This window comes from Oncorhynchus gorbuscha, linkage group LG02, assembly GCF_021184085.1.
Source record: "Oncorhynchus gorbuscha isolate QuinsamMale2020 ecotype Even-year linkage group LG02, OgorEven_v1.0, whole genome shotgun sequence".
NCBI lineage: Eukaryota > Metazoa > Chordata > Actinopteri > Salmoniformes > Salmonidae > Oncorhynchus > Oncorhynchus gorbuscha.
Window position 1 is genome coordinate 59324372 of NC_060174.1, and position 55793 is coordinate 59380164.

Consider the following 55793-nt stretch of genomic DNA (forward strand, 5'->3'; position numbering starts at 1 on the left):
TTTGAGTGAAAACCTCCTTCCATCAGCAAGGGCATTGAATTTGAAACATGGCTGGGTCTTTCAGCATGACAATGATCCCAAACACACCGCCGGGCAACGAAGGAGTGGCTTCGTAAGAAGCATTTCAAGGTCCTGGAGTGGCTTAGCCAGTCTCCAGATCTCAACCCCATAGAAAATCTTTGGAGGGAGTTGAAAGTCTGTGTTGCCCAGCAACAGCCCCAAAACATCACTGCTCTAGAGGAGATCTGCATGGAGGAATGGTCCAAAATACTAGCAACAGTGTGTGAAATCCTTGTGAAGACTTATTTTCCACCATAATCTGCAAATAAATTCATTAAAAATCCTACATTGTGATTTTCTGGATTTTTTTTCTCATTTTGTCTGTCATAGTTGAAGTGTACCTATGATGAAATTACAGGCCTCTCATATTTTTAAGTGGGAGAACTTGCACAATTGGTGGCTGACTAAATACTTTTTTGCCCCACTGTATGACTTCTATGAATGAAACAAAAATAACACACGAGACCAGCTTCCGCTCCATTGGCCATTTTATAGCAGTGTGTCACCATTTGGCTACCCCAAGAGGGTCATATTACCCGCCGTTTACACCACTTCATTTGATTTTTTAACTTGACATGAGGAGGGCCAGCGAAACGGGGCTCGTCTCCTTTGAATGTCATCCATTTGTCATTCGTTTGAGCCATAAAAATAAAATAATAATAATAAAAAATTATTCATTTTTTGGACTACTTGCAGACTGACCGTCAGTCGACCTTCTAGGGAGGAGGTAAGGGCATTCAGATGAATTCTGTCGGGCTGTATCACAGCCTAGTACGACAACTGCACCGCCTTCAACCGCAATGCTCTCCAGAGGGTGGTGTGGTCTGCACAATGCATCACCGGGGGCAAACTACCTGCCCTCCAGGACACCTACAGCACCCGATGTCACAGGAAGGCCATCATCAGAACTATGAAACAAGACATATGGAATCATGTAGTAACCAAAAATCAAATCTAAATATATTTTATTTTGAGATTATTCAAAGTAGCCACCGTTTGGGGTGATGACATCTTTGCACACTCTTGGCATTCTTTCAACCAGTTCCATGAGGTAGTCACCTGGAATGCATTTCAATTAACAGGTGTGCCGTGTTAAAACTTACATTTGTGGAATTCCTTTCGTTTTACATACGTTTGAGACAATCAGTCAGGCGGGTATACAGAAGATAGGCCTATTTGGTAAAAGACAACAATCCATATTATGGCAAGAACAGCTCAAATATGCAAAGAGAAACGAAAGTCCATCATAACTTTAAGACATGAAAGTCAGTCAATGCGGAACATTTTAAGATCTTTGAAAGTTTCTTCAAGTGCAGTCACAAAAACCATCAAGCGCTATGATGAAACTGGCTCTGATGAGAACCGCCACAGGACAGGAAGACCCAGAGTTACCTCTGCTGCAGAGGATAAGTTCATTAGAGTTACCAGCCTCAAATAAATGCTTCACAGAGTTCAAGTAACAGACACATCTCAACATCAACTGTTCAGAGGAGCCAGCGTGAACCAGGCCTTCATAGTCAAATTGCTGCAAAGAAATCACTACTAAAGGACACCAATAAGAAGAGACTTGCTTGGGCCAAGAAACACGAGCAATGGGCATTAGACCGGTGGAAATCTGTACTTTGGTGAGACGAGTCCAAATATGGGATTTTTAGATCCAACCACCGTGTCTTTGTGAGATGCAGAATAGGTGAACGGATGATCTCCGCATGTGTGGTTCCCACCGTGAAGCATGGAGGAGGTGGTGTGATTGTGTGGTGGTGCTTTGCTGGGGACACTCTGATTTATTTAGAATTCAAGGCACAATTAACCAACATGGCTGCCACAACATTCTGCAGCGATACGCCATCCCATCTGGTTTGCACTTAGTGGGACTATCATTTGTTTTTCAACAGGACAATGACCCAAAACACCTCCAGGCTGTGTAAGGGATATTTGACCAAGAAGAAGAGTGATGGAGTGCTGCATCAGATGACCTGGCTTCCACAATCACCTGACCTCAACCCAATTGAGATGGTTTGGGATGAGTTGGACCGCAGAGTGAAGGAAAAGCAGCCAACAAGTGCTCAGCATATGTGGGAATTCCTTCAAGAATTTTGGAAAAGCATTCCAGGTAAAGCTGGTTGAGAGAATTCCAAGTGTGCAACACTGCTATAAAGTCAAAGAGTGGTTACTACATTCCACATGTATTATTTCATAGTTTTGATGTCTTCACTATTATTCTACAATGTAGAAAATAGTAAAAATAAAGAAAAACCCTTGAATGAGTAGATGTCCACATTTTTTGACTGGTACTATATAAGAAAAGGTTTGAGCTTTGCCGATATGAGTGTGTGTGGGATACTCGTTACCGCTCCATCCCTTCACACCTTACCTTGTGTTCGTCTCTGTTTGGGTGGCTGTGTGTTGTGAGCGGAAGAGAAGGCACTTTCATTACCAGGCCATCCCTTGTTTACTTGATTCGGGCCTGCACAATTGTCAGAGTGCCCCCTTGCTCTGACGACCGCCAAAGTGGTCTCCCAATCGTGGTAGGGGTTTTCGTTGTCAGGAGTACCAAGGAATGTCAAACCCACTTGACCTGATGTAGCCCCGGGTGGTTTAAGCACCCTCGTCACTCAAAGCCTTTTCCTCGAGCAGATCTATGGAGTACAGCAGGACTCTCTGGCTTACCAGCTTTGCAAAGGCTGCACTTGGTTGTTACGAGTTGGCCACATGGCCCTGGTCCCTACCGGGACTCCCGGAAACTTTTCTAGGATTTCTGGGGCAGTATGGAGATGGTGCGTGATCTTTTTAGATCTAGCCAACTCAAGAGTGTCAAAGGCGAATTCGTATGGCACTGTAACATTGACCACCAAAGCTGCAGCTTTTTTCACGAGTCTGGTTTCCTCAGTTTCCCATTCTGTGAAAAGAAATTTATCTCCTTGATAACGTTCCATCCGTTGCTTTCGGCTTCTACTAATAGGTCACATACCTTGTTGTGCCTATTTATGCAGGCTCCTTGGATCGACGGGCATCGACCCAGGATGTGTGAACAAGATTCGTACGGGTCTGGACAGCGCCTGCAATGAGGAATCCCTCTCTGGCCTTCCTCTTGCAAGCATCTCCGGGGTGGGATAAATGTTGGCCGTCAACTTAAGCCCTTCGATGTACTGGCCTTGCTTGAATCACACTGCCAAGTATTGCTGGTCTTGCCATTACCAAAGGCCTGCGTCCCTATACCTTGAGTTACCAGACTGATCCATTTCCGCATTTCCTCTCGCCTCCAATCGTACGGTATTGGGCATCGCGGCGTCACTAAGCCGGTTGAGTTGTCTTCGAGGGAGGGCCTCCCTGTGTCACTCCCACCGGCTCTCAGCCATGTTCCATTGAATACCGATTCCTCAACCGTGCTGCCAGTTATCCTCCGGGTGCACTCATCAGAAGAGTGCCACAGGCAGTTGATCCTTCTGGCCTGGATCAATGGAAGAGAGGAGCATCTCGATTGGAGAGGAGCATCAAGCTCATCACATTTGCACTTTCACCACCCTGTGAAGTTCATCGTCATTTATTTCACATGTAGCCTAATAAACTGCACACTTTCCCAATGAGTCGTTGTGGGAGGACAACACGTCATCGCGTGACACCCAAGTTTACTTCAATATGATGGTTATTTGGTAGACACTAAAAGATCCCACCTTGTCTAGCGTATTTTGTTGTCTGCATTTGGAAAGTTAACCGGAGAATGTTCTGTTTCCATCAGGCCTGTCATGACATTTTTTATGCAACATGTACTTTACTCGTATAATAAAGGTTGGATGAAAACCTGGTTAGTGTCGACACAAAGACAAACAAAAAAAATCACTGGACAAGTTCATGGAAACATAGCTACTGATTATATTAACATGATAAATAACTGGCAAAACAAACACATTTTTTATTTGGTAACTTTATTGAAGTCACCCCCCTTCCCCAATTTGTAAAATGAAACCAAACTAAATGAATAAAAAAAGGTGTGGAAAATAAATAAAATGTTTATACTGGAATTTTATTCCATGTAGTCCGTCAAATGTCTTTGCACTCAAAGCAAAACTCCCAATAGCCCCTCTGTACACCTTCAGTTTCTCCCCCAAAATGCCAACCTTTGTGAAATGTAAGTCGCTCTGGATAAGAGCGTCTGCTAAATGACTTAAATGTAAATGTAAATGTAAATTATACACTTTAGAATTAAATATGGGTAGTTTTATATATTCAATGAAAATATCTACCAACAGCTTGTGTCTTACCACTCATTAACGGTGTTAAAATTAATAGCTCTACTTTCAAGGAGGCACATGGAGGATTTTTTAAAACATTTTTATAAACAATGTCATCCTTTGTTTGTTTAAAAACTCTCCTGCAGAAAATATACTGCATATCAGCAATGGAGAGTGATAGAATATAACAACTTCAATGCAAATAACAAAGACTGCAACTGCATAGAGCAATCCCCATTCCCAAAAGAAGTTACCATTTCCTATTGAAATAGAGTCCCAAGGGGTCCTTGTATACAACATAAGGACATGAAGTCTGCTGCTAATGCAAACACACTGATCCTCGTCTGTGGCCAAGTAAACATACAATTCTAGGTTTTTATAATGCAAGGCTAGCAGGAGAGGTGGTCTCTTTCCTTTAAGCCATAGAGAACCAAATGAGTGGGGCTGAGCTGAGGGACCGCAGAGGGCATGGAAAAGGAGGGGAAACCGGGGGTTCCCCTATCCCATTTAAGAGCGCAAAATTGGGATACACGGGAGAGGTTTGGATAGGTGGAAATATAGGTGGGTGATAGGTAGGGAATGGGAGATTTTAGAGAACAGTGAGATGATGATAGTGGTATGTAGACCACCAGCAGGCAGGGCGCCAGGGGCAGGGGGCTCTACTCTAGATCAGGTCAGCCACATTCATGGGCATCTCTTCTACTGTGGTGTTGTAGAACGTCTCAATGTCCCGGAGAGTGCGCTTGTCCTCCTCTGTCACCATGTTGATGGCAACACCCTTTCTGCCAAAACGGCCTCCTCTCCCGATCCTGGCACACAACATTTAAAGACAAGGTTAATATGAACCCTGCCGATCTGCATTTAGAATTAAAACAGTAGTGAAATAAACATGACATGAAACAAACCAGGAGGAATGTGAGCAGATCAATATAGATAACTCTGGAAATGTACAAAAATAAACAGGAATTCCTGATGGATTTGCTTTATAACAAGGGTGGCAACAAATTCTACAGGTGGAATTCAAACCTTGAGTTAAGCACACGAAAATTATACATGATTCCCTTTTAATGCACTTCTCTATGCATATTCTGACCTTTAATTTAAGCATGAGAATAGCATGCTATTCACACGCTATTCATTCTGGGGTGGAGGCCCAATAACTTAAGTTGTGGCAAAGGCGTTTTTATACGCCATATTCTGACATCTACCTAATTCCCTCATAATTCCACTACCTTTACGCACGATGAATAACGTCGAGCAACTTGTCGGTTCCAAGTGGAACATCTTTCTTTTATCCAACAGAAATAACACCATTCTCCATGCACTATTGATTAGAGCTAGGTAAATTAGTAAGCCATTTGGATAAGGGGATTGTAAATAAATCTAAATACATGTGAAACCAGTCAAAGGGTAGCAAACTGAAGCATATCAACATATCACCTTTCCCACAGTGAAGTTCATGAAATGCTGGCCTTATAACTTGGGGTGAAATTTGGAGACCCGAGGTATAGGCTTCTGTAGCCATGCACAAATGGCAGTATAACGCCAAACCTACAGAGTTTATTTATGATTTCTAGAATGTTTTAATTAGAGTGAGCTCCAAAAGTATTGGGACAGTGACACATTGTTGTTTTGCCTCTGTACTTCAGCACTTTGGAATTGAAATGATACAATGAAGTTAAATTGCAGACTATCAGCCTTACTTTTAGGGTATTTTCATCCATATCGGGTGAACCGTTTAGAAATTACAGCAATTGTTGTACATAGTCCCTCTATTTTAAAATTCACCTGTGCCTTGATTACTTCTGGAAGTTCATTTTGCACAAAGTTTGTTTTGCATTTCTGGCATTGTTCACTAGCCAACATCAACTTCTTTTTGTTCTAACCTATTGTACAACTTTCTCACCTTCCAATATTTCATGGATTGAACAATCAGAGTATCAAGATCAAAGTATTTTTAAATCTACCAATTGGTGCTGAAAAGGAGACGAATTTGTGTATTTAAAATGTGTTATGCAGGTGAATGAGGACCCAAAAGCGACTTGGCGAAAACAGAGTTTTTAATCCAGTAAGAAACTTTACAAAACAAAAAGCATAATACTACTCGTAAAGACGAGAACAGACAGGAGACTTGATCGAGAACTGCAGGTTGCCTCGGGAAGGCACTTGAACCTAGCAGACTCAGACACCTGCTCACCACGCAGCATCTGAGGGAAACACGACACGACAGGGCAAAACATAGACACAGCACGGTGAATTATAGATGAGGATCCGACAGGGCAGGTACGGAAAACAAGGAGAGAAATAGGGACTCTAATCAGGGAAAAGGATCGGGAACAGGTGTGGGAAGACTAAATGATGATTAGGGGAATAGGAACAGCTGGGAGCAGGAACGATAGAGAGAAGAGAGAGCGAGAGAGTGAGAGAGGGAGGGGGAGAGAGGGATAGGGATAGAAAGAGGGAAAGAACCTAATAAGACCAGCAGAGGGAAACAAATAGAAGGGGAAGCACAGGGACAAGACATGATAATTAATGACAAAACATGACAGTACCCCCCACTCACCGAGCGCCTCCTGGCGCACTCGAGGAGGAATCCTGGCGGCAACGGAGGAAATCATCAATGAGTGAACGGTCCAGCACGTCCCGAGACGGAACCCAACTCCTCTCCTCAGGAACGTAACCCTCCCAATCCACTAAGTATTGGTGACCCCGTCCCCGAGAACGCATGTCCATGATCTTATGTACCTTGTAAATAGGTGCGCTCTCGACAAGGACGGGAGGGGGGAGGGAAGACGAACGGGGTGCGAAGAAAGGGCTTGACACAGGAGACATGGAAGACAGGATGGACGCGACGAAGATGTCGCGGAAGAAGCAGTCGCACAGCGACAGGATTGACGACCTGGGAGACACGGAACGGACCAATGAACCGCGGAGTCAACTTACGAGAAGCTGTCGTAAGAGGAAGGTTGCGAGTGGAAAGCCACACTCTCTGGCCGCAACAATATCTTGGACTCTTAATCCTGCGTTTATTGGCGGCTCTCACAGTCTGTGCCCTGTAGCGGCAAAGTGCAGACCTCACCCTCCTCCAGGTGCGCTCACAACGTTGGACAAACGCTTGAGCGGAGGGAACGCTGGAAACTTTCTGTCCAAAAATGATGCAGAAAAATTAATCCATGCTTTTGTCACTTCTAGGTTAGACTACTGCAATGCTCTATTTTCCGGCTACCCGGATAAAGCACTAAATAAACTTCAGTTAGTGCTAAATACGGCTGCTAGAATCCTGACTAGAACCAAAAAATTTGATCATATTACTCCAGTGCTAGCCTCTCTACACCGGCTTCCTGTCAAAGCAAGGGCTGATTTCAAGGTTTTACTGCTAACCTACAAAGCATTACATGGGCTTGCTCCTACCTACCTCTCTGATTTGGTCCTGCCGTACATACCTATACGTACGCTACGGTCACAAGACGCAGGCCTCCTAATTGTCCCTAGAATTTCTAAGCAAACAGCTGGAGGCAGGGCTTTCTCCTATAGAGCTCCATTTTTATGGAACGGTCTGCCTACCCATGTCAGAGACGCAAACTCGGTCTCAACCTTTAAGTCTTTACTGAAGACTCATCTCTTCAGTGGGTCATATGATTGAGTGTAGTCTGGCCCAGGAGTGGGAAGGTGAACGGAAAGGCTCTGGAGCAACGAACCGCCCTTGCTGTCTCTGCCTGGCCGGTTCCCCTTTTCCACTGGGATTCTCTGCCTCTAACCCTGTTACGGGGCTGAGTCACTGGCTTGCTGGGGCTCTCTCGTGCCGTCCCTGGGGGGTGCGTCACCTGGGTGGGTTGATTCACTGTTGTGGTCGGCCTGTCTGGGTTTCCCCCCTTTGGGTTGTACCGTGTCGGAGATCTTTGTGGGCTATACTCGGCCTTGTCTCAGGATGGTAAGTTGGTGGTTGTAGATTTCCCTCTAGTGGTGTGGGGGCTGTGCTTTGGCAAAGTGGGTGGGGTTATATCCTTCCTGTTTGGCCCTGTCCGGGGGTGTCCTCGGATGGGGCCACAGTGTCTCCTGACCCCTCCTGTCTCAGCCTCCAGTATTTATGCTGCAGTAGTTTATGTGTCGGGGGGCTAGGGTCAGTTTGTTTATCTGGAGTACTTCTCCTGTCCTATTCGGTGTCCTGTGTAAATCTAAGTGTGCGTTCTCTAATTCTCTCCCTTCTCTCCTTCTTTCTCTCTCTCGGAGGACCTGAGCCCTAGAACCATGCCCCAGGACTACCTGACATGATGACTCCTTGCTGTCCCCAGTCCACCTGGCCATGCTGCTGCTCCAGTTTCAACTGGCCTGGGCCCTAGGACCATGTCCCAGGACTACCTGACATGAGGACTCCTTGCTGTCCCCAGTCCACCTGGCCATGCTCCTGCTCCAGTTTCAACTGACCTGAGCCCTAGGACCGTGCCCCAGACTACCTGACATGATGGCTCCTTGCTGTCCCCAGTCCACCTGACTGTGCTGCTGCTCCAGTTTCAACTGTTCTGCCTTATTATTATTTGACCATGCTGGTCATTTATGAACATTTGAACATCTTGGTCATTTTCTGTTATAATCTCTACCCGGCACAGCCAGAAGAGGACTGGCCACCCCACATAGCCCGGTTCCTCTCTAGGTTTCTTCCTAGGTTTTGGCCTTTCTAGGGAGTTTTTCCTAGCCACCGTGCTTTTACACCTGCATTGTTTGCTGTTTGGGGTTTTAGGCTGGGTTTCTGTACAGCACTTTGAGATATCAGCTGATGTACGAAGGGCTATATAAATAAATTTGATTTGATTTGATTTGATTTGGACTCGGCAAGCTGGGATGAGAACAGAGGAGGCTGGTAACCCAGACTACTCTGAAACGGAGATAACCCGGTAGAAGACGAAGGAAGCGAGTTGTGAGCGTATTCTGCCCAGGGGAGCTGTTCTGCCCAAGACGCAGGGTTTCTGAAAGAAAGGCTGCGTAGTATGCGACCAATCGTCTGATTGGCCCTCTCTGCTTGACCGTTAGACTGGGGATGAAACCCGGAAGAGAGACTGACGGACGCACCAATCAAACGACAGAACTCCCTCCAAAACTGTGACGTGAATTGCGGGCCTCTGTCTGAAACGGCGTCTAACGGGAGGCCATGAATTCTGAACACATTCTCGATAATGATTTGTGCCGTCTCCTTAGCGGAAGGAAGTTTAGCGAGGGGAATGAAATGTGCCGCCTTAGAGAACCTATCGACAACCGTAAGAATCACAGTCTTCCCCGCAGACAAAGGCAGACCGGTAATGAAGTCTAGGGCGATGTGAGACCATGGTCGAGAAGGAATGGGGAGCGGTCTGAGACGACCGGCAGGAGGAGAGTTACCCGACTTAGTCTGCGCGCAGTCCGAACAAGCAGCCACGAAACGGCGCGTGTCACGCTCCTGAGTCGGCCACCAAAAGCGCTGGCGAATAGACGCAAGAGTGCCTCGAACACCGGGATGACCAGCTAACTTGGCAGAGTGAGCCCACTGAAGAACAGCCAGACGAGTGGAAACAGGAACGAAAAGGAGGTTACTAGGACAAGCGCGCGGCGACGCAGTGTGCGTGAGTGCTTGCTTAACCTGTCTTTCAATTCCCCAGACTGTCAACCCGACAACACGCCCATAAGGAAGAATCCCCTCGGGATCAGTAGAAGCCACAGAAGAACTAAACAGACGGGATAAGGCATCAGGCTTGGTGTTCTTGCTACCCGGACGGTAAGAAATCACAAACTCGAAACGAGCGAAAAACAACGCCCAACGAGCTTGACGGGCATTAAGTCGTTTGGCAGAACGGATGTACTCAAGGTTCTTATGGTCTGTCCAAACGACAAAAGGAACGGTCGCCCCCTCCAACCACTGTCGCCATTCGCCTAGGGCTAAGCGGATGGCGAGCAGTTCACGGTTACCCACATCATAGTTGCGCTCAGATGGCGACAGGCGATGAGAAAAATAAGCGCAAGGATGAACCTTATCGTCAGACTGGAAGCGCTGGGATAGAATGGCTCCCACGCCTACCTCTGAAGCGTCAACCTCGACAATGAATTGTCTAGTGACGTCAGGAGTAACGAGGATAGGAGCGGACGTAAAACGTTCTTTTAGAAGATCAAAAGCTCCCTGGGCGGAACCGGACCACTTAAAACACGTCTTGACAGAAGTAAGAGCTGTGAGAGGGGCAGCAACTTGACCGAAATTACGAATGAAACGCTGATAGAAATGAGCGAAACCTAAAAAGCGCTGCAACTCGACACGTGACCTTGGAACGGGCCAATCACTGACAGCTTGGACCTTAGCGGAATCCATCTGAATGCCTTCAGCGGAAATAACGGAACCGAGAAAAGTAACGGAGGAGACATGAAAAGAGCACTTCTCAGCCTTTACGTAGAGACAATTCTCTAAAAGGCGCTGTAGAACACGTCGAACGTGCTGAACATGAATCTCGAGTGACGGTGAAAAAATCAGGATATCGTCAAGATAGACAAAAACAAAGATGTTCAGCATGTCTCTCAGAACATCATTAACTAATGCCTGAAAAACAGCTGGCGCATTGGCGAGACCAAACGGCAGAACCCGGTACTCAAAATGCCCTAACGGAGTGTTAAACGCCGTCTTCCACTCGTCCCCCTCTCTGATGCGCACGAGATGGTAAGCGTTACGAAGGTCCAACTTAGTAAAGCACCTGGCTCCCTGCAGAATCTCGAAGGCTGATGACATAAGGGGAAGCGGATAACGATTCTTAACCGTTATGTCATTCAGCCCTCGATAATCCACGCAGGGGCGCAGAGTACCGTCCTTCTTCTTAACAAAAAGAACCCCGCCCCGGCCGGAGAGGAAGAAGGCACTATGGTACCGGCGTCAAGAGACACAGACAAATAATCCTCGAGAGCCTTACGTTCGGGAGCCGACAGAGAGTATAGTCTACCCCGAGGAGGAGTGGTCCCCGGAAGGAGATCAATACTACAATCATACGACCGGTGAGGAGGAAGGGAGTTGGCTCGGGACCGACTGAAGACCGTGCGCAGATCATGATATTCCTCCGGCACTCCTGTCAAATCGCCAGGTTCCTCCTGAGAAGTAGGGACAGAAGAAACGGGAGGGATGGCAGACATTAAACACTTCACATGACAAGAAACGTTCCAGGATAGGATAGAATTACTAGACCAATTAATAGAAGGATTATGACATACTAGCCAGGGATGACCCAAAACAACAGGTGTAAACGGTGAACGAAAAATCAAAAAAGAAATAGTCTCACTGTGGTTACCAGATACTGTGAGGGTTAAAGGTAGTGTCTCAAATCTGATACTGGGAAGATGACTACCATCTAAGGCGAACATGGGCGTAGGCTTCTCTAACTCTCTGAAAGGAATGTCATGTTTCCGAACCCATGCTTCGTCCATGAAACAACCCTCAGCCCCAGAGTCTATCAAGGCACTACATGTAGCACCCGAACCGGTCCAGCGTAGATGGACCGACAAAGTAGTACAGGATTTTGATGGAGAGACTTGAGTAGTTGCGCTCACCTGTAGCCCTCCGCTTACTGATGAGCTCTGGCTTTTACTGGACATGAATTAACAAAATGTCCAGCAACTCCGCAATAGAGGCACAGGCGGTTGGTGATCCTCCGTTCCCTCTCCTTAGTCGAGATGCGAATCCCTCCCAGCTGCATGGGCTCAGTCTCTGAGCCAGAGGAGGGAGATGGTTGCGATGCGGAGCAGGGAAACACCGTTGATGCGAGCTCTCTTCCACGAGCCCGGTGACGAAGATCTACCCGTCGTTCTATGCGGATGGCGAGAGCAATCAAAGAGTCCACATCTGAAGGAACCTCCCGGGAGAGAATCTCATCCTTAACCACTGCGTGGAGTCCCTCCAGAAAACGAGCGAGCAGCGCCGGCTCGTTCCACTCACTAGAGGCAGCAAGAGTGCGAAACTCAATAGAGTAATCCGTTATGGATCGATCACCTTGGCATAGGGAAGCCAGGGCCCTAGAAGCCTCCCTACCAAAAACTGAACGGTCAAAAACCCGAATCATCTCCTCTTTAAAGTTCTGGTAATTGTTAGAACAATCAGCCCTTGCCTCCCAGATAGCTGTGCCCCACTCTCGGGCCCGGCCAGTAAGGAGTGAAATGACGTAAGCAACCCGAGCTCTCTCTCTAGAGTATGTGTTGGGTTGGAGAGAGAACACAATCTCACACTGGGTGAGAAAGGAGCGGCACTCAGTGGGCTGCCCGGAGTAGCAAGGTGGGTTATTAACCCTAGGTTCTGGAGGCTCGGCAGGCCAGGAAGTAACAGGTGGCACGAGACGAAGACTCTGGAACTGTCCAGAGAGGTCGGAAACCTGAGCGGCCAGGTTCTCCACGGCATGGCGAGCAGCAGACAATTCCTGCTCGTGTCTGCCGAGCATGGCTCCTTGGATCTCGACGGCAGTGTTACGAGCCTCTGTAGTCGCTGGGTCCATTCCTTGTTCGGATCCTTCTGTTATGCAGGTGAATGAGGACCCAAAAGCGACTTGGCGAAAACAGAGTTTTTAATCCAGTAAGAAACTTTACAAAACAAAAAGCATAATACTACTCGTAAAGACGAGAACAGACAGGAGACTTGATCGAGAACTGCAGGTTGCCTCGGGAAGGCACTTGAACCTAGCAGACTCAGACACCTGCTCACCACGCAGCATCTGAGGGAAACACGACACGACAGGGCAAAACATAGACACAGCACGGTGAATTATAGATGAGGATCCGACAGGGCAGGTACGGAAAACAAGGAGAGAAATAGGGACTCTAATCAGGGAAAAGGATCGGGAACAGGTGTGGGAAGACTAAATGATGATTAGGGGAATAGGAACAGCTGGGAGCAGGAACGATAGAGAGAAGAGAGAGCGAGAGAGTGAGAGAGGGAGGGGGAGAGAGAGGGATAGAAAGAGGGAAAGAACCTAATAAGACCAGCAGAGGGAAACGAATAGAAGGGGAAGCACAGGGACAAGACATGATAATTAATGACAAAACATGACAAAATGGCTTTCTTTCATTGATCCCTAATATTCTGAAGCGTTAGTGAGTGTTGAAAAAAAAAAAAGGTACAGCAAATTTAAAAGGATGGATTTAGATAAATGTACTGACAACTTTATTGACGATCGTTTCAGCGGTTTAATTAAATTTATTCAGCATTTATTCAGCATGCGCAAGGGGGTAGACAAGTTTTTTTCTTCTGGTTAGGCCATCTTGATATCTGGCTTCCTCGAGACATTTGTAGGTCTTAATTATTTAATCAAACAGCATGCTTAAAGCATCCGACATGTTCAGTAGATATAGTTGATTTTATTAAATCACAAAGTGTGTGTCTATATATGGAAAAGTACAAGTTTAAAAATGTCAACCAATCGATTGGTCGAAAGAAGAAGTCACTACAAAGAAACAGCCGTCCTTCCTGACTCACTTGTCAGAGAGGAAGGAAATCACTCAGGGATTTCACCAGGAGGACAATAAGGATGTTAAAACGGTTACAGAGTTTAATGGCTGTGAAAGGAGAAAACTGAGGATGAATCAAAAACATTGCAAGAGCTTTGCACACCTGGATTGTACAATATTTGCACATTATTCTTAAATTCTTCAAGCTCTCTCAAGTTGGTTTTTGATAGACAGCCATTTTCAAATCTTGCCATAGATTTTCAAGCCAATTTTTAAGTCAAAACTTTAACTTGGCCACTCCGGAACATTCAATGTCATCTTGCTAAGCAACTCCAGTGTAGATTTGGCCTTGTGTTTTAAGTTAATGTCCCGCTAAAAGGTGAATTAGTCTCCCAGTGTGTTGGAAAGCAGCCTGGACCAGGTTTTCCTCGAGGTGCCCTTCTTTGCGATGCATTGAAAAACGGGAGTGTGAAAAAAGGGTTGTGAATAGCTTATGTTCCGAAGGCACTGTAAATGTATGCGGGTATACCTGACAGTGGCTACTGATAGTGGGCTAATATTTAACACAATACAAATGGTAAAAAATACAGTGAAAAGTCTGGGTATAATTAAAACATTCTAGAAATCATGAATCAACTCCGTAGGTTTGTTGCTATACTGTAATTTGCGCATGGCTGCAGAGGCCTATAGCTTGGGTCTCCAAATGCTATCCCAAGGCCAGCATTTCATATAAACTTCATTGTGGACATTGCTGCCATATGACTGGTTTCACATTTGTCTCCATCGTTAAGGTAAAATAGATCTAAAACAATACTAATTTATATTTACAAATGCCTTATTTAAACGTCTTACTCATTTACCTAGTTCTTATCAATAGCTCTTGTCAATTTGCTTTTATCAATTACAATGCACAGAGAATGGTGTTCTCTATATAAAAATAAAATTCCCCATGGAACTGACAGGTTTCATTGTCCGTAAAGGTGGTGGAATTATGTTGGAATTAAGTCACGGTGAGAATACAGTATCTGTAGACGCAGATCCGCCAAACCATTTCTTTGATATTCAGCCCAAATGAAAAGCGGGTGAATAGCATGCCATTCTCATGCTTAAGTTTAAGGTCAGAATACACATAGATAGAAAAGTGCATAAAAAGGGAATTCCGTTAAATTTACACACGCTTAACTCGGGTCGGAATTCCCCACTAAGGGATTTCAATGGGGCTTTCTCCATTCTGATTGCTTAATATTGTTAAATCAAACTAAATACTCAGCATTTTAATCCATTTCTGTAATCCTTTGAGATCATTTCCACACTGCTACATAGGGCTGCACGATATGTGCCCAAAAAAATCTCATATTTACCAAAACATTGTAATTGCGATTTAGATCAAAACACTTGGGTGAACTGTTGGGATCAAGGCAATAGAATGATTATTCAAATTCTATAGTTACAATATAATAGTGAGCACTTTGAATACACTGTTGTTTGACATGACAACGAATGAAAAAGCCCAGGGAGGAATTATTGTGACAGGATAGGAACCAAAGTGTTGGTCAGTATTACCTAGGGGACCCTATAATCTAGCTACATTAAATGTTTTCTCTTAGCTACATCATATAGCTAACATTTCCATGCTTCACCTATTCCTCTTTGATTTAGAAGATACTGTTGCACAAAAACAATGATGACTTAGGCCTACACCAGCACTGGTATCAGGCTGTATTAGCTAGTTACGTTTGCTCCGACTCAGTAAATGTATTAGCTAACTGGCGATTAGCATTAGCAGCTAAAACTATACAATTTTAGCAACAACGTGCTAAAAAAGGACACTAGCTGTTTGCACACCGCAAGACACACAACCTAATAGTGTAATTATAGAACGCTTGTGGATTTATATTAAGAAGCAAAGTGGAAATGAGCATCGTTGTCATCAACATCTTGTCACAAGTGCTGTATTAACCATGCAGACTGAGCGCAAGTGGTCGTAGCATATCACATTTAGCGGAGTAAATACCAGTATATAGCAGTATATAGTCAAATACGCTATACCGCTCATCCCTAAGGGTCCCTCCTACCTGTGAATGTAGTTCTCACGGTTGGTCGGCAGGTCATAGTTGATAACCAGAGACACCTGCTGAACATCAATTCCTCGGGCCTGAAAGGAGAAACATGATCAGCATTCCTTCAATGCCTGACCTCTAGCTGCCATTGCTTTATTACCCTGAACACTGGTGCAGGCTAGCATAGTCCTGTGTGGATCAGTTGGTAAGAGAGTGTGGTGATAGCAATGCCAAAGGTTATGGGTTCAGATCCAACAGTGATCACATACTAAAAATGTATACATGTTGCCACTTGATTCAAACTTTGTCATCACTGTTCATTAAGAGTAGGCTAATTAAATAAATCATAGAGCCCACTTACACATTCAATTAATATAATAAGATATTAAACATAATTTTACATCCAACATATGAAAAGATTCAGGGCACAGCGTGCTCTACCAAGGTTGTCCTGAACTCAACTCACCAGCAAATCTGTGGTGATGAGAACACGGCTGGAGCCAGAGCGGAACTCCCTCATGATCAGGTCCCTCTCCTTCTGGTCCATGTCACCGTGCTGGGGAGGAAGGATGCCATTACATTTAGCAGACACTCTTATACCGAGCCACTTATAGTCAGACAAGATAGTTAGCCTGGATCTGACATCACCTTAGTGAATGAACGCCACAAGCATTTCATGAATCTCGATACCGTACCAAGATCAAACAGTTACAAAATTCATAAAAAAAGACAACAAATGCTGATCTATGGGAATCATACAAATGCTGATCTATGGGAATCATACTAATGCTGATCTATGGGAATCATACAAATGCTGATCTATGGGAATCATACAAATGCTGATCTATGGGAATCATACAAATGCTGATCTATGGAAAATATACAACTGCTGTTCTATGGGAATCATACAAATGCTGATCTATAGGAATCATACAAATGCTGATCTATGGAAAATATACAAATACTGATCTATGGGAATCAGACAAATAATGATCTATGGGAATCATACAAATGCTGATCTAACCAGATCAACGGGATATTTTCTGCACAAATAGAGGCACTAAGAAGTACAGGAGGAACTTTGTGACAAAGATAGGAACTATACTGTGGAGATCGAAGGCTGTGGCTCCTGTAGATATTGCAAACTAATGTGTTTAATGTAAACGATGACATCTCAATAGAATAAATTACAGACACTTCAACCCTGTGCCCGTATTAAGTGTTCAACTCAATGATGAGTTTGTGCCGATAGCATGTACCAACCCGTTGCTCAGGGCAGAGTCGGTTTGGGATTAATATGGCTTTGTCTCTCTCCCCCTGGCAGAGAAGACTCAGTGCCTCTCAAAAGACAGGGGGTGGAACTAACCACTTTTTAAAAATCAACGGCACTCTCCCAGACACAGATTGAGCTAGTCCGAGGAGATCATGCTTTTAATCCAGGACTCGGCATAAATCGGCACCTGGAAACCCAGCTCATAAACTGTTATCAGTTTTCAGAAAGTATTCACACCCATTGACTTTTTCCACATTTTACTGTGTTACTGGCTAAAATGTATAATGTGTAAAATGTATAATATTTAGATTTCTTTGTCACTGGCCTACACACAACACCCTAATAATATAAAATTGGAATTAAGTTTTTCCAATTTTCTTTTTTACAAATAAATTCAAAATGAAAAGCTGAAATGTTGAGTCAAAAGGCATTGTTTGTTATGGCAAGCCTAAATAAGTCCAGGAGTATCAAATCAAATGGATTTATAAGGCTATTTTCACAACCGCATGTCACAAAGTGCTGATACAGAAACCCAGCCTAAAACCACAGAGAGCCAGCAATGCAAAGGTTTGAATATTGGCTTAACAAGTTACATAATACAGAGCCTTCAGAAAGTATTCATACCCCTTCACTTGTTCTACATTTTGTTGTGTTACAGCCTGAAAATTATTGTCAAGCAATGATCAACAAGCAATTTGACATAGCTTGAAGAGTTAAAAAAAAAATTTAAGTAATGGGAGACTTACCCAGAAAGACTCACAGCTGTAATTGCTGACAAAGGAGATTGAACACTTATCTAATCAAGATATATTAGGTTTTATTTAGCTCGTCTTTTTTTATATACAAATGTTAGAATTTTTCTTCCACTTTGAGTATTTTATGTAGATCGTTGACAAAAAATAACAATTAAATCAATTTTAATCCCACTTTGTAACACAACAAAATGTGGAAAAAGTCAAGGGGTGTGAATACTTTCTGAAGGCCCTGTATACCTTTGTTCATCATCATCCTCCACATATCTGAGTGGTAATATGACAACATATTATTACTAAAACATCAACGCACATAACACTAACCATTATCAACCCATACAGTGGGGCAAAAAAGTATTTAGTCAGCCACCAATTGTGCAAGTTCTCCCACTTAAAAATATGAGAGGCCTGTAATTTTCATCATAGGTACACTTCAACTATGACAGACAAAATGAGAAGAAAAAAAATCCAAATATTTTATGAATTTATTTGCAAATTATGGTGGAAAATAAGTATTTGGTCAATAACAAAAGTTTCTCAATACTTTGTTATAAACCCTTTGTTGGCAATGATAGAGGTCAAACGTTTTCTGTAAGTCTTCACAAGGTTTTCACACACTATTGCTGGTATTTTGGCCCATTCCTCCATGCAGATCTCCTCTAGAGCAGTGATGTTTTGGGGCTGTTGCTGGCCAACACGGACTTTCAACTCCCTCCAAAGATTTTTTATGGGGTTGAGATCTGGAGACTGGCTAGGCCACTCCAGAACCTTTAAATGCTTCTTACGAAGAAACTCCTTCGTTGCCCGGGCGGTGTGTTTGGGATCATTGTTATGCTGAAAGACCCAGCCACGTTTCATCTTCAATGCCCTTGCTGATGGAAGGAGGTTTTCACTCAAAATCTCACGATACATGGCCCCATTCATTCTTTTCTTTACACGGATCAGTCGTCCTGGTCCCTTTGCAGAAAAACAGCCCCAAAGCATGATGTTTTCACCCCCATGCTTCACAGTAGGTATTGTGTTCTTTGGATGCAACTCAGCATTTTTTGTCCTCCAAACACAACGAGTTGAGTTTTTACCAATAAGTTATATTTTGGTTTCATCTGACCATATGACATTCTCCCAATCTTCTTCTGGATCATCCAAATGCTCTCTAGCAAACTTCAGACGGGCCTGGACATGTACTGGCTTAAGCAGAGGGACACGTCTGGCACTGCAGGATTTGAGTCCCTGGCGTAGTGTGTTGCTGATGGTAGGCTTTGTTACTTTGGTCCCAGCTCTCTGCAGGTCATTCACTAGGTCCCCCCCGTGTGGTTCTGGGATTTTTGCTCACCGTTCTTGTGATCATTTTGACCCCACGGGGTGAGATCTTGCGTGGAGCCCCAGATGGAGGGAGATTATCAGTGGTCTCGTATTTCTTCCATTTCCTAATAATGGCTCCCACAGTTGATTTCTTCAAACCAAGCTGCTTACCTATTGCAGATTCAGTCTTCCCAGCCTGGTGCAGGTCTACAATTTTGTTTCTGGTGTCCTTTGATAGCTCTTTGGTCTTGGCCATAGTAGAGTTTGGAGTGTGACTGTTTGAGGTTGTGGACAGGTGTCTTTTATACTGATAACAAGTTCAAACAGGTGCCATTAATACAGGTAACGAGTGGAGGACAAAGGAGCCTCTTAAAGAAGAAGTTACAAGTCTGTGAGAGCCAGAAATCTTGCTTGTTTGTAGGTGACCAAATACTTACTTGCACACATGACTGTAAGTCGCTTTGGATAAAAGCGTCTGCTAAATGGCATATATTATTATTATATTATTACTTTCCACCATAATTTGCAAATAAATTCATTAAAAATCCTACAATGTGATTTTCTGTTGTTTTTTTTCTAATTTTGTCTGTCATAATTGAAGTGTACCTATGATGAAAATTACAGGCCTCTCATCTTTTTAAGTGGGAGAACTTGCACAATTCATGGCTGACTAAATACTTTTTTGCCCCACTGTATATCCATCACCAAACACATACCTGGGTGTTAGGTATGACAACACTGTGGGACATGGACACAGAGCTGGAGGTGCAGGAGCTCTTACCAGGGCAGAGACAGTAAAGTCCCTGGCATGCATCTTCTCAGTCAGCCAGTCCACCTTCCTGCGGGTGTTGATGAAGATCACAGCCTGGGTGATGGTCAGGGTCTCGTACAGATCACACAGGGTGTCCAGCTTCCACTCCTACCAATGGAAAGGGGGTTGAATTGAGACTGAAGACATGGGAGTAACGTTACTTTATCGCTGAGTAGTGGAGAGGGAGAGATCCCAGCCACGGTGGAGAGCAGTCTGCTTTCTTTGCCAACGAACACCGTTCCTCTAACAGCATGGGAGACGGAGGGAACTCGGGACCCCAAAAACATTTAAAAAGGTGCTTAAAAGGATATAGCTGCACATTACTAGTATCACTGTCGAAAGATTTTTTCAATCAAAATCAACCATCTTGATAATCAAATAATCAAGTACTACAAGTTTAACGAAGGAGAGGCAATCTCTAAACTCCTCACTAGCTATGTTTTCATGAACCTTTCCAGTGATGGTCAACATTTAGAATGCTTGCACAGAAAATACATGCGACAATTGCCTGCAATGGTGCGTTTTCCATTGAAATATCTTGTATCGATAAACTCAGCTGGATGTAATGACGTCACACTTTCACAAAAACCATACAGTGTCAAAACAAAATGAAGTGATTAAAAGTGTTACCATTAAATTGCGCATTAATACATTGCCGACAGCCTGTATGCCCTCACACCAGCATACATAGAATGCAATAATTGACTAATATTTGCCATATTCTAATCATTCTCATGTGTTAACATATAGCCACGGTTCGTGGCATGGTGAAACTTGCACTCCTGTAGCGGTGAAACTTGCCAGCCAACCAGAAAAGAAAAGCGAAGCAATTCCGGCATTCTTTAAAGTCAGTCAATGTCCTGAAAAAAACATTTTTATAGTTTGAAAAAATGATTTTGCAAGCAGTATAATTTAGAACTAAATGTTGAGCTTTATAGTTACGTGATGACACCACGTGCCCCACAAATTCAAAATGGTTCAGCAAAAACTGTTTCCAGCATCATTTGTCACAACAAAGGTTCCACAAAAGAAAAATCTACCCCTGTTGAACGTATGTAAAAATTTATTTTTTTTTATCTTTAGAAAATGTTTTCTATCTGCCGTTTCCATTACAGATGTCGCAAAGATTTTAGCTTTTGTCTAATAGTCCTGGGTCAATGGAAACCTGCTTACTGATTAATATTCTACAGTTGAAGTCAGAAGTTTACATACACTAAGGATGGAGTCATTAAAACACATTTTGTAACCACTCCGCACATTTAAGGTTAACAAACAATTGTTTTGGCAAGTCAGTTAGACCTCAGAAAAACAATTGTAGACCTCCACAAGTCAGGTTCATCCTTGAGAGCAATTTCCAAAACGCCTGAAGGTACCACGTTCATCTGTACAAATAATAGTACGCAAGTATAAACACCATGGGACCACGTAGCCGTCATACCGCTCAGGAAGGAGACGCATTCTGTCTCCTAGAGATGAATGTACTTTGGTGCTAAAAGTTCAAATCAATTAACAGCAAAGGACGATAGAGGAAACAGGTACAAAATTATCTATAGCCACAGTAAAAACAAGTCCTATATCGACATAACCTGAAAGGTCACTCAGCAAGGAAGAAGCCACTGCTCCAAAACTGCCATAAAAAAAGCCAGACGACACTTTGCAATTGCACATGGGACAAAGATTGTACTTTTTGGAGAAATGTCCTCTGGTCTGATGAAACTGTTTGGCCATAATGACCATCGTAATGTTCGGAGTAAAAAGGGGGAGGCTTGCAAGCCGAAGAACACCATCCCAACCGTGAAGCACGGGGGTGGCAGCATCATGTTGTGGGGGTGCTTTGCTGCAGGAGGGACTGGTGCACTTCACAAAATAGATGGCATCATGAGGCAGGAAAATGATGTGGATATATTGAAGCAACATCAGGACATCAGTCAGGAAGTTAAAGCTGGTTCTTCCAAATGGACAATGACCCCAAGCATACTTCCAAAGTTGTGGCAAAATGGTTTAAGGACAGCAAAGTCAAGGTATTGGAGTGGTCATCACAAAGCCCTGACCTCAATCCTATGGAAAATTTGTGGGCAGAACTGAAAAAGTGTGTGTGAGAAAGGGGGCCTACAAACCTGACTCAGGTGCACCAGCTCTGTCAGGAGGAATGGGACAAAATTCACCTAACTTATTGTGGGAAGCTTGTGGAAGGCTACCCGAAACATTTGACCCAAGTTAAACAATTTAAAGGCAATGCTACCAAATACTAATTGAGTGTATGTAAACTTCTGACCCACTGGGAATGTGATGAAAGAAATAAAAAGCTGAAATAAATAATTCTCTGCTATTATTCTGACATTTCATATTCTTAAAATAAAGTGGTGATCCTAACTGACCTAAAACAGGGAATTCTTACTAGGATTAAATGTCAGGAATTGTGAAAAACTGAGTTTAAATATATTTGGCTATTGTGTATATAAACTTCCGACTACAACTGTATGTGGTCAGAACAGTTACTAGTGAGGGGGGTGTTGCAAAAATCGATAGTTACATACAGTATCAGAACTGGAGTTCTAACCAGTTTTAGGAGGGCGTGTCATATTTTTATGGTTCCCCCCGTTGCCACTCCTTCTCCCAACAGTAGGGCCTGCTCTGCTCCTTCTCCCGACAAGTGAAAGTGCATTTCCCAGCTGATAATCACCCCGAAACTCAACCTAAACAAAAATAAGTTTTATTTACTGTCTCAATACATTTGGAGCCCATTATAATGCCATTATTGCTTTTGTTCTGATTTTAACAAGGCCACTTGGCACTTATAATGATGTTTAGGTTGCAGATGTTTTCATCATTAGACGGCTCGTGGTTGGGGTATTTTTTATTTATTTAATGTTGTCATTATAAAAAGCTGTTTACCGTGTTCCAACACATATGCTTTCTGTTTCATACTGTAGTTGTAACACAGGCATTCAACCAATAAAATAGATTGAACACTTTTTTTGTTTTTTGTTTTTGAATTTTACCCCTTTTTCTCCCCAATTTCGCGGTATCCAATTGTTTAGTAGCTACTATCTTGTCTCATCGCTACAACTCCCGTATGGGCTCGGGAGAGACGAAGGTTGAAAGTCATGCGTCCTCCGCTACACAACCCAACCAAGCCGCACTGCTTTGTTTTGTTTTTACATATAGCATACAGTAACAAACTAATGAAAACACTATTGTGTTATTTTATATTAAATACAAATCGTATTCCAATGCTATCCAAGGCCTTCGTAAACACAATCAAAAAAAGGAATATATTTGAGATAGCATATATGACATTTATTAATTACACTGTTAGAATGTTGCAGTCTGGTGTTAAATAGGGAGCCAATTTGATTTGAGCACTTATTTCCATAACTGATCAAAACTCGTTTTCTCGCGGCTCTCTCTTGTCCCTCTGAAGCAGACGTATGGTGAGCAATATGTTTGAAACCTCGATTGGCAATAAAATCACAGAATCACAGCATATCGTATCTTGAGATCCCAGGCAATTCCGAGCCCAAAGAGTTACTGTGTTGTATTGACAAAATGTGTCTACTTCATGACCTTTGTTCTTCTAAAATCAACTGTTTTACTTACATATAGGATGCTCAATGAGACGATTTATTATTATTTATTACTAGTAGAGCAAAGAGCCTCACGAAACTCTTGTATCACAAGCATATATAAAGAGCCTTGTATTTTATCTATATATACTTTTCTAGAACAAGCATCTAGAACAGCAATACCTCTTTCTCCACGTTAATGTAGAACTGGCGAATACCCTCCAGGGTGAGCTCCTCCTTCTTCACAAGGATACGGATTGGGTCACGCATGAACTTCTTGGTGACTTCCAGCACATCCTGAGGCATGGTGGCAGACAGTAGCACCACCTGGAAAATAGGGTTGATAAAAGGTATTAGCTAGGCTCTATAGAACAAAATACCTGACAGAGGAAAGTCTCTCTCTCTCAGATATAAATATTCTATATTCGCCAAGATGATGCTTAATTCTGTTGCGACATTTGTCAGCAAAACAATCTTAATTAAAAGTCCTGAATTTCCAGAGGCAGCAGGAAGAGCATGAAATCAAATCAAATGTATTGGCCGCATTCACAGATTTGCAGATGTTATCACAAGTACAGCATAATGCTTATGTTTCTAGCTCCAACACTGCAGTAATCTATATATCAGGAATCAAGGTAAGACCCAAGTGCAGTCTGTGTGAAGTAACAATGTTTATTGTAACAACAGGGGTAGGCAAACGACAGGTCAAGGAAGGCAGGGGTCGATAATCCAGAGTAGAGGCCAAGGTACAGGACGGCAGGCAGGCTCAGGTCAGACAGAGGTCGGTAATCCAGAGGCGGAGCAAAGGAACAGTACGGCAGGCAGGGTCAGGGACAGGCAGAGTGGTTAGGCGGGCGGGTAGAGGGTCAAGAATGGCAAGGGTAAAAAACCAGGAGGATGAGAAAAGGAGAGACTGGGGAAAAACAGGAGCAGAGACAAACGCTAGTTGACTTGAACAAACAAGACGAACTGGCACATACAGACAGAAAATATAGGTATAAATACCAAGAGGCTAAGTGGGGATGATGGGCAACACCTGGAGGGGATGGAGACAAGCACAAGGTGAAACAGATCAGGACATGACAGTACCTCCCCCCACCCCCCTAGGGACACCACCTGGCGTTCCACCTGGGCGGATACCTGGTTGACTGGGGGTGCCGGCGGTGAAAGTCGGCAATGAGGGCCCGGGTCCAGGATGTCTTTAGCGGGAACAGAGCACCTCTCCTCCGGGCCATAACCCTCCCAGTCAACCAGGTACTGGAAATCCCTGCCCCGAACCCTCAGGAGGCGTCTCACCGTGTACGCTGGCTGGTCACCAATGACACGGGGGGAAGGGATGGGCCTAGAAACAGAAGACAAGGGGCAGTCAGACATGCTTTTAGACTCTAGACACAGAAAGGGTAGGAAAAATACAGAGAGTAAGGGGCAACAGAGGATGAACAGCAGAGGGGCTAATGATCTTGGAGCGGGGGGGAAAGGCCTCGGCTTCCGGGGGTGTAGTCGTGGCACGCCAGCGCCTCAGGCTTGACCTTCTTGGATACCGGAATCGAAGTGGCCCGGGCCTTACTGAACCTCTCCCGGAGGTCCTGGTACTCTGCAAAGCTGGCGGAGAGGTCGGAGCAATTTCCAAGCCCCCAGGAACACTTCTCAGGGCAGGCAGAGCTGACTTCAGGCAATTAGTGTGGCACGACAGGCTCTAGCCCACAATGGCACCAGTAGCCCAGTCAATGGAGGGATTGTGTCGCTGGAGCCAAGAGAATCCCAATACCACGGTACCCTGCGGAGACTCAACCATAAATTGGTATAAATATACGGATATAAAAGTACGGATAATCCTGATTTGGACAATATAGATTAATGAGACAAATCTCGTTTTCGTCCACTTTCATATTCAAAAGGATCCACCTTCCTTGTGAAACATTCCTGACTATTTGCACATTTAGATCGTAATATTTGTTCATTAATATCATCACACCTTTTGAGTTCCTTTGTCCATGACAGAAAATTACTTCACCACCCCATTCCTTTTTCCACGCAACTTCATCTAAGGATGTAGAGTGAGTTTCCTGTAAACAGTAATTGTTACATTCCTTTTCTTTTAGCAATGTAAAGACGGATCTTTTTTTAATAATCTGCTAAACCATTCGAATGATTACTGGCTGTACTTATTTCACTTACCATAACTAGATACTATCCTTAGTCTAAATTGACAATAATTAGTGCTTGTAAAGTTACTGCCATCAGACGTATTATGATGGTCAAAAGTAGAGCTTTCAAATGTTTGATATTTAGAATTCAAGAAATAGGTTCTAGCAATATTTGTTTTATTCCCTTGCCTGTTTTTTTATTCCCAATGCCGCAGATGTTAGAAAATTGAGACAAGATATTATGTGTGTAGTAAATCTGAGTATGTTGATGTGTATGATATTGGATGTGATTTAGTGAGAGTGCACGATGTCTGTATAAGAATAAGACTATAATGTGTGATGTCCAAATAAATAATAACTTCTTGATGGTAGCGGGGTGAACAGGCCGTCGCTCGGGTGGCTGAGATCTTAGATGAGCTTCTTGGTCTTCCTGTGACACACGGAAGATGTCATTGAGTGCAGGCAGTGTAGTTGCCATACCAGGTGGTGATAAAGCCCGGCAGAACACTCTCGATGGTGCATCTTTAAAAGTTTGTGACGGTCTTAGGGGCCAAGCCAAATTTCTTCAGCCTCCTAAGGTAGTACAGGAGGGGGCTGGGCACACACCCCTGTGGGGCCCGTGTGTTGAGGATCAGCCTGATAAAGGTGTTGTTGCCTACCTTCACCACTTGGGGTCGGCCTGTCAGGAAGTCTAGGACCAAGTTGCACAGGGAGGGGTTCAGACCCAGTGCGCTGAGATTAGTGATGAGCTTGGAGGGCATTATGGTGCTGAACACTAAGCTGTAGTTGATGAAAAGCATTCTTACATATGTATTCCTCTTGTCCAGGTGGGATGGGGCAGTGTGCAGTGCAATGGCAATTGTGTCATCCGTGGATCTGTTGGTGCAATATGCAAATTGTAGTGGATCTAGGGTGTCGGGTAAAGTGGAGGTGATATGATCCTTAAATGCACTTCATGAGTTCAGTAGCCTTTGCTTTCTTGTTGGGATGTAACGGTACACGTATTCGTATCGAACCGTTCGGTACGGACACCTCGGGTCGATCTGCACTGAACCTGAATGATTACATTAAAAAAAGATGTAACTTTTTTTTTTTTACTCGAGGAATAGGCTATGACTACACCGCGGTGTATGCCTTGAGTAAATCTGAGCTGAAGTAAACATGGTCTATTCTGTTAAATCAATTAAAGCCTATTGCACATGATGTAATGAGAATTAAAATCTTAATTGGCGAATTCCAAACTGTACTTTAGAGAGGCGCAGCCGGGAACTAGTTCTGTGCAATGACTAGTGTTGGGGGTCGATAAACCAGGAGGATTTTCCCTCATCGTTTAAATCTCCAGTTTGAAAAACATTTTGGCTTCCCAGTAGATTACAACGGCGATGGACAGATAGAGTATGTCGCCACTGCTCAACGAGAATAGCCTATGCAGCTGCCAACACCTCAAACATGTTGACACATTTACGCCAACACCACCCCAGTATTCATACCAACGGAGCAGGACGGAAACGCAAAGAAAACAACCTTGTCTCCCGTCTGTATTCAAGCAGCCCTTCACAGCAGATTCTGACCGGGCCAAAGACATTTGAGAGAGATAAGTAATGTTTATAGCCGCAGATATGCTCACATTCTTGCTCATTGAGAACAACATTGTGTTTTCGAGCCACGTTACGAACTTCGCCCTCTCACACCCATTTCAGCAAATAGGTCATACAAGCTCTACAGTGCCTTCAGAAAGTATTCACACCCTTAGACTTGTTCCACTTTTGTTGTGTTAAAGTGGGATTCAAATGGATTTGATTGCAATTTTTTTTGTCAATGATCTACACAAAATACTGTCAAAGTGGAAGAAAAATTGTAAAGTTAAACAATATTTTGATTAGATAAGTGGTCAACCGCCTGAGTCAATACATGTTAGAATCACCTTTGGCAGCGATTACGTCTGTTGGTCTTTCTGGGTAACTCTCTTAAGAGCTTTGCAAACCTGGATTGTACAATATTTGCCTATAATACTTTTTTTAGTTCTTAAAGTTCTATTAAATCATGCCAAAATTTAAGCAAATTTTAGTCAAACTGTAACTAGGCCACTCAGGAACATTTAATGTTGTCTTGGTAAGTAACTTGTGTATATTTGACCTTGCATTTTAGGTTATTGTCCTGCTGAAAGGTGGATCTGGTATTTGGTATTTTATTAGGATCCCCATTAGCTGTTGCAAAAGCAGCAGCTACTCTTCCTGGGGTCCACACAAAACATGAAACATAATACAGAATGACATAATACAGAACATCAATAGACAAGAACTACTCAAAGACAGAACTACATTACAAAAAGGCACACGTAGCCTACATATCAATGCATACACACAAACTATCTAGATCAAATAGGGGAGAGTTGTGCCGCAAGTTGTTGCTTTATCTGTTTTTTGAAACCATGTTTGCTGTTTATTCTGTTTATTTTTTATTATAATACTGTACGCTTTCTTAAATTTGTTCTGGATTTGGGGACTGTGAAAAGACCCCTGGTGGCATGTCTGGTGGGATTAGTGTGTGTGTCAGAGCTGTGTGTACGTTAACTATGCAAACAATTTTGGATTTTCAACACATTGTTTTATTATAAAAAGAAGAAGTGACGCAGTCAGTCTCTCCTCAACACTTAGCCAAGAGAGACTGGCAGCATAGTATTTATATCAGCCCTCTGATTACTATTAAAAGCTAAATGTGCTGCTCTGTTCTGGGCCAGCTGCAGCTTAACTAGGTTTTTCCTTACAGCCCTCGACTACACGATTGGACAATAATCAAGATTAGACAAAACCAGAGCCTGCAGAACATGCTTTTTGAAGTGTGGTGTCAAAAAAGCAGAGCATCTCTTTATTGCGGCGAGACCTCTCCCCATCTTTACAAACATTGAATCTATATGTTTTGATCATGACGGTTTACAATCTAAAGTAACACCAAGTAATTTAGTCTCCTCAACTTGTTCAACAGCCACACCATTCATTACCAGTCAGCTGAGGTCTAGAACTTAAGGAATGATTTGTACCAAATACAATGCTCTCAGTTATAGAGGTGTTCAGGACCAGTTTATTACTGGCCACCCATTCCAAAACATACTGCAACTCTTTGTTAAGGGTTTCAGTGACTTCATTAGTTGTGGTTGCTGATGCGTATAAGGTTGAATCATCAGCATACATGGACACAAATGCTTTGTTTAATGCCAGTGCCAGGTCATTTGTAAAAATAGAAAAGAGTAGAGGGCCTAGAGAGCTGCACTGCGGTACACCACACTTTACATGTTTGACATTACAGAAGCTTCCATTAAAGAAAACACTTTGAGTTATATTAGATAGATTGCCATATGCAGAAGAAATTCGGCTTGTCACCAAAAGCACTCACAAACTTCTACAGATGCACAATCGAGAGCATCCTGGCGGGCTGTATCACCGCCTGGTACGGCAACTGCTCCGCCCACAACCGTAAGGCTCTCCAGAGGGTAGTGAAGTCTGCACAACGCATCACCGGGGGCAAACTACCTGCCCTCCAGGACACCTACACCACCCGATGTTACAGGAAGGCCATAAAGATCATCAAGGACAACAACCACCCGAGCCACTGCCTGTTCACCCCGCTATCATCCAGAAGGCAAGGTCAGTACAGGTGCATCAAAGCTGGGACCGAGAGACTGAAAAACAGCTTCTATCTCAAGGCCATCAGACTGTTAAACAGCCACCACTAACATTGAGTGGCTGCTGCCAACACACTGACTCAACTCCAGCCACTTTAATAATGGGAATTGATGGGAAATTATGTAAAATATATCACTAGCCACTTTAAACAATGCTACCTAATATAATGTTTACATACCTTCATCTCATATGTATACGTATATACTGTACTCTATATCATCTACTGCATCTTTATGTAATACATGTATCACTAGCCACTTTAACTATGCCACTTTGTTTACATACTCATCTCATATGTATATACTGTACCCGATACCATCTACTGTATCTTGCCTATGCCGCTCTGTACCATCACTCATTCATATATCTTTATGTACATATTCTTTATCCCCCTACACTTGTGTGTATAAGACAGTAGTTTTGGAATTGTTAGTTAGATTACTTGTTGGTTATTACTGCATTGTCGGAACTAGAAGCACAAGCATTTCGCTACACTCGCATTAACATCTGCTAACCATGTGTATGTGACAAATACAATTTGATTTGATATCATGGATTCAGAGCTGAGGTTGAAAATCCATAACACATATGTTTTTTCAACAACAAGTTATGGTCAATAATATCAAAGGCTGCACTGAAATCTAACAGTACAGCTCCCACAATCTTCTTAGTATCAATTTCTTTCAACCAATCATCCATCATTTGTGTCAATACAGTACATGTTGAGTGCCCTTCTCTATAAGCATACTGAAAGTCTGTTGTTAATTTGTTTACAGAGAAATAGCATTGTATTTGGTCAAACACTATTTTCTCCAACAGTTTGCTAAGAGCTGGCAGCAAGCTTATAGGTCTGCTGTTAGAACCAGTAAAGGCCGCTTTACCACTCTTGGGTAGCGGAATGACTTTTGCTTCCCTCCAGGCCGGAGGACAAAGACTTTTCTCTTGGCTCAGATTAAAGATATGACAGATAGGTGTGGCTATAGAGTCAGCTACCATCCTCAGTAGCTTTCCATATAGATTGTCAATGCCAGGAGGTTTGCCATTATTGATCGATAACAATAATTTTTCCACATCTCCCACACTAACTTTACAAAATTCAAACTGGCAATGCTATTCTTTCATTATTTTATTTTTTTAATGCATGAATACAATTGCTCACTGTTCGTTGTTCGCATTTCCTGCATAAGTTTGCCCACTTTGCCAATGAAATAATCATTAAAATAATTGGCAACATCCAATGGTTTTGTGATGAATAAGCCATCTGATTTGATGAAAGATGGAGTTGAATTGGTCTTTCTGCCCATAATTTCATTTAAAGTACTCCAAAGTTTTTTTCATTGATCTTGGCTTCATAATACAGTTTCTTCTTCTTTTTGTTGCGTTTAGTCACATAATTTATCAATTTGCAGTAAGGTAAGTATGCCAGTCAGATATGCAGCCAGACATATTAGCCACTCCTTTCCCACCCCCATTTCTTTCAACCATACAGATTGGTCTCCCAGTGTCTGGTGAAAAGCAGACTGAACCAGGTTTACCTCTAAGAATATGCCTATGCTTAGCTCCATTCCTTTTCTCTTTACCCCCCTCCACCCAAAATAAACTCTAGTCCTTGCCGATTACAAGCATACCCATAACGCGATGCAGCCACCCCCATGCTTAAAAATATAAAGAGTGGTAACTCAGTGATGTATTGGATTTGCCCCAAACATTATGCACAAAAAGTTAATTTCTTTGCCAATTCTTTTGCAGCATTACTTTAGTGCCTTGTTGCAAACATGATGCATGTTTTGGTATATTTTTCTTCTGTACAGGCTTCCTCCTTCTCACTCTAATTTATGTTAGTATTGTGGAGTAACTATAAATGTTGATCTATCCTCAGTTTTCTATCACAGACATTTAACTCTCTGTGACTGGTTTAAAATCCCCATTGGCCTCATGGTAAAATCCCTGGGCAGTTTCCTTACACTCCATCAACAGGATACCTGTAGATCGTTGTAGCAACAGGGCATATTAATAAACCATCCTAAGTGTAATTAATAACTTCACCATGCTCAAAGGAATATTCAATGTCTACCCATCTACCAATAGGTGCCCTTCTTTGCGAGGTATTGGAAAACAACCCTGGTCTTTGTCGTTGAATCTGCCCTTAAATACATTTGACGGTTGTGACTGTTTTTGCATGTTTTACACTTTGCCTTGTCGGTGGGAGGTTTTTGGACGCAGCTGCGTCCGTCGGTATATTCTCTCCTGCCGAAATAAAGTGTGCACCTGTTCACAATTCTCTGCTCTCCTGCACCTGACTTCAGCACAAGTGCTTCTTGATATGCCACACCCATCAAGTGGATGGATTATCTTCACACAGGAGAAATGCTCACTAACAGGGATCTAAACACATTTGTGCACAAAATTTGAGCGAAATGAGCTTTTTGTGCATATGGAACATTTCAGGGATCTTTTATTTCAGCTCATGGGACCAACACTTTACGTGTTGTATTTATATTTTTGTTCAGTATATAACTTCATTGCCTCGCCCTAGCGGTCAAACAAACGTAACAGGACCATTATACTGCATTGTAAGTTCACCTGGAATTGTATGACTTTTTCTTATCATTTAACACACTTGAAGGACTTACTCACGTTGTCCACAGAGATAGGGAGCACACAGTCCTCGTTAGCCCAATTTGCTTGTTTTCCTCAAAATGGGCAAAGAAAAGGTGTTTAGCTTGCCCAGGAGTGAGGCATCGGTGTTCGCGATGTGGTTGGCTTTCCCATTATAATCTGTGATTATCTGTCTGGAGTCCCTGCCACATGTAATCTAACTGCTCAGACACTAGATGCAACTCCACTTTGTCCCTGTATTATAATTTTCCTTACGGAGGTCATAGCTGTTCCCAGTCACCATGTCGTGGTTAAATGTGGTGGTTCACGCTTTCAGTTTTGTGATTGCTGCCATCTATCTGCGGTTTTTGGTTTGGATAATTGCTAATCGTCAAAGTAGGAACAACATACTCTATGCACTTCCTGATGAATCCAGTCACCAAGTCAGTGTATACGTCAATACTATTCCTAGAGGGGAACCGGAAACATTTCCCAGTCCGAGTGATCAAAACAGTCTTGAAGCATAGATTCCGATTGGTCAGACCAACATTGAACAGCCCTTACCACGGGTGCTTCATGCATAAGTTCCTGTCTATAGGTGGGGAGGTGCAGAATGGAGGTGTGATCTGATTTGCCAAAGGGAGGGCGGAGGAAGGCCTGGTTCTCTCCACGTGTAGCACAGGAGATGTGCTGGTAGAATTTTGGAAACATTTACCTCAGATTTCCTTTATTAAAGTCAACAGCTATGATAAATGCGGCCTCGGTATATACGGTTTCTAGTTTGCACAAAGTCTGGTGTAGTTCCTTGAGAGCCATTGCTTGGGGGAATATACATGACATTGACAACTAAATAAAATTCTCTGAAGGTAATGCGGTTGGCATTTAATGGTCAGGTATACCAGATCGGGAGAACAAAAGGCCTTGAGTTGGTGTACGTTACCACAATCACACCATGAGTTGTTAAATCATGAGACATACCCCTCCACCTTTGTTTTTACCAAATGGTTATTTCTTCCTGTCCTCGCAATTAACAGAGAACCCCGCTGGCTGTATGGAGACAATAAATCCATAGAGCCATGATTCTGTAAAACTGAGTCTGTTACAGTCCCTTATGTCTCTCTGAAAGGAGATCCTCACCCTGAGCTCGTTAGCAAGTAATATACTCTGAAGCAATGGATGATTTTCTCGCCGACTGAGCCTGATTAGAACCCCACTTCTCCCTCTCCTCCAATGTCAACGGTTTGGTGTAACACCCAGGATGAATGGGGCTGCCTCGGGAAGGATCCAGGTCAGAGAAGTGCCACCGATCGAATGTCCAAAAGTTATTTTCGGCTGTAGGAAATAATACTACAAACATTCTGTGCAAATAATATAAGAAATATAAGAAATAATAGGGTGACCGTGTCTGTCGGCGCAATTTTGTCATGATCATAGCTTTCTAACGGACTGTTTGACAGTCTGTGCCCTTACTTGTGCGTGTGGTCCTCTTACCTGTGTGCTGGTGCCGAGCTTCTGGAAAATCTCATAGATCTGGTCCTTGAAACCCCGGCTCAACATCTCATCAGCCTCGTCCAGGACAAACATCTTGATGTACTTAGCAGCTGTAGGGGGAAGATGAGCACTTAGTTCAGACAACTTGAACACAAAATAGTTCAATCCCAATACTCCATTCAGTAAACAAATAATTTAATAAAACATACTGATGTAAACAACAACTTGAGAAAAGTATGACAAACAGTTATGTTATCTCCAGGGGTTAGAACCGAGATTATTTTCCAATCATTTCGTTCTGGACAGAACAATTCCGTTCCACTGTTCCAACCAGTAAAATAAAGATCCGAACCGGTTCGAACCAAAAAAAAGTATGTTTATATCGTTCCTTTCAGTTCCTTTTTAAACTTGTGAGATATCCATTTTTTTAAACATTTAGTTTGCCTTTACATTACCTTACCAATCAGTGGGGAAAGAGCAGCTTAATTGCTATGGAGCAGGCAAGCTAATTACATGCATTGGACAGATGAGTGTAGGGTGCGAGATGTGCCAGAAATGTTGTGGGTGGGGAGAGAGCGAGAGAGGGTGGAGGAAGAAGCTTGAAGTGCTGTGGATGTTGTTGTTGTGACAAGCATTTATACAATTATACCAACGCAGGAGCAGCTTCTGTGAAGGAATTTTGAATGTCTTTGAACTTTAGGGTTGGCTTAACGTTGGACCAGCTAGCTAGCAAGCAAGCAAGCATGTGTGTGCAGAGCAGCACCAGAATTTTAATTTAAAACAAGTCCTACCTTTTTGTAGTTAATAAAGCCAATGTGAAACATGAAAACGATAGTATCCTTAACTAGCATTGAGTAGGTTAATCTATTCTCGAATTAAAAATCTCTCACCTCGTTTCTGAATCACGCTTGAAACGTCAATAGGCTACGAGACTATGCTTTGGAGGGGGAGGGGCAAGTTGGCTACACGCACACACTGGAAAATATTTTCAGCTGGCAGGCAGGCAGGCAGGCAGACACGGGAATACATTTCTGAGTGGCAAAGTGTGGGCTTTGCATAGGCACTTTGTTGCGTTTTTTGGAGGGACTGAAAAAAATGCCTGAGAACGTAAAATAACATTGTTTAAAAAAAAACTAGAGTCAATTGACGCACCCGTGCTTCACAACTGTAAAACCTAATATGTCACCATAACGAAAGTGGAGATTCCCACGAACACGACAGTCTCTGTTGTTTGGGTCTATGATATCCACAAGCTTTACGGCAGTTGTCTGAACTCTGTCGCGGATGTCCTCATTTCAAAGAGGTCTTCTCAAAAAACTGACTGTCCAGACCGAACCGTTGGAGCTACAAACTAATATGCCACCAATATCAAAAGGGGACTCTCACAAAACAAGAAGGTGTCAGTTGTTCTGCTCTACGCCAGTACCGGGCTGTAAAAATGTCAAAAAGTGCATTAGGGGGTCAAATGTGCCAAAAGGTATAAAAACACTTCAAAACCGTGTTTTTTATTATTTATTTTTTTACTTTGTGTTTTGCCATTTATGAATGGTGTTATTCAAAGCGTTTCTATGGATTATAGCAGTAAAGTCTAAATTCAATGTTTCATCAAATATATATTTTCTATACCTACAGAGGTCCTAAAATTCCAAATCAAATGGCTAAATTATACATTTTATGATTATCTTAAAACAATTTAATATGTTAGCATAGTAGATATTGCGATCTAAGGGCTTAGACCTATAGGGTTAACCAGTACCCATGCTTTTAAAATAACCGTTCTGTTCCGGAACACTTTCGTTTGCTGTTCTGATTCTGTTCTTCGGGAAAAAAAATCAAATTCCAATCTCTTGTTATCTATACAAATCTGATTACAAAAAAAAGATAATTAATGCAGAATAACACAAAAGTAAACAAAGACCCTGAGGTCATAAGTCGCTCTGGATAAGAGCGTCTGCTAAATGACTTAAATGTAATGTAAATGTCATTACTCACAGAGGAACTTGCGGTTCAACATGTCAAACACGCGGCCTGGCGTTCCAACCACTATGTTCGGAGCCTCAGCCTGGAGCTTTGTCACCTCATTACGGACGTTTGTGCCGCCAATACAGGCATGGCAGGAGGCTCCCATGTAGTCACCGAGGGCCAGGATCACCTTCTGGATCTATTGAAGAGGAGAGGGAGTCAATACAATTTATTAAAACCCTTTTTCAAATCCGCAGTTGTCACAAAGTGCTTTTAGAGTAACACAGCCTATACCCCAGAGAGCAAGCAGAAGCACAGTGGCAAGAGAAAGCTCCTCCTCTGGCACACATTTTACTACATTTACATGCACACAATACTCACGAAGACCCACATTACAATTCTATTCCATATGTTCTTAGTCGAGGTAATTCCATGGTCAAGATACTTTTAGCTTTTTCATACAAATTTGTATTACTTTGGCAAGCAACAATATTCATAAGGAATCAGATTTTTGCAACTCAATTATGAGTTTGTGCCCTTAGCATGAACCAGCACCGAGTTGGCTGGGATGAATATGGCATTATCCCTTTCCCCTTGTCAGATATAACACTCAGTGCAACTCAAAGACACTTCCTTTCCCAGAGACAGAGATGGTACTATGGTTTGATTCACACTATGGAGCAGAGCCGAGCCACGCTTTACCGTGCTGGTCTGGTTACTCATCCACCATAGTTGCTAGAACCGTACTGGAAAGGACCATGTCATATTAAAATACCAGAGGCACCATGGTACAGCATCGGTGCGACTGTGTAAAAGGTGCAGGAGTTGCATTCACAGTTAACTGTTTTTAGGCCAATTTAATGTTTGTGCAACCTGCCTGCTGAGCCAGCTCTCGGGTGGGAGCGAGGACCAAGGCCTGGGTGCCCTTCAGCTCGATATCAATCTGCTGGAGGATGGAGATGGCGAACGTGGCAGTCTTCCCTGTGCCTGACTGGGCCTGTGCAATGACATCATAACCTGGTGGGAAATTAAAATTAATTTGTTTACACCAGAGCAAAACATTTTGTAACAGAAAACAAAAACAAGTGTTTCTTATTGGACAAATTCAGGTAGGTCCCTACCCGTTTCATCCCATTTGGTTCCTAGTTGCTAAGACCAAGGATACGCTTTAAAGGCATTTGGGTCACTCTGTTTTTAAGCTTAGGAAATGTGTACGCTTAATCATTAACTTGCATGAAAATAATAAAAAATCAAAGGCATGATTGAGAAGGTCTCCAAACCTGACCGGTAGGATACTCTGGAATAAATAAAAGCCAGTATAGTATGATCTCTTAAGAAAACCTTATGTTCGACACAGGAATTAAGAGGATTAAGTCATTAAATAAAGGTTAAATGTTTTTTTAAATACAATTTTTAAGTAAGTAAGTATACATGCTCATGCAACTTCAGTCAGCGACAATTTAGGCTAGATCATCTTGAAGCAAGAAGCAATGTTCAAGAATCAACACATAGGCATTTTGAAACCTTAGCTTATACCCATCTAGAAAAAAGTCTGACTGAAACGTGAACAAAATAAACAACATGCAGAGGTTATATCCTGTGTGTGTGAGTTTATCCTTTAGGAAGCTTGTACTTACCCTTGATACAAGGGAGGATGGCCCTCTGCTGAATGGCAGACGGTTTCTCAAAACCATAGGCATAGATTCCTCTCAGGAGAGTCTCACGCAGGGCCATCTCATCAAAGCTGTCCACGATCTCATTCCAGTTACTCTGTGGAGAGAAAAAAAATGATCGTAGAGCACGGTCAGTATAAATAGCACCCCAGTACTGTACTTCTTATACACAAACCCCAGTACTGTTTTTTAGCCAGCGGAGACAAAAAAAAACAAGTGTGAGATACATGCATCTTTTCTTCCATTCCATTAGACAACATGCCATTCGATATTCAACAATGCAACCTGTCCTTTATCCAACATTTAACAAAGTGTAGCTTGACACACACACACACACTTACCTCAATGATGCCATCTGGCTCCATGCCCTCTGGGCCATTGTCTCTGTTGGAGAGGTCTCTGTAGGAAAACGTTCAATGTTGATACATGACATGTTGCATACATTTGCTAAATATAATGATATCTTGGGGGGAAAAAAAAAACATTTCTGACCAAAAATCTATAAGGGGTCTGCCAGAATGTGATTGGCTCATTACAATGATTGCATTGAGGCAGTCATGTTCAATAAACTTGCATATCGTTGCTGACAAACAGCAATGTAAAAGCTGGGGCACACACACCTAACTTGCGTGATACATTCTGAGGACGAGATGAAGCAAGAAGCTCCACTCCCATCAATCTGTCAATGCGAAAATACAGCGATACGCGGACCAATTGAGGATTTTGTTTTTTATGGAGGTCTATGAGTGTCAGATATGGTCAACAACATTTTTTTATTGCTAATTTGCTAAGTGAGGCTTATTTGATCTAATATACGTTTCATAATGTTTAGTTTGTTATGAATGCACATGGTGGACGCACATGGCATCTCCACAACTTTGAGAAAAAATAATTTGATATCATAGTTGTTTGTTGTGCACAACCGTTATCTGCCCTCTCATTGGCTAGAATGTTCATGCCTGATCTCGCCTCCTTCCGCCTGACTTCCCGCCAACGATTCCCATTGTTAGGGCACAGATAAGACGGATCTTGTCATTACATAAAGCATGGGTGCGTGCACAATCAAAATTCAAAAGAGGTCCAGTGATTCACAACAGGTCCAAACCATTCAAATGTCTAACGTGCGCTGTTTTGGTGGCATATGTAGTTCTTGTATATGTATGGCTAATAAACAAAGTACTACATTTCAATAATATTTCAACAATATGTATTGCACATTTGCAGTGTAGACACTTTAGAACAGGTAAAATAAATATGCAGCGTAATCATAAATAAAAGTAGGCCTATCACAAATGTTTTCACTTCAAGCAAAACAAGGCCGCATCTTCACAAAAAAATAACAAAAGTGCCTGTTTCTGAAAAAAGTGCTTTGATTTTTGAACAAATAAGAAGCCACAGGTTTAATATTTATCTTTACAACACTCTCTCCCACCTCTCTTCTTTAGTAAGAGAAATAGGCTTTTGCTTGCCCTGCCAGTCATTTGAACCTTGGCTGGAATGGAGTCAGTGCCATTGTCATGCACATATTGTATGTAGGTGCTCATTGGTGAGTCTAGAACGGTACTTATTCTTAATGATGTTCATAGTGGAGAAAGAAGACTCACAACTGTATGTGGAGACATGCATGGTCAAGGTGTGTAGTGCTACTTTGGTTAGACCAGGGAGAACAGTCTCAGACATTGCCTGCAGCCAGAAAGCGTCATGATCAGTTAGTTGAAAGTGCTCTCTTAGTGCAACATTTGCTTGCAGATCAATCAGTTCCATCTGTAGAGATCCAACATGTGCCCACTTGAAGGTCTGTGTCACCTCCTTTGTAAATCCTCTGACATCTGTGATGATGAATGGATTCTCAATTAGAAGGAAAGGCTGAAGCATTTTACCCCTATCTAAGGCTGAAGCTGTCAAAGCGATTGCTGAAGTTTCCAATCAGCTTTATCTATGAAGTCAACATGAGGAGAAGCATCTCTCACCCTGAATCCGTTTCTGCACTTTTGAAATGTGTGCAGTCTTCTTGAAGATCTTCATTGAACAATTTCAGTTCCCTCTGGAAGGAGAGGACAGATGTCATCAAATCACAAACTGAATTGTTCTTGCCCTGTAGTTTCACATTGAGCTCATTAAAGTGTGACGTGGTGTTTACCAAAAAAGCAACAATATCCATTTTGCTCGTCTTGCAAAAAAGGTGAAAACTGTGTTGCCTTCTGACTCTTGAGCTGTACTAGGAAAGATGTTATCTCCTTTCGAATGGACCAAAAGCGTTTCAACACCCTGCCTTTACTGAGCCATCTTACGTTGTTGTGCAGCAGTAGGTCTTTGCATTTGCCTCAACTTCTTTCAGGAATTCTCTCAGCAGGCGATGCTGATGAGATGGGGATGCCCTGAGGAAGTTAATGAGTTTCATCATTGTATACATCACTTCAGCATACTCTTCCGACAGATTCCTGTGAGGTCAGGGTTTTCCTCTTTCGGCCGTGCCACAGCTCCCCTCGCTCTTCCTATCATGGCAGGGGCCCCATCTGAGGTGATAGAGACCACTTGTTTTAGATCTATTCCCCTCTTTCTCTGCATGTCTTTTATGGCCATGGATATGTCCTTTCCTCTTGTATGCGTCTCGAGTGGTGTTACACCTAACAGGTCTTCGCAGAATTTCGTCTTCTCTGTGTGGTAAAATCTAACATACACCAGAAGCTGGGCCTTATCACTCACATCAGTAGATTCATCAACAGCTAATGCTCTGCGTGGTGCACTCCAAATAGCTTCATCACGCTGTGTTAATACATCCTCTGTTTGTATTTCACTGTATCTTGCTGTTGTTGTACGCGACATTGGGATTTTCTTGACCTTTTCACACAGCTCGTCTTTTTGTTAACCCTCAAGTATAGTTTCAGCAGCAGCATTCGTGCACTCCGTCACCACTCCCCCGTCAGTAAAACGGATGTTGGTGTTGACCCAAAATCCAAGCTATTTTTTGTGAACATTCACTTGCACGTTGTTGGGCAGTGAATGCATGGGAGAGGACTCTGGTGGACCGATCATACTGGGCTTTGACTTTGTTTATTTTGCGTGCCCTCACCTCAGACTGCTGTGGTTATTTTTGCTCAAAGGATCGTGATTTGTCTCGTAGTGGCGCTTCACGTCGGCACTTTTTATTAGAGCCACGGTCGCTGAACATATCAGGCAGAGTGTTTGGACACTCACTGCGGGAAGGATAAAGGCATATTTGTCTGTCCACTCCTCTTTGAAAGCTCCATTTTCTGTGTCGACTTTCCTGACTTTTGCGCATGCCGTTCCATCATTTCTCCTCTCGCTTCCGCCTTTGCTTCTCTTGCGGTCTCTCTCTCTCTGACAACATCAGTCTCCTAACATGCATTGTAATCATTTGCTTTGATTGGCTGAGTTTCGTGAAGTGATTTAAGTAACGCACGCGATTGGACAAGTATGGGGCGCTTGTCATGTTTTGTCTTATATTGTCTTGTCATTTTGCTTTCCCTTCTGTTCGTTTTCCCCCTGCTGGTCTTATTAGGTTCGTTCCTTTTTTTCTCTCTCCCTTCCTCTCTCTCTTCTCTCTATCGTTCCGTTCCTGCTCCCAGCTGTTCCTATTCCCCTAATCAATCATCTAATCTTTTCACACCTGTTCCGTATCTTGCCCTCTGATTAGAGTCCCTATTTCTCCCCTTGTCTTCCGTTTCTGTCCTGTCGGATCCTTGTATATTGTTCGCCGTGCTGTGTCTTTGTCTCGCCCTGTCGTGTCTTGTTTCCCTCAGATGCTGCGTGTGAGCAGGTGTCTGAGTCTGCTACGGTCGGTGCCTTCCCGAGGCAACCTACAGTTTATGGTCGAGTCTCCAGTCTGTCCTCGTCACTACGAGTGGAATTAGTTTTTTATGTTTTGTTTTCTGCTCTGATTTGTCTAGGAGTATTTGCCTATTTCCTTTTCTGGAATAAAGACTCTGTTTTCGCCAAGTCGCTTTTGGGTCCTCATTCACCTGCATAACAGCGCTGTCTGGGACCTTCCAAGCTGTGCTGTATGTGTATATTGAAAAAAAAGGGTTGCTTCATCAGTATTTAATTTAACAATTATTCATGAGAAATGTGTCGAGGTCCAGATAGAACCTTCACTCGGTCCTGACCCGTGCCGAGGTCCGCCAATTGTGCACCTCTGATATAGAGTATCACTAGCTAGGTTGCCATGCAATTTACGACTATCAGAAAATGTGCATTACATTCTTTTTTGCATTTCCCCACCAGAGGTGTGTTTCCATCAGATACAAGGCTTTGTGTGATGACACAAAATAAGGGCTATGAATACATAGGCCTACCGGCAGGCTGCAAAGTGAGGCTTGTCTATCTGCATTTACCCCATTGGAAACATCATTATTATTATTATTATTATTATTATTATTATTATTATTATTATTCCCCAAAAAATTGTAAAGTATTCCCATTGTAAATATTCTAACTTTTTAACCATAAATGGTAGAGACATGGGGTTTGGATTATTGTTTTTCTAACCGAATGTTATATTGAGTGGGCATATTTTTTATAAACCTTGAATGAATTTAACATTTTATGGGTGAACACAATACAAAGTATGTCACTGACCTTTTAAGACACCAATGTGCCTTTAAGAGCTCTGTTGGCCCGAAAAGCCAATATACAGATCTCTCCGTGACCGTTCGGGTGGAGTCCGTTTTTTTTTTTGGAGCAACGCGCAACTTTTGGTAACATACCCTAGCCGGTCCATGTTTCCTAGACTCTTATTCACAGGGGGGGTGATATCTGTGTTATTTTTTGGTCTTCTCATTTGTGGTGAAAGCAAGGAAGAGTCATCTTCCCTTGTCAGTTGTAGTTAGCTGGCTTTAGCCTTTTCAGCTTCCCACATCTCAGATTTATAATGAAATAATATGACCTGGCAAATATTCGTATAGTTGTCAGTGTAACCTACAACATGATCCTAGTTTGATATGCTGCTTGTATGTATTCACTCCCATATTAGCTAAAAATAGAATGTCATGTTTTGGTCAGAGAGGAAGAAAAAGCACACAGCAACAGCAGTTTTTACTGTTAGTAAAAACGAGTTATTAGTTCAGAGACTTGTCCAGAACCCACTCCTGTGTTGTCTTGGTTGTATGCTTAGGGTCATTCTCCTGTTGGAAGGTGAACCTTCACCCCAGTCTGAGGTCCTACGTGCTCCGGAGCAGGTTTTCATCAAGGATCTCTCTGTAACGCTTAGCATTCAGCCCAAAGAGTTCAATCTTGGTTTCATCAAACCAGAGATTCTTGTTTCACATGGTCTAAGAGTCTTTACGTGCCTTTTGGCAAACTCCAAGTGGACTGTCATGTGCCTTTTACTGAGGAGTGACTTCTGTCTAGCCACTCTACTATAACGGCCTGATTGGTGGAGTACTGCAGAGATGGTTGTCCTTCTGGAAGGTTCTCCTATATCCACAGAGGAACTCTAGAGCTCTGTCAGAGTGACCATCGGGTTCTTGGTGACCTCCCTGACCAAGGTCCTTCTACCCCGATTGCTCAGTTTGGCCGGGTGGCCAGCTCTAGGAAGAGTCTTGGTGGTTCCAAACTTCTTCCAATTAACATTTATGGAGGCCACTGTGTTCATGGGGCCCTTCAATTCTGCAGAAATGTTTTGGTACCCTTCCCCAGATCTGTGACTCGACACAATCCTGTCTCTGAGCTCTACGGACAATTTCTTCAACCTCATGGCTTGGCTTTTAGATCTGACATGCACTGTCAACTGTGGGACCTGACATAGACAGGTGTGTGCCTTTCCAAATCATGACCAATAAATAGAATTTACCACAGGTGGACTCCAATCGAGTTGTAGAAACATCTCAAGAATGATCAATGGAAACAGGATGCACCGGCCTCAATTTCGAGTATCATAGCAAAGGGTCTGAATACTTATGAGGAAATGTTATGTAATTCATTTTTGAATAAGGCTGTAACTTAACAAAATATGAAAAAGTCAAGGATTCTCTGGTCTGATGAAACCAAGATTGTACTCGTTGGCCTGAAAGCCAAGTGTCACACTTGGAGGAAACCTGGCATCATCCCTATGGTGATGCATGGTGGTGGCAGCATCATGCTGTGGGGATGTTTTTGAGCGGCAGGGACTGGGAGACTAGTCAGGATCAAGGGAACAACGAACGGAGCGAAGTACAGAGACAGGACCTCAGACTGGAGCAAAGGTTCACCTTTGTACAGGACAACAACCTTAAGCACACAGCCAAGGCAATGCGGGAATGGCTTCGGGACAAGTCTCTGAATATCCTTGAGTGGCCCAGGCAGAGCCCAGACTTGAACACGATCAAACATCTCTGAAGAGACCTGAAAATAGCTGTGCAGCAACGCTCCCCATCCAACCTGACAGAACTTGAGAGGATCTGCAGAGAAGAATGGGAGAAACTTCCAAAATACAGGTGTGACAAGCTTGTAGCATCATGCCCAAGAAGACTCGTGGCTGTAATCGATGCCAAAGGTGGTTCAACAAAGTACTGAGTAAAGGTTCTGAATACTTATGTAAAATTTGATAGTTAAAAAAAAAAAAATTGGCTAAAATTTCTTAACCTGTTTTAAGTTTGTCATTATGGAGTATTGTGTGTAGATTGATGAGGGAAAAATTCCATAACAAGTCATATATATATATATATGCACACACAATACATATGTATATGTATATATACAGTGGGGCAAAAAAGTATTTAGTCAGCCACCAATTGTGCAAGTTCTCCCACTTAAAAAGACGAGAGATGCCTGTAATTTTCATAACATATAACATATGCCATTTAGCAGATGCTTTTATCCAAAGCGACTTACAGTCATGTGTGCATACATTCTACGTATGGGTGGTCGCGGGGATCGAACCCACTACCCTGGCGTTACAAGCGCCATGCTCTACCAACTGAGCTACAGAAGGATCATCATAGGTACACCTCAACTATGACAGACAATATGAGAAAAAAAATGAGAAAAAAAATCCAGAAAATCACATTGTAGGATTTTTAATGAATTTATTTGCAAATTATGGTGGAAAATAAGTATTTGGTCAATAACAAAAGTTTATCTCAATACTTTGTTATATACCCTTTGTTGGCAATGACAGAGGTCAAACATATTGCAGATTCAGTCTTCCCAGCCTGGTGCAGGTCTACAATTTTGTTTCTGGTGTCCTTTGACAGCTCTTTGGTCTTGGCCATAGTGGAGTTTGGAGTGTAACTGTTTGAGGTTGTGGACAGGTGTCTTTTATACTGATAACAAGTTCAAACAGGTGCCATTAATACAGGTAACGAGTGGAGGACAGAGGAGCCTCTTGAAGAAGTTACAGGTCTGTGAGAGCCAGAAATATTGCTTCTTTGTAGGTGACCAAATACTTATTTTCCACCATAATTTGCAAATAAATTCATTAAAAATCCTACAATGTGATTATCTGGATTTTTTCTTTCTCATTTTGTCTGTCATAGTTGAAGTGTACCTATGAAAATTACAGGCCTCTCATCTTTTTAAGTGGGAGAACTTGCACAATTGGTGGCTGACTAAATACTTTTTTCCCCCACTGTACATACATATATTTGTTACAGCTCAACTAAAACAATCTCAGTCAACCAACAGCCAAACGACCAATCGATGACCATTTGACTAATTGGGGTAAGCCCCACCGGCATCATATGAGATGTGAATTTGGCAACATTTCATTCCTTAGAGTATATTTTATCTCGCTTTCAGCTCAAATAATGGCACCACCGATTTCAAGAAATGTTGCCTTGTTTTTTACATGGTTGTGTCAATTCTTTGCAAGCGTGCATCAATGCAAGCTTGAAAATATGTACAAACGGAGTATGCATTTGAGGACTGCCCTCCATGCTCCGTTTCGCCCATTTTGATTTGGACTCATTCTCCAACCCTCCAGTGCTCCAATTTGCATGCTTGTAAGCACAGTAACATGCATTTTGAGAAACACCCAATGTATGATGTAAGATCACACAGCTCCCGTTATGTTATGTGCGCGAGTGTTGCAAAATAAATGTACACATACATGTTATTCAATCATTGCTTCTAAACTGCTCCGCACATCAACGAGCATCCGCGTTGCCAGGCACTACAATATAAACTTGGTTCTATTTGTGATGCTTCATGCGCTGCAAGTTCTGCCCCTCCCACCTCCTTATTGGTTTTTAGGAGCATGTACCCACATGGATGATTGAAATATTTACTGAGGTCCACACTCAAGTCCAGTTGGGTGGTAATGCACATTAAAGTTCGTTGCCAACCGCCATATGAAGTCCAAAGAAGACTGAAGGAGAGATTATTCGAAACTAACTTGGTTTATTTACCCTTTTATCTGTGGATTAATTGTCGGAATAGAGGACCTGGTGCATTTCAGGTAAAATAACATGCCAATGTTTATATCCCAGGACAAATGAGCTAGCAACAGCAAACTAGCTAAATTGCCATGAATGTTTAATGCTTTTCGACCTGTCTCCAAATTAATATAGTTTGTTCTGAGTTCGTTTTGATATTTCAACCTGTGTCCTGATCGCGTCTGGTGTGGACAAACTCAACATGTGCGCGATGGCGCACGCACGCCCTCTAGACAGCATTGTTAGAAGTAGTTTTCACATACAAACTTTATGTCTAAACTTAATCAAATATGCTTCCCAAAAATAGGATGGTCGCTGTTGTAGAACGTTTATTTGCACCAGCATCCATCATGAAAATCTGAAAAGACGAGTCCATGTAAATAGGATTATTAGGGAAATCGTTCTTGCAAAGCATGTAAACGTTTTAATCGAAATATTATATTAATCCGACTATCCACAATAATCTCACGGTGTGCATGTAACCGTACACAGTGACAGAACCATAACCCCTGAAATGTACCTACACATGGTTATTCTAGCAACAATTGTGAAAGGAAACGATTCCACCGCAATTCGTCACATGATACATTTTGCAGACACAAAAATATTGGTCGTCTGTTGACATGTATAACATTGTACCAACACTTCCTGTTTCCATCACACTTTTTATGACTTTACTCACATAAAAACGGTGGATGGAAACGTGTTTTCTGATACATTTGATCACGTCTTCCCAATGCAGACTATTTAAACACGCCAATACAAATACAGTTTATTGTGTTCAGACAGAGGTTTTGAAGACAACAGCACGAGTGGTCATTGTGGATAACAAAATTGGTGGGGGTTCGCTGGCTATGCGCTAACGTCAGTGGAAATTAAAACCCCGTGATTAAACGCCTAGCCTACTACTAGTAGCTAGTTAGCAAAACGGCACTACTACACATTCAGCAGGGATAACCATACTAATTTAGCTGGAATTAGACAAAATACTAGCAACAGTCAATCAAATGCCCTATCCGATGCAAATCCTTCCATTTTGTACAAGCTCGTACACATAACGTTAACATTTGGGGTAGCTAAGAAATGTAACGTTAGCCAGCTAACGCTAGACACTAAATTATCTCGCAAATTAGCTCGAGTTTTGGGATTGCTAGACAACGTCCGTTAGCTAATGTAGCTAAACATGACTAAAGACACTCACTGGGGGCAGAACATAATTTGTGCACGATTGCGGGGCTCGCTGGTGGTGAGACAGGCCACCATTTTCCCGCAACCTCTGTCTGGTGTTCGCCTGCCAAATTATAGCTAACGTTAGCTAACTATTTTAGTGAACCGGTTAGCAGTTCGCCTTCAAAGTCAGTCAATTCGTGAGCTGACCAGCAAATCAGTTTTTACAATTCATGGCACAATATTCGCTAACTAGCTAGTTAACATGTTATAACGTGATAAAATGTGCAAACGGCTTGGCGTTAGAGACATGACTAGCAACTCCAACCAGACTACCAGAAGCTAGTTTACAGTTGCTAACGTTGCACTAAAAAGACAGCACAAGGAAATCGCTAACGCAAAGCTAGATAAAATTGCATGCTGCATTTTATAACGGGGGGTGAATCACGGAATTGCTGGACTGACAGTGTTATCATATCAACGTATAACTGGTTATAATAAAAAATTAGCTGGGCTCTTTACCTCTCTTCATAATCTGCCGACATTGTCACAAAGGGCGAATACGCCGCAAAAAAAATGTTTTAGGTACAACAACGTGATCTGGAAAGTACAGTTTTGATTGCAGAAGGGGACTATCGTTCAATGTTGGCCACACCCATTGTGATATTTTATTGGGTATGGAAGACGTCATTAAACTTGTGGTCTACGCCTTTTTCAACAAAATATGAGTGAAAGGATGCGTCTTTTCGTTCCTCCCCTGCAACAACACCATTGAAGAAACGTAAGGGAAAATGAATTCATCGAAGTTCTTAATTATGACGCAGAAGACATCATTTTGTCTCCGGTGAATGACAAAATACAGTGCTGCCAGTACTGAACCTGGTAAAATATATTCAGATGCTGAAAACAGTAATGTTCTGGCTAGAGTTTTTTCTCCAGAATAATTAAATAAATATTTTAAAGCCACACCATGAGAGATGTGCATACTATCAAAGAGTGGGTCACCAATAAACCGAAAATGTGTCAGAAAGATCCGTGAATACGATTCATTATTTGGAATTCTACTCAAAACAGAGAGTGGAAAAACGGAAAACAACTTGTTTTCTAATTGATTTTTTTTCAAAATTGGAAATGTAATAACAGAAAACAAATAACTATATATAATTGTAATCGGGCCCTGAATGCTGATTGGCTAACAGCTGTGGTATATATATACCACCTATGACAACATATTTATTTTTACTTCTCTAATTACGATGGTAACCAGTTTATAATAGCAATAAGGCTCTTTGGGGGTTTGTGATATATGGCCAATATACCATGGCTAAGGGCTGTGTCCAGGCACTCCGGGTTGCATCGTGTTTAAGAACAGCCCTTGGCTGTGGTATATTAGCTATATACCACACCTCCTCTGGCCTTATTGCTTAATTATACCGTGAGTGTGACAGGACAATACAAATTATAATGGTAGCTAAGATACATAACTGATATTGAAGTTAGCATGCCAATAGAACAAACTCAACAACAACTGAACAAAGTTGGCTAGCCCTACATTTACATTTACATTTTGTTTCTGGTTATAGACATGCTAGTAGTAGCTAGTGGAAGTAAGTTAGTCCCTCAACCTGCTAGAAGATGAAGCTGCCCGACCAGAGCTACATTGCGTTCGGAAAGTATTCATACCCCTTGACTTTTTACAGTTTGAATTCAAAATGGATTAAATAGTTTTTTCTCCTCATCAATCTACACAGAATATCCCATAATGACAAAGCAAAACAGGTTTTTAGAATTTTTGCAAATGTATTAAAAATACAAAAACTGACTTAACTTTTACTTAAGTATTCAGAACCTTTACTCAGTACTTTGTTGAAACACCTTTGGCAGCGATTACAACCTTGAGTATTCATGGGTATGACACTAACAGCTTGGCACACCTGTATTTGGGGAGTTTCTCTCATTCTTCTCCACAGATCCTCTCAAGCTCTGTCAGGTTGGATGGGGAGCGTCACTGCACAGCTATTTTCAGGTCTCTCCAGAGATGTTCGAAGGTTTTCCAGTCCGTGCACTGGCTGGGCCAGTCCATGACATTCAGAGACTTGTCCAGAAACCACTCCTGTAATATCTTGGCTATGTGCTTAGGGTTGTTGTCCTGCTGGATGGTGAACCCTCACCCCAGTCTGAGCTCCCGGGCGCTCTGGAGCAGGTTTTTATCAAGGATCTTTCTGTACTTTGCGCCATTGATCTTTGCCTCGATCCTGACTAGTCTCCCAGTCCCTGCCACTGACAAAACATCCCCACAGCATGATGCTGCCACCACCATGCTTCACCTTAGGGATGGCACCAGGTTTCCTCCAGATGTGATGTTTGGAGTTCAGGCCAAAGAGTTCAATCTTGGTTACATCAGACTAGAAAATCTTGTTTCTGGTGCCTTTTGGCAAATTCCAAGCGGGCTGTCATGTGCCTTATACTGAGGAGTGGCTTCCGTCTGGCCACTACCATAAATGCCTGATTGGTGGAGTGCTGCAGTGATGGTTGTCCTTCTGGAAGGTTCTCCCATCTCTATAAATCAAATCAAATGTTTTTGTCACATGCGCCAAATACAACAGGTTTAGACTTTACCCTGAAATGCTTACTTTACAAGCCCTTAACCAACAGTGCAGTTAAGAAAATAAAGATAAGAAAATATTTGCTAAATTAAACTCAATATATATTTTTTTAAGCAGCACAATAAAATAACAATAATGAGGCTATATACAGGGGATACCGGTTCTGAGTCAATGTGCGGGTGTACAGGTTTGCCGCGATAATATGTACATGTACAGTTTGGCAAAAAACTGAACGACTTGATTAGTGTAGTGTTAGCTAGCTACATAGCTGCCTTTGCTGTCTTCGTATCATCGTATCCAAGATAATTGTGTTGTTTAGGTTTAGAGTGTGTAGTCTTAGAGTGATTATCTTAATTTACCGAGGTTAGCTAGCCAGCTATTTGTCGTCCTTAACGTAGGTGACTCTGCTAGCTAGCCAACGCTAGCCAACGTCTTCTGTATAGAACTCAACTACCCGGTCGCATTCACAGGTAGTATCACATTTTCACTTCATTTCATTACAGTACAACGGTTTGATTTGTTTGATCGTAGCTAGCTACATAGCCGTCTTTGTATCAAAGATAATTGTGTAGTCTAGAGCGATTTTCTAGGTTCGCTAGCCAGCTATTGTCGTTCTTTTAACGCAACGTAACGTAAACAACACTGCTAGCTAGCCAGCTAGCCCCGAATAGCAACACTGCAGAAACTATTACACTCAACGGAACGACTTGATTAGTGTAGTGTCAACAACGCACCCACTGCCAGCTGGCCTACTTCAGCAGTACTGTATCATTTTAATCATTTTAGTCAATAAGATTCTTGCTACGTAGCTTAACTTTCTGAACATTCGAGACGTGTAGTCCACTTGTCATTCCAATCTCCTTTGCATTAGCGTAGCCTCTTCTGTAGCCTGTCAACTATGTGTCTGTTTATCCCTGTTCTCTCCTCTCTGCACAGACCATACAAACGCTCCTCACCGCGTGGCCGCGGCCACCCTACTCTGGTGGTCCCAGCGCGCACGACCCACGTGGAGTTCCAGGTCTCCGGTAGCCTCTGGAACTGCCAATCTGCGGTCAACAAGGCAGAGTTCATCTCAGCCTATGCCTCCCTCCAGTCCCTCGACTTCTTGGCACTGACGGAAACATGGATCACCACAGACAACACTGCTACTCCTACTGCTCTCTCTTCGTCCGCCCACGTGTTCTCGCACACCCCGAGAGCGTCTGGTCAGCGGGGTGGTGGCACCGGGATCCTCATCTCTCCCAAGTGGTCATTCTCTCTTTCTCCCCTTACCCATCTGTCTATCGCCTCCTTTGAATTCCATGCTGTCACAGTTACTAGCCCTTTCAAGCTTAACATCCTTATCATTTATCGCCCTCCAGGTTCCCTCGGAGAGTTCATCAATGAGCTTGATGCCTTGATAAGCTCCTTTCCTGAGGACGGCTCACCTCTCACAGTTCTGGGCGACTTTAACCTCCCCACGTCTACCTTTGACTCTTTCCTCTCTGCCTCCTTCTTTCCACTCCTCTCCTCTTTTGACCTCACCCTCTCACCTTCCCCCCTACTCACAAGGCAGGCAATACGCTCGACCTCATCTTTACTAGATGCTGTTCCTCCACTAACCTCATTGCAACTCCCCTCCAAGTCTCCGACCACTGCCTTGTATCCTTTTCCCTCTCGCTCTCATCCAACACCTCCCACACTGCCCCTACTCGGATGGTATCGCGCCGTCCCAACCTTCGCTCTCTCTCCCCCGCTACTCTCTCCTCTTCCATCCTATCATCTCTTCCCTCCGCTCAAACCTTCTCCCACCTATCTCCTGATTCTGCCTCCTCAACCCTCCTCTCCTCCCTCTCTGCATCCCTTGACTCTCTATGTCCCCTATCCTCCAGGCCGGCTCGGCCCTCCCCTCCCGCTCCGTGGCTCGATGACTCATTGCGAGCTCACAGAACAGGGCTCCGGGCAGCCGAGCGGAAATGGAGGAAAACTCGCCTCCCTGCGGACCTGGCATCCTTTCACTCCCTCCTCTCTACATTTTCCTCCTCTGTCTCTGCTGCTAAAGCCACTTTCTACCACGCTAAATTCCAAGCATCTGCCTCTAACCCTAGGAAGCTCTTTGCCACCTTCTCCTCCCTCCTGAATCCTCCGCCCCCTCCCCCCCTCCTCCCTCTCTGCAGATGACTTCATCAACCATTTTGAAAAGAAGGTCGACGACATCCGATCCTCGTTTGCTAAGTCAAACGACACCGCTGGGTCTGCTCACACTGCCCTACCCTGTGCTCTGACCTCTTTCTCCCCTCTCTCTCCAGATGAAATCTCGCGTCTTGTGACGGCCGGCCGCCCAACAACCTGCCCGCTTGACCCTATCCCCTCCTCTCTTCTCCAGACCATTTCCGGAGACCTTCTCCCTTACCTCACCTCGCTCATCAACTCATCCCTGACCGCTGGCTACGTCCCTTCCGTCTTCAAGAGAGCGAGAGTTGCACCCCTTCTGAAAAAACCTACACTCGATCCCTCCGATGTCAACAATTACAGACCAGTATCCCTTCTTTCTTTTCTCTCCAAAACTCTTGAACGTGCCGTCCTTGGCCAGCTCTCCCGCTATCTCTCTCTGAATGACCTTCTTGATCCAAATCAGTCAGGTTTCAAGACTAGTCATTCAACTGAGACTGCTCTCCTCTGTATCACGGAGGCGCTCCGCACTGCTAAAGCTAACTCTCTCTCCTCTGCTCTCATCCTTCTAGATCTGTCGGCTGCCTTCGATACTGTGAACCATCAGATCCTCCTCTCCACCCTCTCCGAGTTGGGCATCTCCGGCGCGGCCCACGCTTGGATTGCGTCCTACCTGACAGGTCGCTCCTACCAGGTGGCGTGGCGAGAATCTGTCTCCTCACCACGCGCTCTCACCACTGGTGTCCCCCAGGGCTCTGTTCTTGGCCCTCTCCTATTCTCGCTATACACCAAGTCACTTGGCTCTGTCATAACCTCACATGGTCTCTCTTATCATTGCTATGCAGACGACACACAATTAATCTTCTCCTTTCCCCCTTCTGATGACCAGGTGGCGAATCGCATCTCTGCATGTCTGGCAGACATATCAGTGTGGATGACGGATCACCACCTCAAGCTGAACCTCGGCAAGACGGAGCTGCTCTTCCTCCCTGGGAAGGACTGCCCGTTCCATGATCTCGCCATCACGGTTGACAACTCCATTGTGTCCTCCTCCCAGAGCGCCAAGAACCTTGGCGTGATCCTGGACAACACCCTGTCGTTCTCAACCAACATCAAGGCGGTGGCCCGTTCCTGTAGGTTCATGCTCTACAACATCCGCAGAGTACGACCCTGCCTCACACAGGAAGCGGCGCAGGTCCTAATCCAGGCACTTGTCATCTCCCGTCTGGATTACTGCAACTCGCTGTTGGCTGGGCTCCCTGCCTGTGCCATTAAACCCCTTCAACTCATCCAGAACGCCGCAGCCCGTCTGGTGTTCAACCTTCCCAAGTTCTCTCACGTCACCCCGCTCCTCCGTTCTCTCCACTGGCTTCCAGTTGAAGCTCGCATCCGCTACAAGACCATGGTGCTTGCCTACGGAGCTGTGAGGGGAACGGCACCTCAGTACCTCCAGGCTCTGATCAGGCCCTACACCCAAACAAGGGCACTGCGTTCATCCACCTCTGGCCTGCTCGCCTCCCTACCACTGAGGAAGTACAGCTCCCGCTCAGCCCAGTCAAAACTGTTCGCTGCCCTGGCCCCCAATGGTGGAACAAACTCCCTCACGACGCCAGGACAGCGGAGTCAATCACCACCTTCCGGAGACACCTGAAACCCCACCTTTTAAGGAATACCTAGGATAGGATAAGTAATCCCTCTCACCCCCCCTAAGTTTTAGATGCACTATTGTTAAGTGACTGTCCCACTGGATGTCATAAGGTGAATGCACCAATTTGTAAGTCGCTCTGGATAAGAGCGTCTGCTAAATGACTTAAATGTAATGTAAATGTAAGTATTTAGCCAGCCACCAATTGTGCAAGTTCTCCCACTTAAGATGAGAGAGGCCTGTAATTTTCATCATAGGTACACTTCAACTATAACATACAAAATTAGAAAAAGATTCCAGAAAATCACATTGTAGGATTTTTAATGAATTTATTTGCAAATTATGGTGGAAAATAATTATTTGGTCACCTACAAACAAGCAAGATTTCTGGCTCTCACACTTCCTCTTTAAGAGGCTCCTCTGTCCTCCACTCGGTACCTGTATTAATGACACCTGTTTGAACTTGTTATCAGTATAAAAGACACCTGTCCACAACCTCAAACAGTCACACTCCAAACTCCACTATGGCCAAGACCAAAGAGCTGTCAAAGGACACCAGAAACAAAATTGTAGACCTGCACCTGGCTGGGAAGACTGAATCTGCAATAGGTAAGCAGCTTGGTTTGAAGAAATCCTGCAGTGCCAGATGGGTCCCCCTGCTTAAGCCAGTACATGTCCAGGCCTGTCTGAAGTTTGCTAGAGAGCATTTGGATGATCCAGAAGAAGATTGGGAGAATGTCATATGGTCAGATGAAACCAAAATATAACTTTTTGGTAAAAACTCAAATCATCGTGTTTGGAGGACAACGAATGCTGAGTTGCATCCAAAGAACACCATACCTACTGTGAAGCATGGGGGTGGAAACATCATGCTTTGGGGCTGTTTTTCTGCAAAGGGACCAGGACGACTGATACATGTAATGGAAAGAATGAATGGGGCCATGTATCGTGAGATTTTGAGTGAAAACCTCCTTCCATCAGCAAGGGCATTGAATTTGAAACGTGGCTGGGTCTTTCAGCATGACAATGATCCCAAACACACCGCCTGGGCAACGAAGGAGTGGCTTCGTAAGAAGCACATTTCAAGGCCCTGGAGTGGCCTAGCCAGTCTCCAGATCTCAACCCCATAGAAAATCTTTGGAGGGATGTTAAGGGAATTTTTTATCAATGATGACTAATTATGTATACATTTCAATCAGGACTGACTAATCAGAATACTATTATGTTACTGTATATGTACTAATCATAATACTATTATGGTACTGTATATGTACTAATTATAATACTATTATGGTACTGTATATGTATGAATTTTCTTTTTAATCCTAGTACTGAATATAATGTGTGTAAATATAATCAAGAATTAGAACAATGACTGTCTGTACCATGGTAGAAATGAATGAACTTATAGCCAGTCTGGCTAGAAGGCTTATCTACACAAGCATGACCTTGGCTCGGTCATTTATTATCTTAATAGGGAGAGACATGTGAGAACCATACAGCCATTGTACTAGAGCGGAGATGACACGGGCTGGTACTGAAACTAATGACGTCATTTTAAGTTTATAACCTGTGGTAAAATGTGTAAGGAGCAGTACTCTCATGAATAAAAGCTGCTGGTTGACTTTAAGACTGGGCTCTATCAATTTTATACAAATAAGGGTCATACAAATCCTTATGAATTGACAGAGTGTTTGATTTTAATTGGGTTTTAAAAGAGAGGAATTTAATTCCTGCAACAAGGGAGTTGAAAGTCCGTGTTGCCCAGCAACAGCCCCAAAACATCACTGCTCTAGAGGAGATCTGCATGGAGGAATGGGCCAAAATACCAGCAACAGTGTGTGAAAATCTTGTGAAGACTTACAGAAAATGTTTGACCTCTGTCATTGCCAACAAAGGGTATATAACAAAGTATTGAGATAAACTTTTGTTATTGACCAAATACTTATTTTCCACCATGAGGGGCAGCTCGGGACAGAGGGGCAGCTCGGGACAGAGGGGTAGCTCCGTACTGGCTGACGACTCTGGCAGATCCTGGCTGACTGGCGGCTCTGGCAGATCCTGGCTGATTGGCGGCTCTGGCAGATCCTGGCGGCTCTGGCTGCTCCATGCTGACTGGCGGCTCTGGCTGCTCCATGCTGACTGGCAACTCTGGCTGCTCCATGCAGACTGGCGACTCTGGCTGCTCCATGCAGACTGGCGACTCTGGCTGCTCCATGCAGACTGGCGACTCTGGCTGCTCCATGCAGACTGGCGACTCTGGCTGCTCCATGCAGACTGGCGACTCTGGCTGCTCCATGCAGACTGGCGTCTCTGGCTGCTCCATGCAGACTGGCAGCTCTAGCTGCTCCATGCAGACTGGCAGCTCTAGCTGCTCCATGCAGACTGGCGGCTCTGGCAGCTCCTTGCAGACTGGCAGCTCCTTGCAGACTGGTAGGAGCACCTGTAGGGATGAGACGGAGAGACAGCCTGGTGCGGGGGGCTGCCACCGGAGGGCTGGTGCGTGGAGGTGGTACCGGATAGACCGGACCGTGCAGGCACACTGGAGCTCTTGAGCACCGAGCCTGCCCAACCTTATCTGGTTGAATGCTCCCGGTTGCCCTGCCAGTGCGGCGAGTTGGAATAGCCCGCACTGGGCTATGCAGGCGAACCGGGGACAAAATGCGCAAGGCTGGTGCCATGTAAGCCAGCCCAAGGAGACGCACTGGAGACCAGATGCGTAGAGCCGGCTTCGTGGCACTTGGCTCGATGCCCACTCTAGACCGGCCGATATGCGGAGCTGGTATGTACCGCACCGGGCTATGCAC

The 55793-nt window shown here is 43.4% G+C and overlaps 1 protein-coding gene across 1 annotated transcript; it reads right to left on the bottom strand.

Annotated features, from left to right (window-relative positions):
* Positions 1-4376: 4376 nt before the first annotated feature.
* LOC124005451 (eukaryotic initiation factor 4A-I) lies at positions 4377-47210 on the bottom strand. The gene is made up of 11 exons (XM_046314732.1): positions 47107-47210; positions 37387-37444; positions 37010-37142; positions 36250-36389; positions 35403-35571; positions 33411-33520; positions 23675-23818; positions 19896-20033; positions 16254-16343; positions 15803-15882; positions 4377-5101 (listed from the first exon to the last, which is right to left on the bottom strand). The coding sequence occupies exons 1-11, from the start codon at positions 47127-47129 to the stop codon at positions 4957-4959; spliced, it is 1230 nt and encodes a 409-aa protein (XP_046170688.1). The 5' UTR covers positions 47130-47210; the 3' UTR covers positions 4377-4956.
* Positions 47211-55793: the final 8583 nt, after the last annotated feature.

Bases quoted from the DNA above. Each gene is read 5' to 3' on its own strand.
- LOC124005451 (XM_046314732.1), bottom strand. From the start codon at position 47,129: ATGTCGGCAGATTATGAAGAGAG. The intron at 35,572-36,249 runs GCAGGTTGCACA...CCTCTTCAATAG, and splicing joins CCCGAGAGCTGGCTCAGCAG to ATCCAGAAGGTGATCCTGGC. The intron at 33,521-35,402 runs GTGAGTAATGAC...TTCCCCCTACAG, and splicing joins GTTGAACCGCAAGTTCCTCT to CTGCTAAGTACATCAAGATG.